The sequence below is a fragment of the Phaenicophaeus curvirostris genome, chromosome Z, assembly GCF_032191515.1.
Source record: "Phaenicophaeus curvirostris isolate KB17595 chromosome Z, BPBGC_Pcur_1.0, whole genome shotgun sequence".
Lineage (NCBI taxonomy): Eukaryota > Metazoa > Chordata > Aves > Cuculiformes > Cuculidae > Phaenicophaeus > Phaenicophaeus curvirostris.
In genome coordinates, this window is record NC_091431.1 from 25,986,722 (window position 1) to 26,043,825 (window position 57,104).

The 57,104-nt window shown below is 40.8% G+C and overlaps 2 protein-coding genes across 2 annotated transcripts; both read right to left on the reverse strand.

Annotated features, from left to right (window-relative positions):
- Positions 1–389: 389 nt before the first annotated feature.
- On the reverse strand, positions 390–20,758 carry LOC138733413 (fructose-1,6-bisphosphatase isozyme 2). Its single transcript, XM_069880581.1, has 7 exons — positions 20,326–20,758; positions 17,792–17,954; positions 16,781–16,873; positions 11,933–12,073; positions 10,826–10,963; positions 4,458–4,577; positions 390–1,250 (listed from the first exon to the last, which is right to left on the reverse strand). The coding sequence occupies exons 1-7, from the start codon at positions 20,496–20,498 to the stop codon at positions 1,056–1,058; spliced, it is 1,023 nt and encodes a 340-aa protein (XP_069736682.1). The 5' UTR covers positions 20,499–20,758; the 3' UTR covers positions 390–1,055.
- A 4,393-nt stretch (positions 20,759–25,151) lies between these two features.
- On the reverse strand, positions 25,152–36,581 carry LOC138733303 (fructose-1,6-bisphosphatase 1). Its single transcript, XM_069880381.1, has 7 exons — positions 36,380–36,581; positions 33,381–33,543; positions 32,158–32,250; positions 29,726–29,869; positions 28,348–28,485; positions 27,007–27,126; positions 25,152–26,008 (listed from the first exon to the last, which is right to left on the reverse strand). Exons 1-7 carry the CDS (start codon positions 36,547–36,549, stop codon positions 25,817–25,819), a joined length of 1,020 nt encoding a protein of 339 aa, XP_069736482.1. The 5' UTR covers positions 36,550–36,581; the 3' UTR covers positions 25,152–25,816.
- Between the last annotated feature and the right edge of the window lie 20,523 nt (positions 36,582–57,104).

A 57,104-nucleotide genomic window follows, 5' to 3' on the forward strand; every position in this document is an offset into this window, starting at 1 on the left:
GCTGGGAGGGGGGAACAGGGGTGAAAATGAGGAGATGAGGCAGGAGAATGAAACAGGAGAATTAAAAAGGCATCAGGACCCTAGTTTTCACGTCCTTGCCACTTAACATAATCACACACTTCTTTTAATTAATTCTTTTGCTGTTATTGATCAATGAATACCTGCTAGTTTCAGAGCTAATTCCCAATATCCTTAGGTGATGCCAAGCCTGAGAGGTAGCACTAGGATGAATGTGCTGGAGGTGGCTAGGAACAGCAGGGTAGCATGTATGAAAAGGCAGGTTTCTATCTGAAATGAGAACCTTTCAAAGTAAAGGAAACTGGAGGTGTAACAGTGGCTTTGTGGCAATAGCTCATCTCCCATTGCAGAGGGCAATGAATAAACAAGGAATACATATGATTTGAGTGTCACATCCATAGTAATGATTTATTGTAATTTGTGCAGTTAAAGGTTACCTCTCTGTAAATAACACAAGGTCTTTTTCTGTTCTTATGGGAATTGAAATACCGCAGCAATGTTGCAGCCTTTCGTCTTTATTAATTACGCAAGACGCATGTAATTTGGAGCTTAAAAGCACTGTTTCAGACAGCACCAGAATTTTGGTCTTCTCAGGAATGACAAGATAAAAAGCACCTGCAACAAAACCTCTGGCAGAAAACCTAGATAATGGCATTGTGAACATTGATGAGAAAATCCTGTCTGAAACAATGCTAACCACATCATGTCAGATGTAAAGCTTCAGATAAATGGGAGTACTGACACAATCCACTTCTTTTTGTTAATATTATATAATTTAAATCCCTTTTGTTTAATAATCAGGCCTCTGTCTCTACATTAGCATTGCATAAATCAGAGTTGAAGGATTTTACATTTGTGTGCATGGAGAAATGAAATTTTTGGTCTTCTGATCAGCCATTCTTAGTATTTTTCTTGTTCTCAGAAAGTGGGATTTTCACTGAAAAATGGGTGATAATTGGTAGAACCCACCATCTTGAAAGACATGGCTTTTCCTGTAGATTGAAGATGGATGAGCAGGGTCTGATGAGGAAAAGCCCTTAGCTGCTCTTTTGGTGTTTCTGTACACAGGCAAGATATTCCTGAACGTCATCTGGAGAACCGAGGATAAGAGGGACTCTTTGGTGAATATTTTCAGGTTTCACATCCAACACTGCTTCAGTCCCTGTAGTTGCCATCCCACCTGCCTGCTCAATGATGAAAGCAATAGGGTTGCACTCATAGAGAAGTCGGAGCTAGAAAGAAAGAGGAAACCTGTGATTGCCTTTGGGGGAAAACACACAAAAGATCTTATAAGAACCTCACCTTCCTTTTGTGATTTTGGAAAACTTTGCACCAAACATCAATTAACCTAAATAGTAATGTCCATCAGGCCCTCCTTCTCCCTTCTCTCCCCTCACACCTTCTCCAAGTGTCACCAAGCTGTACTTTGTAAAAAATGTCAGAAATAGCTGCCAAGTTCACAGACATCAACAAAACAGTTAAGCCAGCTAAGTTTACACTACCAGGAAAGAAAAGTCAAAATCTCTTCTCATGTAAAAGCTTCATGTTTTACCTCAAAGCTTGGGGTAATTGCATTGTGTTTCGTCAGGATATTTTGAAGTTTGAAACTTGATGCTCCCAGTTTCAAATTTCAGGATTTGACTGCAGCCTTCAAACATGTGAATACTGGCCTTAACTCATCCAGATAGTGACTCTTGGTTTTGGAAGTAACTGCAGTAATTATTAAAAGCAAATTCTCTCTTTTGGCATGGAGGTACTTTTGGTTTGAACTCCGGTATCTGTTCATATCTTTAAAAATGTTATCTCTGGGATGCTTGTCTTCCAGTAGAATGCAAATTTATTTGGGACGTACACTAAAAGTTTCTGTGTTTAAAAAGACAGAGGCGATAGCCGGGATTTTCTTAACAGACTTTCTTTCAGCTAGTTTAGTTGACTCTTCAGTGGTCTGTGAAGTGCTCATGTATGATAGTGTTAGTATAAGTTACATTTAAAGGACTTTTCATAAGTGGAAAAGAGGCTATGTTTTCTGGAGAAGAGAAAGCATGACAGAATGCAACCATATGGAGAGAAGAAGAAATAGGTTGGACACAGGACTTTACTACCCATCATTGCTTTAGCACACTTTACAATAAAACCATGGTATATCACAAATTTGAATAGAACATGTTATTCTCATTATAATCTTTAAAGCCCATTAAAGTTCTACTTCTAGTACAAAGACTCCATCTAACAGACAACAGAGGCCTTTATTGTTCTCCTTAGTGCATGGCCAGCTTTTTCAGGGTCATGAGCCAGAAAACAGCAGTGGTACCCCTGTGGAACCACATGTTGAGCTTCTTGTTGCTTAACTGTGATTACGTGGAGTAAGGAAAGCAGTTTTCTTTCAGATAGTAGTTGAATTGCACTTTAGGGTTTTCAGATGGGCTCTGCCTTCAGATATTTTTAACATTTTTCACCTAGTAGAGAACTTAAATACATAAAAATATTATTTAGCATACCTGGTCTGAAAAGAGGATCTATTTGCTGTCTGGTTCCATACTGCTTATTGAGCATTTTATTCTTTTTTTTTTCTTTAACTTAAAGAAGGAGCTCTGCGTGCTAGGGCTTAATGCACATCATTTATGTTTACTCTAAAGCCTTTGGATCAATTCTAGCAATGTTCTCTTCCACTCAGCTCTCTATCCAAGTTCATACATTGTCATTCAGGGGTCTGATGATAAGGGCACCTGACACAAAGGCATCTCTTCAACAAGAGGTTTATGTGAAAAGAACTGTATACATCTGCTCTCTTGAGAAGAGAAGAAAACTTTTGTTTGTAATGATAGTACAATTTTTCTTTTTTCATTACTCTCTCTGCTATAGCAGTGCAAGCCAGATCAATCCAATAGTCAACATAGGCTAACTCATGTAAAAATCTTGATTTCTGTAGATTTATTTAAGTACTTTGTACATTTGTTATTTTGTCCCATTTCTCATCTTTTGTCTTCAACAATGGGTTAACACAGATTTCAAAACAATGAGTTTGGTTTGAAGAGGTCAGCAAACCCACTTCTCCTACACACAGCAAATTCCTTTTTTGTTGTCTCTTGCTCTTGTACACAAATAGATCCACACTGTTTAATGGGTGGATTTCAGATTGGGGTTTTTTGTTTGCTTAGTTTTTTTTTTTGTTTTCTTTTGTTTTTCTTTCTGGGATGCTGCATCAAATATTTAAATCAGATTTGCCTGGACAAACATACAGATATTTTTTGTTGTGTGTTTTGAAGAGAAGAGATCTTTTCCTGTTCTCCTTGTTTCCCAGACTACTTGGACCTGCTGTTGTTACGATAAATACATACTGATGAGGATGGGATCAGTAGTCTTCCATCCCTAAAGAACTGTAGACACCAGAGTGTTCTGATACCAGCATGGGAGATAGGGCAAATAGTTTAGTGAAGGCAAATTCCTACATGTTCTAGCCAAGGTTAAAAATCTTTTTGAATAGAAGTATTTTGGTATAGTATGGACCAGGAAAAAAGAAGGTCTTGGAGTCAGAACAGCATGATCTATCTGTTATTCATTGAGCCAATCATTTTTTTAAGCATGACTGGGAGGTTACTTGTGGTCCACAGATTAGCTATGTAACTGTATCTCTTTTGAAACGTGTTCGCCTATAAGTTTGATAACAAGGGTATCTGATCATAGAATCATAGAATCATAGAATCATAGAATCATAGAATCATAGAATCACCAGGTTGGAAAAGACCCACCGGATAATCGAGTCCAACCATGATGATGCAGGAGAAAAGCTGGCTGTGGTATAGGCCCAGCAGATCCAGGTATTCACCGCATTGCATTGCGCTGCTTTAAGTCACAGAGTGTTTTGTATGGGTATCCAAGTGGAAAACCATCTTTTCCCAGAATACAAGCATGAAACTCTCCTCCCACTGACTGAGTCTTTTTAGATCAGTTAGTAGAAGCCTGTGTTTGCAGGGCTGGTGATAATAAGCTTAGTACCTTTTGGAAAGAGTAGGCAGGCAAACTTGGGTGTCTAACAGGCAAAACCCTGTCTGGAGTTCAGTGTACACAACTTGTACTCTTGTTGCCAGTATGAAGTGCAAAGGTCTTCCTAAGACCTGTGTTGTGTCTGTCCGCTGTGCATAGGTGCTTCAATGGTATTCTATGGTCCTGAAATGTTTCTCTTCAGAAAAATTAATAAAACCGTTGGCTGCAGTGAAAACCATTTTCCTAGTTTCTAATACAGAAGTGTATAGGGAGATTTCTGGCTTAAATTAGCAATTGCCTAAATTTGATTGCTGAGCATCATATCCATTAGTAATTTTCTCCAAAGATGGGCAATTATTATCTGGTTATATATTTAAACTATTCCTTTACATCTCCAGGAAAACAAGATATATTGTATTGACTAATTTCACCAGAAGCTAAGTAAAATGATTTACCTTCCCTTTAGGACTCTTCTGATTAGCAGGATACATGAAGATCCCACCATACATCAATGTACGGTGAACATCAGCTACCATGGAGCCCACATACCTGGCACCATATGGAGAACTACCATCCTGAAAAACAGAGAAAAACACTAAATCTACCAGGCTAGATGGCAAAATGGTAATTTTATTATAAAACAGGAATCAAAGCTGCTTAAATCAGTGGATGCTTATGGACACCGTAAATGTCCAAACTATTCTGAAGCTTAGCCTTTTGTAAGACATAGTAATCATCTATGGGGTTCTAAAATAAGCTTTGAAAAGCTGCATTCACAGTATGGAAACCAGGGGGCCTGTAATTTGAGTGCACAATTTGGTATTATCCTCAGCCTGTGAAAAAGTGAGGTCTGCAATCAGTGAATGAAAGCTTCTTCATGGTATCAGAACAAGGTATCCATTTGATGGCTGATCATTTATGGTTCCTAAGTCAGGGAATGAGGAGGAGTGTCGCATTTCACCATACATCTAGATGGTTCCCAGAGGACTCCAGCTTTTTCCTTCTATCTTGTTTGTCAGGTTGCAAAACTAGTCATAGCCTTTATTCTGCAGCTTAGTTTGGAGAACAGCAATTTATTCATGAATGTAGATTTTCTTGCTCTTAGCTTAGAAATTAATTTTGTTGAAGGAGAAGTTATTTTACCTAAAACAGTCATGGAATTATTCATATCAGTCTTGGATTTGTTTGTCATATAAGTGGTAAGTTACAAAATACTGAAGGCAAGCAAGGTGTCTTGCACAATTAGAAGTTATAAATGCCAAATAAACTGCATCTGAAAAAAGCAATGCATCACCTTACTTTCATGGAGGGGAGATACACGATACAAATGTAAACTGAAGGAAAGATTTTTAAAAGCTACTATACTATATAAGAAGTGTGTTGGTCTTTTGATAGCTCTCATTTTGTCTTCAATGGAGCAGAGGAGGAATTTTCTCCTCCCCAGAAAATTACTAGGGACTGGGACTTGTGCACATTTAATGCATAGATATATTTGTGTATTGCAGTGGTAGAAGTTTGAAAAGACCTCTGCATATTTTTTTTTTTCTGCCTGGATGAGTTGTCTAATAAAATATCTCAGTACTTTCTATGAAGCTTGCTGTGTGTTGATGCTAGATCCAGAGAAACATATAGTTAAATTGTTCTCTGTGGAGCAATGCCAGCTCCAAGACCCTTCAGCCATCACAAGTTAGTCACCCTTCCCAGCAAAATCATGAGGCTAGCCAGAAGAAAAAAAATCCACAAGTGGGAAGGAGAACCACAGGCAGAGAAAAACATCGTTCTATTTTGAAATAACTTTTTCAATCTGTTCTGTGCAACTGTGAAGTTTTGATATTTGCTGTCTTTTAGAATAGCAAGAGATTTTCAGGAAATTTCACAATATAAAGCAACACAGCTCTAGGAAGTTGAGTTCAGTAAAACGTACATGTTTGATACAATTGGTACAACAACACAAGAAGTTTTCCACCTGAGGTAATAACCCTTGTTCAACTGTACTTGTGCTGTTCTCCACAATTCTTTCCTCTTGTACACATTAGGGGAACTACTGAAAATTCAGAGGAAAACAATACAAAGTATGAAAGACATGATGGATAAGACAGAGCCTGGAGCTGTTATATTTAGTTTTGTTTGTAACAGGCACTGTCACTTCCAACTACAACTGAACAATGCTTTTAAGTATTTGATCCCCATTTTCTTGGCTTACCCTCAAATAACTACGTATTTAGGCTTAAAATGATAGCATCTCCACCTCAGAGATGTTTGCACTTGTGACTGTACAACTGTAAAAATTGAGGTCTGGAAAAAAGACCTTAAGAGGTGCTAAAGGGAGGCCAAAGGAAGTTTGTAGTCTAAGATAAGGCAATTTTCAGGGAAAGATGTGATTATAGTCTAAAATTACCTTCAAAAATGCAACCAAAGGAAGAACTCTCTTTCATGTTTTCAGAAGGTGATGAAGCAAGCCTTAAGAAAAGGTTTTAAACATTAAGAAAAGCCATAGTGTATTTGCCATAGGCAGGCCCTAAAAGACACTGCTCAGGACTGCTTCTATGATTATCAAATAAGGAATCTACAGTCTACATGTATAAAATTTACTGATCATGTGCTGCATAGCTGAGCCGCCTGTATTCAAATCATCAAATATGTTTGGGGTGTGCTTGATTTCCTATTCACATGCAGCTCATTTACACAATTTATGTATACCTGGACAGAGTTATATGGGGCTGATGAGGTGCCACTGACAATTTTAGTTGCTTCTTACTCTGATAGAAGTTATCCTGCTTGAAACGCAGTGCTGAGACTGTGCTGAGAAAAATACAGGAGATAAAATCCTCCATCCTGGTACAGTTAGCACTTGCACCAGAGAGCGAAATAAATTTTTCATTTCTCTTAGCACCCACCTACCCGAATGGGAGGAATAAATAATCCTTTTACTTACTAGAAATGCTCTTCTTGTTTCTCCAGTTTGCTTATTCATGCATTCTTCTTACAGATGGGAAAGTTTTTAGGTGTTGCATATTGGCATATTGCCAAGGCTTTCTTCTCAAACTAAATAACAGGGTATGAATGCTAGGGAGGTTAGTCCTGAGTTGTAAGTAATGTCAGGCTGTGTGTTTGCCCAGTGAGCTCTTCACACTAGTCCAGCTACTTCAAGAGTTGGAGAAGCTTGACATTCCTGAGGTCAGCTTCCATAGTGCTTGACTAAACTTTTGATTGGTCTTAGTTTCACCCTTTCCTCTGCTTTTCTTTGCTTAACCCAGAAGAAAAATAGCTCATAATGCATAGGTCCTTGATTTTTTTGGTTGTAATATGAAGGAAGCCACTATTTCACTTCTTTTTTACTAATGTCTGACGGTTAAATTCCTTCACAACAGAACAAGACCTTGTTTTTCTTGCATAACTATGATAACCAGGAGAGTAGGGGGGAAGTCTTTTCCACAGACTACAGCAGCAACACTCTGCATCCCTCAATCCACATACAGAACATTGTGACAAAAGCACGATGTCATTAGCTTCTTAATGTCACTCAAGCACAGCTGAGAGGGCTGGCAGAATACTTCGTGCTGAGATGTCCTGTTGATGACAAGTTTTTGATGGCTTTGCTATGGCAAATCCTTAACCAGGGCATCTATATTCCATGGCTCTTAATCAACAAGCTGTGATGAAACTCAACTTCTTTTGTGGCAGTAGGAAGAGAAGATAAAGATGGGTGGAACAGCAAAGTACAATGATCCCTACAGCATGAACCTGTGCTAGCTGGAGGCTAGGGCCCTGCAAGCATTACTGGAGAAAGAAAACACTTTGTGAAAGAGTTAGAGTGAAAAGTGTCTGCAGAAATGATTTCTGATCCAGCAGTGCCCGCTATACAATGCAGACTGCAGTAATGTTACATTACAGGCAGCCTTGCAAACAGCAGCTTGGCTCTTCAAGCTGGTTAAGCAGGAGGAGATATTGTGATGCTTTATACAAAAAATTACTTAACCCTGGATTCTCATGCCAGAGAAGGTGTGTCCAGACAAATATTTCCCACTAAGATTCACATGATTGGTAGCACATTAAACAGCTGGCCTGCAGAACAGTAGCACTTTTCCAGTACTTTAATTCAGAATTGATGCCTTAGATGATTGGTGATCCACAAGAAACTCTGAGGCTCAACATGGCTTTGTAGTCCAAACCGTTGTTAGACACTGTTGTTAGGCAGTAAGAGAAAATCTCTCCTCTCCAGGAGGAGATTATAAAGTTGATTCATAATGTTTGGTTGCCAATTACAAGGACATAGAACATAAGACACGTGGACAACCTCCTACTTTGTTTTCCTGTTTTATTTTTAACTTTTCAGTCTTCTGTGGCAATGTTAGAGAGTCATCTGAACAATATGTTGATCAAGAACCACAGGAAGGAGGAAGTAGAAGTAAGATCAAAGGAAAGAAAAGAGACAAGAAAGTGATAAGTAGCTAAAATTAATGCCTAGACTCTTGGCTTCTAGTACCCAGATAGCCATAGAGTAGGAGTGGTCCACCTGAGTAAGAAGAGGTCCCCTATGCCCCACACATCAGTTCCTTCTCAAGTTACAGGCAATATCCATCAGATATTCCGTACTGCCCTTCTGCATGCTGAAAAGAGGAAGCCAAGAGACCAAAGCTGTGCTGTGCACAACCTGAGCTCTGCAGAGAAGGTAGTAGTATCATCGGTGTAGTTGTAACTGGTAAGGCTTACAGATGGTGCCAGGAAGCAGGTTTCATGGTATAGAATGGTGGCAACATCTTCTCTCCCTTGTCCTCGCACAATGCAAATATAATGTTCTTCTGAAACCAAGGAATGGAGTAATGCTGTTTCCAAAAGTCAGGTTCATGGCAAGCTTTCAGATGGGCAGAGCACTGCCCTGTGCTTTGTGGCCATTAACATTGGTGACTTGGCCTTTCTTATGCAGACAACCCTGTGTCACAGAGCAGCAATGTGATATGCTTGCTCAGCACCCTTGAGGAGGCTTCCCCTGCCCCAAATAAACTGTGCTCTTTACTTTAAAGTAACAAAAATATTTTCTTCCAACTTGTGTTGCATTAATGCAACAACACTTTCAATAAGTTTTCCTGAAATGAAGCATAGATTTGAGATTAAAACATTTGTGCAAATGAGGTTTTTCCAGTATGTCCTAACCTAAGTTAATCACAGAATCATAGAATCATAAAATCATAGAATCATAGAATAACCAGGTTGGAAGAGACCCACCGGGTCATCGAGTCCAACCATTCCTATCAAACACTAAACCATGCCTCTCAGCACCTTGTCCACCCGTGCCTTAAACACCTTCAGGGAAGGTGAATCAACCACCTCCCTGGGCAGCCGGTTCCAGTGCCCAATGACCCTTTCTGTGAAAAATATTTTCCTAATGTCCAGCCTAAATCTCCCCTGGCGGAGCTCTATCACATGATAGAGCTGACCTCACTGAGCCTGTGGTGAAATATCTCTGGCTGGTCTTTCCACTGAGTTTGAAGTCTCTTCAGTCTTTTTATAGTTGCCTGGATAGATCATTTATTTAAGAGTTTTACTTTAAACAATACTTCAGCGGTCTGCAAAACCACAAATTAATAAACCCAGTGTTAGCGCATAATGCTGAATACATAGCTAAGCATAATGTCAGCAGAATGAGAAGCACAGATCTCTTTCCCAGCTGGATTATGTTTCAGGAAGTATGAGTTGCGTTGTGGGCTTCTACTTCTCTCACAGCTGGATTGAAAGCAGACTTTGAAGTTTCACAGTAACCTCAAATATTCAAAACTAATGTATTTAAAATACCATCATGTGACAGCCCTGTAGCTGTAATCTGGGTAGTATGGAAAAGAGGGGTTTTTTAAGGGGCCAGCATTGCAGCTATATCCAATATAGTGCATTCAGATTTTCAGCTCAGAAGAAGATTCACACAGGACTATGGTTTAAACTCTTACTCTTTACATTTCCCTTGTACAACACACTGAAGTTTTGTACTGTATGCTCAAAGGCCTTTTTTTTTTTTTTAACAAGTAAAGCATTAAAACCAGCTTCCCAGCTTCACTGAGTCCTGTGAGCTGTTCCATATCACCATATTTCATTTTGACATACCAGTCACACAGCCACACTTTCTAGAGAGTTTCCAGCTTTCCACATGGAGAGCTTGTGCTGTGTCTTCCTAGCATTGACTAGAGGCCATATAGAGCTGTATGTCCCTGTAAGACAGTTTGTCACATATGGGATGTTCTCAGTTTTATCTCTCTGAAGGATACACTATAATACCCTTAACAACGGAAAATACTGAAATTGTGCCTCATAATTTTTTTTCAACCTATTTGTTGGTTCATGCTATATATGATGCAAGTAGACAGTCAAGAGTGATACTGCATTTCTCAGGTGCAAACATGAAAAGGAAGGAGAGGGTGATGCCACTCAGATCCCTGCAAGCAGTACATGGAATCTAGCCCTAATGGCCAGCTGCACATGTGACTGAGCTGCTTATTTATGTAAGCTAATAAACAAGTGTACCTTCAAATTTTCTGACACAATTTCAGAGCTTTGTGGAAAACCTCCTTCTTCATGTGTAGCACATTTTCCTCCACACAGTGACAAAGAGGTTATGAATTTACTTACTGAGATTTAAATTATAAAAGATGTCAGAGTATACAAAAAAAACCCCACATCAGATAAATACCCAACATGGACCTGATGGCATGAAAAGATTACATGGATCTGAACACAGAGAGGCCTTTAAATCCTTTCCCATCAGGAAGGACTATGTGGAAAGCAGTGCTTGCCAGTGTACAGTGCATTGGGTACAGTGCCAGTATTTTCTTACCTCAGGGAATTTCTTCTTTTGTAAATATTCTGTCATTTCAGGATAAAAATACTTGGCATAACCTTCATTGAGACTGTATATCTTCCCTTTCTTCTTGATTTTAACATCTCTGTCCACCAAAATAAATTCACCAAGGGCCTGTAGAAGAACAGGATATACCAGCTGTTAGCAAGGAGTAGACTTTCTTTAATAGTTGTCATGCTAGATATTGCAGAAATGCTAGCATAGCATCATCTCTTTAGTTTGAGTGTACCTTCCACCCTCTCTTCATCTTAACTACAGCAGTTCAGCTCCCAGTTTTTCCCACTTAGAATGAACCTATTCATAAAGATTAAAAGGTGTCTTGATAATAATGCATCCTTTCATCAAAGAAACCCCTCCTACATTATTGCCCACTTTCTCAAATGAGCGATCTTCCTGATTTCCTCCTTTAACACTTGCTGGGCTCCTGGGTTAGGCACCAAGGGGTGGCACGCATCCAATTTTATGGATATGGCTGCACTTTTGCAAATTGTTGTGTATGCAGCTTAGAGGACTTAGCCATGAAACTAAATTGCACTCACTAAATCAGAGATCACTCTGCGTGTACTGTGTCAAAAAATTGCCCTCATCCCAGGTTAAACATGGAACACGCTGAGTTTCTTCTACAGACAGAAAAAGTAAAAACAAGAAAAAATGCAGGAGTCCTTTAAGTGGAGGCAAAGCCACTGTTTGAGTAAATGTGTTTGTGTACAAGTGCATAAGTGTCTGTGCAAACCAGCAGTCTGGTTTGAATGATGAGTTTCACATATTATTTGACTTAATCTCTCTTTCACTGACTAGGAAAAATAAGCAGAGGTACTGCAACAAATTAATACTATTAAATACTTGTAAGGTGGAGATGGGATGCTCCAGGATGTGGGTGGAAAAAATTAATCACATAGATTGCCTAGATTAACAAGACAAGGAGCCAAAACAAAATAAAAAAAAAAAACAAACCCAAAAAACCGCAAAAAACAAAGGCAAAAAACCCCCCAAAACCAAAAAACCCCCCAAACAAGAATAAATCTAAGCACAGAAAACTCTAGAAGGCAGTGGTAATGTGATTGATTAACGTCATGACTATACCGGATCGAGCATGAAGCAATCCACTCCTTGCCCTGTGGAGAGGGCGACAAGTGTAGCACTGCCATACAGGGCATAGCCTGCAGCAACAATATTGCGTCCAGGCTGCAAAGCATCTTTTTCAGAGGGCTCCTCATCTGTTTCCTGAGGAAAAATAACATTGAACCAAAGGTTAAATTCTTATAAGAAACAATAAAACCAGCACATCAATAATAACATGAGGCATTTTTCCTTTCTGTGTCTACACAGGCTTTGAAAACAACCAAAACAGAGATTGTTCCCTCTAGTTCAGGGGAAGTTTGGTACATTATGTGTGCATGCAGGGACAGGACATTAAAAGTTCACTATTTTATACATGTCATGCAATCAATTTGATACCTGCAACAAAACTGATACCTTAGCATTACAGCCCAGTCTATTAATTCAAGATCATCAGAAATCTGAGACAGAACACAGGTACTAATTTTCTGTAAACGTAAACATAAGCTATCATATTGACACCCCTCAGAAGAAATAACTATGAGGTGAACGCAGAAACTAACATTACAGACAAATTTCTTCTAGCAATGCAGAATAAATGGGTGCAATATGATGGAAACAAAATTGTGTGTTGGTCTCTGCAGCTGAAGAGATGAGTAACTGAAGTGATATAAATGTTTGTATTATATATAAAATAACAAATGCACTTGCATATATGATGTGTGTGTATGAAGATACGCATATATAATTCTACGTAACAGCAACAGTCCAAGCAGACGTGGTGCAAATATTTCCAGCTAGCTCTGAGATATGCCACATATATGTACTTGGCACTGGTGAAGCCACACTATGTATAATATGTTCAGTTTAGAGTCCTTCACTACAAGAAAGACTTTGAGCTGCTGGAGCATGTGCAGAGAAGGGCAACAAAGCGGGTGAAGGGTCTGAAGTGCAAGTCTTATGAGTAGCAGCTGAGAGAGCTGAGGTTATTTAGTCTGGGGAAGAGGAGGCTGAGGGGAAACCTTATCACTCTCTACAACTACCTGAAAGCAGTTTGTGGTAGGGCAGGTGCTCTTCTCCCAGGTACAAGTGATAGGATGAAAGGAAATGGCCTCAAGTTGTGCCAGGGGCAATTTAGACCGGATATTAGGAAATATTTCCTCATGCAAAGGGTTGTCAAGCATTGCAGCAAGCTGTGCAGGGAAGTGGTTGAGTCACCATCCCTGGAGGTATTTAAAGACATGTAGAAATGGTACATCAGGACATGGTTTCTTGATGGGTTTGGCAGTGTTAAGTTCATGGCTGGAGCTGATGATCTTAAAGGTCTTTTCCAACCTAAATGATTCCATGATTCTATGTTTTTACATGTTTATATAGCTAAGAAACCACATATTTATTGAGTACTCTGAAAAAACAGCAGAACTACTCCCTCAGGACATGTACAGAATTCACTTGTTTTTCCATCCTTATTCACAACTTCATTTCCAAGTGTCAGTTTCCAAAAGGAAGGAAAAAAGCTCAGGCTCAAACAAACATTTCATAAAGCTTGTCAGAATGTAAAAAAAAGCTGACAATCAGCTCATATTTCAATATTAGTACTGCAGGATCTTTTTTTCCTTAAATGTACCGTGAAACAAATCAGGGAATTAAGCTGGCTGATATATTCTGACAGCTGCTGAGTATTTTCACTTCTTTCTGATGCACAGATGGATTTCTTTTCTATTATATTTGTGCTATAAAATGGCAGTAGTGAAATCTCTTTAAGGATTTTTATGCAAAGCACTGAAATAGGAGTGGGACTGCATTGAAGTTCAGGAGTTGACACTTTGGCGCATTGTTGGTGTGAAGCAAGTGAAATAAAGTCCACAGAGTCTGGTTACAGGGGTACCCTCAAGTGATATCTGAGTTTGAAAATTTTTGCATATATGATTTGCCCACATCATGTGAGAGTTCTTATCAGCAGTGTTAGCAGCTCTGGAAGGACCTGGTTTCCAGGTCTCCATTTGCATCATGTGTTTCATGTTTGCCCTGAATTTTTACACCTTCTCTGTGAGGGGTCACATGGAGGGAAAGACTTTGTCCTCATGACCATGAAGGGATGGAATAAAATGCATCAGAGGCACTGGGGTAAAGTTATATATTAAAACTTGAATGACTAATAGCAGAGTTTCATAGGCTGTATATGCAGTATGAATTAGTAGTTGTAGGTTCAGCTCAGTGGCATGAATAATTGGGAAGAATCCAAGCAAAAAAATACTTATTTTGACCACATCCGGACAATTCAGCAACTGAGGGGCCCTCAGAAGCCCTGACTATCTAGGTCTTATCCCTTGCTCTGTCTTCTGCTGATTCAGCAAGGCTCCTCCTTCATCCCTACTTTTCTGACATTTCTGGTCTCTTGAACAACACCACTCATGCTTCATAAAGTGAAAGACAGGTGGAAAATTAAATAAAACTTAGATGGCATTTATTTCCTGGTGATTTTCTCTAAGAAAATGATGCAATGCTGTTTTGGCAGGAGTGAATGGTTCCTGCCACCGTAGCTGTTGCTCTGGGTTAGGAGCAGCCAGAGAACCATTTTCAGGTTTGAAATGTATTGGCCAAGCCTGGCCTTTGTAGAAAAATGCTGGATGTCTTTTTTTTTTTTCCTCTAAAATGAGATAAATAGTTCTGGAGGGTGTAGCTTTGGAAATGAAGTTAAGGTGTTGACTTGCAATCACCTGAGAACTGGAAGGTACCAAATATCAGACAGCTGCTAAAGGATCCTTTGGAATTCCAATTACTCTGGCTTTTCCAAAATTATATTGATGAACCTTAAATAGCTTGAAATTATTTTTTCTGTCTTATGTGATTATCATACACTGGAAGAAACATCTCACTTTTATTCCTTTCACACAATCCTATAATAACAATTAATAAAGCACTTGTTATTGTTTCATTATTTCAAGGGATTTTAAGTTAATAATGTTTGAAGCTAATAGTGCTTATATTTAATAGTGTTGCTATGAAATTGTCTTGTCTGAGAGGAAGACACATTAATTAACATGTACTTTGGAACTGAAATTTAAATGGAAATAATTATACAAGTGAAAGTCTGTAAAATCAACATTGTTTCTAACTTTCCAGTGAAAATCAGTAAGTTTTTCTTGTAATTGACAAACTGTTCTTCATTTTAGCAGTAGGGTTTCCATTTGGATATGAAGCATTTGTACAAAGCAGTGTGATTACTTTTTTATGAAGCACTTTAGGGTATCCTCCCACATGAAAGTATGTAACTTAGAAACAGTATTTACAATAAATATGTTAATATATATTAGAAGAACAACAGCTATAGAAGGATCAGAAAATTAATTGAAAACTTGAGCATTTGGGAACAACTTGAGTTCTTTGGAACTGTTTCTTTTCTGAAGCAGAGTCCTAGGAAAGACTGGGTAGCCTGTAATCTTTACACACATTACCAGATGAGTTAAAGATGGTAGAGAAACCTAATCTGTATTTCAACCTGCTAAGGCATATTAATCACATTGAGCACTTGCCTTTATAGTCACATGCGACTAAAGTTTAGAATCTGTAAAATTGTTGTTACCACCTTTAAGAACAGTGGACAAAACAGCTATTGTCCATAGTGAATATCGGGAGGTGCTGTAGCCTTTTAGCTCATTTTCAGAGAGATGTATGAAAAGAATGGGGGCCCTTTTGCTTACCATGAAGATGTGTGGCATAGGTTGAATCCATAGAGCTAAGATGTCCTCCCTACAGAAAGCAAAGTGGTGGATGGTACTGGAGGTAGTCCCTGGGCTGCTCTTTCCACAAGATATACCCAGGCTTCATCTCAGTGCTGTCTGGCCAGAGCTGCATTTGTGATGGGGGTTTGCACTATTAACAGCATGGACAGCCACATACTAGCACCTGGTATTTGCCATGACCCTGTTGAGATTGTGCCATAACTGTGTGGTTTACTAGTAAATGCATAATCTCAGCAGTGGTAATTAGTGTAGAAATGTAAAAAGCAAGGACTAGCCAGTTGAAAACTACCAGTTAAAAGATGAGAGTGGACTTCAAAAATGTATCTTCATATATTTGAAGAGTAGCATCTGAGTCTACAAAGATTTCTTTACAGTCGCAAATACTGTAAAAGTTAACTCACGCTAGTAATGGCTGAGGGTCTCCCATAGTCATATGACTGTGAGCTCAGTCTTTAGGAAAAACACCAGCTGCTGGGAGATTAGCAATCAAATCACAAGACTTCGCATGATTCTAGCTATTAACGCTTGTTAACTGGCTGCGCAGTTGCGCTTCTGTGCAGCCCCATGAAAGCAGACATGCTGGCAGGGCCCCTGTGGCTGTAGGTGACTGGTTCTTTCAGCCTCATGTGGCCTCTGTTGTTAGGATGCTTATAAACTCCCATCCATAAAAGGCTTAGCCACTCATACCGGGAGGCTGCCCCACAGCTAACCAGGATATGGTGCGGGCAGGGAAGGTCAGCCTTTCCTACCTGGAATCCAGGAAGAAAAATACTGTGTTTTGTACGCACCACGACACTCCTTAGCTCTCCCACAGCAAGTAAAACTTCACTGAAGGAGCTAACCAGCTACCTGACAATGAGAGGGTTTTATTTAAGTCCTTGTGTGTTTGGAGGAGGCAAGTGGTGCCAACTGACAATAAATTAAGGCTGACTGTCCCCTTCCTGTGAATTCAGGCAGCACTTTAGCACACATGAAACTCAAGTGTTACCTCTTCTACTCTTTCTAAGGCTCTGTCAATCTCTAAGAAACTTAAAGGACCTAAGAAAGAATCTAAGCAAGCTGAGGTACCCAAGGCATTTTGTTTTCACCAAGAATCATGCCATGTGTGTCTTGTTCATCCTCTTACCTTTTTGTAGATGGCAAATATTGTTCCTATAGGTGCCAAGCAGTCTATATTGGATGAGCCATCAAGTGGGTCAAAGCACACCACATATTTACCCTGAAACAGAAGTAGCAAGGGAAGCATTAAATGATATGTATTTTTGCATTATTATTTCCTTTTACTTGACAAATCCCATGTTTATATGACTGCATTTAGCCCTCCAGGAGCATCTGACACAGCTTGCCAGAGAAGCACTGTTGACCCATCTGACCCTGCAGCACAGCACCCACTGCCTGCAAGGCCTGCCAGAGGAAAAGGAGACAGCACATTTCTGCTCAGACAGCACAAAACTGGTGACAGCAAGGAGCAGTCCTCTGCTGCCAAGCAATGCAAGCAACCACTTGAAAGGAAAAAGGAATGACTCATTCTGGAAGCAAGCATCTTCCTCAAGCAAATATCTTTAGTTTAGTTAGGCTTTGTTCTGAACAAAAGGACTTGCCTTTGATGAGAGGTTTGAGGGTAAGAAGGCAGAAAGAAAATATTTTGGGGAAAGGGTAGATTACATCAGCATGAGCAGTATCTCGCTGCAATAGGATCCTCTCCTGGGGGAGGCCTGATGAAGCAGTGAGGTGTTTCCATGGGACAAGTAATGTAAAACTCCATTCTGCCAGCCTCTCATCTCATTTCATCTTGCCTAATGTATATATTAATGTAATCCAGACTGTTACACCAGCAGCTGAGGAATGTAATAGTACACTCACACCTGGGGTCTGGGGTGTATTAACAAGGTCCAAAATAATTATCCTCCCCGCTTCACAAAACTTAATAATTTTACCCTCCACAGCTCCTTTAGCTTTCAAAGCCACGCAATCCACCGCAGTTATTAATCAAAACAACACAGTAATGGCACAGATTTTCTGAATTCCCTAGGGGAGGGTTGGTTTTGGGGCCCGGACCAGATTTCATACATGAAACAAGAGTGCCATCTGCTGCTACTTGAGCTAAGAACCCCCTGAAGGCAGGAGCTGCACAGACCCTCTTGTCTTTCGGGGTGATGATGGCCTCCTTGTTCTCCTCTGTGACCAGGACGCAGGTGCTGTAGGAGGACTGGAGCATATTAATCACCAGGGAGTTGGATAACACGTCCAGCTTCTTCACTTCATCACCGGTCACGTTCACAGTGCCAGCTATGCCAAACCTACAGAAAAGTAAAAATATCAAGAAACCTTGATAATAAATATTGCAGGTTTTTTTTCGGGGGTTGGGTTTCGGCAGGCAAGGCCAGGGTGACTCCTTCTGTTCATCTTCCCATGTGTCTAACCTTTGGACTAAACTGCTAAGGTGAGTTAGGAGATGGTTGCTGCTGCTAGAAAATAAAGGTGCGCATGAGAAAGACAAAGAGGGATGGCATCATTTTACGGCTTTATCTGGATGTTCTTGGATGTTCTTCTCCTTCTTGGATGTTATCCAGATCGGGAGCAGAGCTTAGAGCTAGGCCAGCAAGTGCCAGACTTCCTAGCAGCCCCACAAAGTAGCTGGTGGCAGCTTTGAGGAAGGAGAAGGGGGACTTAGCAACTGCATTATTTTCTGTCTCTGGCTGCTTAGAGTTCTGCGATGGTCCTTTAATCCATGTCCACCAAGTCCCCAGCCACCCCAAAATCAGAAGCGTTAAAGACATCCCAAGATAATTCCCCATTCTGAACTGTATCTCAGTTTTAAGATCTGTTTTAGTTGATGGTTCACAGCTGAGTTAGGATGACACTGCCTTTCCCTATTTTGGTTTTAGCAACACATCGCATACTAAAGATGTAGTAGTACATAGTAGTATAAGTTTTTCTGAGATTTCCAGTTGCATAAGCACTTTTGGATGCAATATGCATGGTCTAGACATCTTAGAAGAATAAGGAATTCTACAGGGAATAGATGAAGCATTTTTATTCATTATGGAAAAAAAAGTAATAGGACAGGGCCAACTACTTAGCCCTAGGACGCTGGTCAGCAGCAGGCCTTATTTCGGGGCAGAGTAAGTCTTTTGTCTTACTCAAAGCTCAAAACTGCTTGAGCTGTTCAGAAGTATTGAGTATATTGGGCACTTCATTTTGGAGGGCCAAGTTTGAGACTGGAAAGGAACATGGAAGCAAGTCATCATGGTTGAATGTTCGCCATAGGAATTTCTGAAATCTCAAAGTTAGTTGCAGTAATTCAAATGATGCAAGTTACTAATTTATGTGTTTGTATTCTTTAGATATTTCTGGTTTATCACCTGAAACTTTTGTTTATAGAGACATTTGCTTCTTAATGAATGGAATTTTTTTTTCAGAAGGGAAGCTTCATCTAGCACAGTAGCTGTGTGTCCTGTAGACTAGGTGGCTATTCCACCTGTAGTCTATCAAATAGAGGTTCTCCACATTCATTAAATAAATACTTCACAGGCTGAATATTCAAAGCGAAAAATGAGAGAGTCTCTAAGTCAGGGAGACAAAACAGCTCCGCTTCACCTAGTAAGTACAAGGTAAGTTTAACCGTTAGGGCATAGAATCTTGAGGCTGCTGTTAACTTTGAGTATGTCCCATGTCCTCTCTACATATTATGGTCAGTGCCTATAAAATGAGGATGATAATACTGAGATATTTAATTAGTAATTTGCAAAGATCATTGAGGACTTTGATGAAATAGTCAACAGAAGCACAAAACCTCAACATCTTTGTCTTTCTTACACAAATGCATTCCCTGTCTTTTTTATGCATGTATGCATATGTTTCTACACAGGAATCTACAGAAACATGTATTTCAGTGTATAACAAAAACCTGTATAATCAAAGTGCATGATTTTATTTGGAGATTCATAGATAAAGCAGCTCTCTGAACTGTATCAGACAGATCATCATTAAAAGAATGACACTGATATCTATTTCACCTGGCTGCACGAGAAGGAGGTCAGTAGTTGATTCCAGGCTTTGCTAAGGGAAGAATTCTTCATTCCATTTGCTAAACCACTAGATATCAAAGACTGCACACCTATAACCCTGATACTACTTGAGGAAGGAAGGGAAAAAGCAGTCTTGCATGGCAGCACATGGTGTTTTCTTGCAGGATTATTGCTTTAGACCATTAACTATATTGCAGTTAGGCAGAACCTCAGCTTCCTAAGATAAGCCATGTCCTGATAGGCACAGCTTAGCACCAGACTTGAGTGTTAGCAGAAAACATCACAGTCTGACATTCTGCAAATTCACAGTAGATTTAAAAATAAATCAATATCAACAGTTGCAAGGGCTAACAAGATGAACAGTACATTGAAGATCTGGCTTACATTTTTAGAGTAAAATACTACAAAACAGCAGTTAGTCTAAATGTCTCTCTTGTGCCCAATGTTAAAATGCTCCAGAAAGAGATATCTCTCACTTCCCACTCTTGACAATCCAGGCTCTGACCTCATGCCTACAGTCATTTGGCTTTAAAAGACATTTCCAATGTATTAATGAGTCCCTGCCCACTCCCCAGCCTTGCTGTGCAGGCGGTTGTCTCTCTACATCCTCTTCCTCCCCATATCACGAAGCAGCACTCACATGTGGGCTAGACCTGCCTTTCTTACTGCGGAGGAAATGGCCTTTATGGCAGTCAGCATGGAGTTGAGCAGCTGTGTCAGCTCCCCTGTAGCTCCTTTAACACGCCGTCCCTTCTCCATAACGAACCGCGTGAGCGTCAGCATGTCCGTTTCAAAGGGGGTTTTGTCTGACATTTTTGCTGGGCAATAAAAGTTCCTATCTTCTCAGCTGGATGAGGTGCTTTCTTGCAGTGTTGAGGTCCTGAGTAGCTGTTTTATTTCGAGGTGAAGCTGCTGGCTGCGTTGCTGGTCAGAGTTTATTAAGATGTTTCTGAGATCATGTGATTGAGTGCTTAGAATAACTGCAACCCAGGCTGGCTTCGTGGGACGGAGGAAAGGAGCCGAGACAGGACTACAGCTAAACAGCCACTGCTCGGCAGCCCTCCCCACGCACCGAAATTAGTGATGTGCAGATCTAGTAACATATTCTAATGGTAAGCTAGACTGCTTAAAATGCAAAACTCTTGCCAGCTGCTTAGCTGCTTTCCTGTAGCTGCCACCAAGCTCAGCAGCAAGCTCCGCACAGCCAAGGCAAAGCGCATGATTTGCAAGGCACTAGAAATGAAGCCATAGGGCATCAGTAACCACATGTGCCCAGCTGCAGAACACCCACTGTACTGTGACTTCAGATGGTGAAGTTCCCTTCTCATGTCACCTTAATCCATGCTTTCTCACTCCCTTCGGCCTCCTCTCTAGAAGAGGGTTTGAAAGCTGTACAGCACATCCTAGGGGAATTAACAGGAGGTGCAGGGTGCACCTGCACATGCATTTATTAAAGATGTTTAAGGTTGCTACTGCTGCATACCTATTTTAGTGACTTAATCTCTAGTATGGGCTGCTTGTAATATTATAGGACTTGCACGAATTAGAAGTACTGGTGAGTTGTGACTTGTTTGGTTACAAGGTAATTATGTCTGCTTAATTTACAAGTGAAGCTCATCTGATTTAAGCATGTCTGTGTCATAACTTACAAAATGAAATTGTATATAGGTTTTGTTATTATAATGCACTGTTTCAACATAAGCTATGTCCAAGTTTGTGATTATACTGCCAGTAATTCCTTACAAGCAACATACTTGAAGTCCATGGTGCTAATATGAAGGTAGGCAGAAGTGTCAGTGAACTATCTGGAACATTGCAATTACTGACTTTAATTACAGCACAATCTTCCCATTCAGATAGATAAGGCGGTAAGAACACTTATACATTGCAGCCTTAATTTTACTTATTATCAGCACTTTTGCATTTTTAAGCAAATGATCTGGAAAGCCCCAAAACAAATTAAGGAAATCTGGAGTTAAAGAATGAGTTTCCATTGAGTTTCATTGTTACCACGCATTTAACATGAATTACTGCACTAAAATCAAGCCAGGAAGACCGAAACAAAATGCAGTAACAAAACATACCTAGCTTTGTTTTTGTTAACAGGAGCTGCAGCTGTAGGAAAAGGGTTTTTCATTTTCTTTTGAATTCCCTTTTCAACCTCTAGCATTACTTTGGTTTTTCCTAAAACTATGTATTTGCCTATGAACAACACTTGGAGAGTTGTAAAGAGATTTGAATGCAGCATGTAGAAAGACACCGTTCAGTTCTGCCTGTATGCTGTGTGCTTAGCTTTGGGGATGTTTTCCAAATCTCATGCTAAGTAAAAGGAGGGACTGGCAAGCAGGGCTCCTCAGGTGGAGCAACACGCAGACTTTGGACACATCTAAGACTACAGTGCAAGAAGAAAATAACTGTGATCTGCTACAATTACAAACTAGTTAGAGGTATACAATACCACTCACATCACAGGATAAATATTCCAGACCACTTTTTGCCAAGCTGGGAGACTTTCTTTCTTCAAACAGACTTTGTACAAAACCAAAATAGAACATATTTATGGAGCTCTGGTATGTGGTGCTATTAATAAAAGAAGGGAACAGGTTTCACATTATACACACAAACGGATCTTCTGACTTAAAGTCCAGACATTACATTCTCTACATAATTTCATCATCATAGCAGTGGTCAGCCTGACCCATACTAAAATGCTTTTAGTGCAAAATATCTCTGCTGTGTGGCTAGAATAACATCAAGTAACATTGGGCACCCAATCAATTTAGCAAATAAGAAATGGGGTGGGGGTTGGCCTATGGCGTCTAATGTTTGTCAAAATATCACATGCAGATCTTCTTTACTGTTGATTCCAGGTGACACTTTACACTGGTCAAAAAGGCAAAGTTCAGATCATCTTCTAACAGAGAGTTTGTTTTGGAGTTAGTGGTGCAAAGGGTGTCCTCAGAGCTAGTAAGTCCATTATTTCCCTCTTTCTTTCCTTTTTTTATTTTTCTTACCTGAAAAACCTGTAAATGCTTTTTACAGCTACTGGATACTTTTTATGTATGCATAAAGAGCAATTCTTCGAGCTGCTGCTCAAATAACACTCCTTCAGTAAGACCCTAACTTACACTAATACGTAAGAACACAGGCTGTACACCCAATTTTTTTAGAAATATTGCAGACAACAGTGGGTAACAAAAAGAAATAACAGAATAAAACTTGGATAAAGGCACAAGACTGGGTTGCATGAAAACTTTACCCTGCTTTGATAAATACTGTGATCCCACTGAATTATAAAAACCTGAATGATTAAACTGAATAATTAAGCTACATAAATAATTACTAGTTTGTGTGTATGTATGTGTATAAAATTGTTTCCAGAATGTGTGATGATTCCTTATAAGCCTTAGAACCACTTAGTAAGAATGGGTTGGAACAGCATAGAAAGGTTAAAAAAATGAACACCTGAATTTGACAGATACGTGGGATATTTGCCCTCTAATATAAAGATTACACAGGAGCTCCCAGGGATGATTCACACTTCCACTGGCATATAGGCTATTCTTGCGCCATAAAGGTGACACTTCTTCTAACTTAGTTGAAACATTAGTTACTTGGATGGCTTTGGCTGTAATTGGAGCCAGCGACCTTTCACCAAATGTCACAGTTCAGCCTCTGAGCGGGGCAGTGGGTAGTACTGCAACAGGGGCTGAAGGTGGACATTGTGACAAACTGACCCTCCTGCCATGCACCAACGCACAGGGAGAGTTTGGGAAAGGGGAGGCAGAAAGAGATTACTGAATAGTTCTCCCCGTTGGTGGCTACATGGGGATACCATTCAAATGTGGGCTTATATACTACAGATAGAAAGAGAAACCCATATCACAATGTGAAAAACACTGACTACCAAATATCTATCTACAGGCAAACCCAAAACTCTGGAAACTGACCTAGCAAACACCTGCAGTATTGCCTTCCTTCTATAACCTTTCTGTCCTGCCAGTAAGGCATCTTAAAAATAAATATATGCAGCCCAGGGATCTGTGAAGAGGCTGAGGGTAGAACACAGGCCAAGAATTACTATGAATAGATAAAAAAGGATGCTGTGGATGCTGTCTGCCAAGTTTCGTAAATAGACTAGTGAGGCACCATAGTCCAAAATGATATATAAAAAGCCAGGAAAAAAGTAGCAAGGGCTTTCAACTGCCCTCTGCTTAGTTTATTAAATAAAAAAATATATCAAGCTACAGCAAGTACTGTCTGGTTGCACACAGTCCTCTCCCATGTTATGGTACAGTGCTCATAGGTTGGGGTAGTAAAACCCCTCCTTCCAGGCAAGAAAGGCATCCCATTGGGAGATGTAGGCTTGAGTCTGCTCCCAGAGGGGAATTAACCAGAAATTAGACAGCATATTGCACTGCCGCCATTTGTGGGGTGCCTGAATTTCCAGGTGCCTATCAGAGAAAGTACCTAAGCCATGGTCTTCTCATTTTCCAGACCAGAGCCAGATCCTGTGCAACAGATCTAGATCCTGTGCAGGGCCAGACTTAGGCCCCTAGAGCATCAAAATCAAGCACACAAGCAGAATGAGAGCTCAGTGGAGATTGTCAGGACTGTCCCAATACTTTAAGGGCTCAGGTCCCTGTCTTCACTAACGAAGACTTAAAAGAAACAGCATTTCCAGCAGAAACTAGGTCATTCAGTCTCTGCCAGAAATTCCTCATCCCCTCTCGCTTTGGAGAATAGATGCAAATATACACCCATCTAAGGTCTGACATTGTGCCTCCAAATACCCCAAATGCAACTTGTGTCAGAATAAGGTCCCCCAGGTTTTTGTGTGTGAGCCTTCACAGAGTATGCCTCCGCACCATGGCCTCTAGATTCCCCCACACTCGTTTCTTCTTGTTGTTCAAGGATAACCAGGCTTAGATAGGCTATCTGCACTGATACACACAAAACAGCTAGTCAGGTTTATAGCTCACCACACTGATAGAAAGCAGCTCCCAGACCATGGCTTGGTGAATGCTCAGCGGCAGCTTAATCAACAGTGACATCCATGCATCCCTTTGTTTGAGCCTGGCAAGGGTAAGTGGGCAGCAAGAAATGTCACAGACTAGCAGATTTGGACTGATTTAAAAAGCTTGTGAGCCACGGCTGTAAACAGTACCCAGACAGGTGGACAACCCATGTAGCTCCCAAGCACTAATGTCATATTCCCAGCAGCATGCTCTGAATCAGCATATTAAATGTCAGTGTGCATCGGGGGGGATCTTTGCAACTTATTTCTGCTTGTGCAGCAGAATCCTTTTACATGGCAATGCATACTCTGAAAATAACACAAAGAGCACCTGGGGGGGGGTGCTAGTAACACACAGGTTCATTACTTTCATCAAGCAAGCAGCTCATCACAGCAGAGCAGTAACAAGTTGCCTACACATGCTCCTTATCTAATTCAAAATCCACCTCCAAAGTGTCATTTTCCATTCTTGTGTAACTGGATCTGATACAGTGTCAAGTGTGAATATTAACAGTATATGTCAGAATTAACACACACTAACATATATGTTTCACAGGTATTAATTCACAGTCAGAATAAAACCAGACTGAAGTACAGTGAGTAACTTCTGCAGCCTAGAAACTAGATGTGAAGGTGTCTACATTAGCATTCATATTTATTGTCTAAGAACTAGGGAATGGTCTAGGATAGGTCACTCACTGTAGGAGGCTGCCGAGTCTTCCTCCAAGATTTTTAGAAGAGGACAGTCAGATATTTTAGTGATTGACTGCAGCTTGGCTAATAAAGTTGAGTCTTCCCCTAGTTATTGAATGTAACACAGTATCTCCTTGAAGCACAGCAACTATTTTGTAATCACAAATGAAAAATAAAAAAGCAAACATATTTTTCTCATGCTTCTACTTTTAATGTTTCCTTTAATGCAATCTTTAATGCCTTTCATTGTACAGTGCAATTGCACAAAATTTTACTTTAAAAAAATCTTATGAAAATATGGTTCATTTGCTTTCTTGCTACAGAGGTCAGATAGTTCAGTCTTGCAGTACTGCAGTGAGTTCTTTAGTTCAGATGTTAAAGCATTTCTTCCCACCTGCACACTGACTGCAGCAAGCTTTCTTTACTTAGCTGCATGCTTCTTGACTGTCTCAAGGTACTCCTTCACATCGTCAGGAGATCCCAAGACAATAGGCACTCTTTGATGGATATCCTCAGGCACTATATCTAGTACTGCTTGATGCCCAGTCGTTGCTATGCCCCCAGCCTTCTCAATAACAAAAGCCATAGGATTACATTCATAGAGAAGTCTCAGCTAAAAGATAAAAATCAAAATTATAATTGTCAGTCCAGGCAATGCTGAAAATCATGAAATGTAAATATACTTGTCCTCTGATTTAAAACGAGTCAGCATTCCAAGTACCCATAATTCATATAAACTTTTGACTCAAGAATGAAATCGTGTCGATTTTCCTTTTAAACAAAACACAGTGAACACTAGATTTGCCCAGTTTGAGTGCTTTCTCCATAGTTCATGTTTGCATTGTGTTCTTTACACAGAGATAAAGCTCATATGTAAGACACAGCCTTCAACAAGGCAGCTGACCACACAGGTCTGTGTGAAAAGAAAGAAAAACACTGGCCCTGAGTGTACCATTAAGTTTCTCTAATGAATAACTGCATCTTATCTGCAACCTGAAGCAATAATTTACGGACAATTACAAAACAGATCAAAGGTCTTTGCTGAATAAACAGTCCCACTGTCAGCCTGTAAGTGTGTGATCTTCCCTGACTGACTGTAGTCCTGGCAGAGGTGGACAGGCATAGTTCTTCCAGATGAGGCAGTGTTACCAAGTATTATATAAGATGCAAATGATTTTCTCTTTGGCAGAGCTTCTCATAAGGTGTGCACTACACTTATGCTCCTTACATACTAGCTGGTAATAGGAATCTCAGGGTAATGTGGGTTGTTTGTTTTGTAATGTTTTGCTTGGTTGGGGCCAGCATAGTTTGGGCTGAGGAAGTGCAGAGGAGACTATTTGAATAGCACATTCCCTGGTAATTTCCATAATCTGAATACGTTTGGGGATAAAGAAACATCAATACAGTTGAAACAGGTTAGCAGCAGCCCTAAAACAGGTGTCTGACAGCAGGTTGCTGTCACTTGTGACAGTATGCAAGGGATGCCCATACCCACACATCAGAGATGCAAGCTACCAAGTTATAGAAAACATATTTTGCAATCAAACTACTGATCTGTGACAGTGAAATATCTAGACAACATTTTCTACAGTTGGGCTTATTCACGTTTACCTTTCCTTTAGGACTTTTGGAGTTAGCAGGATACAGAAAGATTCCTCCATACACCAGTGTGCGATGCACATCAGCCACCATAGATCCTATGTACCTCCCGCCATACGGTGAACTGCCATCCTGCAGAAAGATATTTATATAAATTTAACTTTTGAGTATCTCACAATGAACTCTGCATTCCCTACCTCCCTCTTAGTGGTCCTAACATCTAACTCCTCCATATTGTGATTTATTGATAATATTCAAAGTGTTTTGGAGAAAATATAAGCTTTGCCCTCATCTTCTAATTGGGAAAGCCCAAGGAAGAAGATGGATCAAAGATTTCAGGATAGACAAGTGATAGTGCCAACAATAGAAAATGCATACCAGCTCTCCAACGGTGCTCTAGTACTGGGAAATCACTAACTCCCATAGCAAAAAGATTCAGTGCTAGGAACTGACATTGGGTATTTTTCTTTTGTAGCAGAAAAAAGTAGTGAGGAGCAAAAGAAGTGATCTTTCCTACTTCTGCCTAGTTTTGCCAGCTTATGCAACTGTTCTGGTATGAAATAGTTAACAGTTGACTGCTGATACTATTTCCTGATTATAGCCAGACAGTTCATTTTAATATCTAATTAAACAACACCTTAAGCCTGGCAAGATGTCAGATGAAAACAATCTTCGCTCAACGCAAAATCAGGAAGTCAGGAAGGGACACTAACACTTAACAATAGTAAATGTTTACATTTAATTGTGGACATAACCACTCCAGTGACAACAGGCATAAGGCACAAGAACAGACAGCTTCAAGCCTCCTGACATCAGGAGATGGCACAACCACTAACTGGATCCTGAAACCACACTAACTATTCAACTGAGAGGCCCCCCAGGACTAGCTTGCATAGCCACTGAGCAAAGACCCACCCTGCCATCCCCACTTGGCTCTCTGCCTACTCAGACACTGCAGTGAGGAAGCAGCAAACTAATGCACACTTTATCAAATTTCTTTATCACCAGATGAGACTTGTTCTCTATCTAACTACAAAACGCCCAGTTTTGCCTCCAGCACCATTATTCAGGTCCCCAGCCAGGAAGGAGGATTAAAAAAAAAAAAAAAAGAAAAGAAAAAAAGAAAAAAGGCAAAAAAGTATGAAAGAGGTGCAGCACAGTACTGAAGGACGGTGAGAGATCTGGCCACACCAGCTGCTGCTTTAATTATCAGTCCTACCTGAAGATACATTTTAAATACACAAGAAAGGAAAACAAGCTCTGAACAGTGAGTGAGACAGTGATTGATGATAAAGCTGGAAATCGTAAGTGTTGCTTATCATCAGAAAGTTTCTCTGATGCTGGATCTTTCACCTCAGGGTATTTCTTCTTTTTCAGATACTCTGTAACTGCAGGATCGAAGTATTTAGCATAGCCTTCATTGAGACTGTAGATATTCCCCTTCTTTTTGATTTTCACATCCCTGTCCACCAAAATGAATTCTCCAATTGCCTAACAATATGAAAGAAAATGAATTGATTAAAGTGAATTGCTCATTTATTTACAAACTGAGGTGAAAAACAAACATGCACATAATCTGGGAAAAAATTACTACATCTGCCAGTTTCTTTAATAATTCAGTAGCTACAAAAAAGTAGTATTTGCAGTCTAGATGTGAAGTGTTTTGCTTTTCCATAAAACACAGTCAGATCATGAATCCTGGGATCGTGTATGCTTCTTCATACCACCATTCCCAGCTTTCTATTACTTTACTACACCAAAAAATGCTGTTGCCTGTAAATCTATTTAGTCTCCACTCTTTTACTAGAATTACAGTAGAAGTTTAGCTCTGAGGAGTTTAGAAACTGACAGTGGTGGTTGAAGCAATAAACATCTTCAAATAGCTGTAGATATTAATAAATTCCAGTTCATCTTAGCTTGGTCTAACTGTAAGCCAGGAGTCAAGACAGCTAATCTCTGTAACTAAGGTACAGTCTGTTTAGTTTATCACTAAAGTAAATTTCCAAGTTAGTGCTAAAAATAAACAAAATAACATGCATGCATACTCAAAATTAAACGTGTTATCTATATACAGACAAAAATACCTTCAGCTGCTTAAGCTGTTAGTTAACAGGGAACAGCAAGTTATACTTCCCAGTGCTTGACCACTGCAGGCTCTAACAATTTAATACTGGCAGGTGGCACAGCCTGACTAACAGAAAATGAAAGAAACAGGTCACTAAAGCAAACTACTTTCTGCTATGATCAATATGATTTTTAGGGTATAACTCATACATCAATGCATGCTAGAACGTCAAATGCAACCACAAATGTCACTTACTCATTTCTACATCAAAGTGGGATCTGAAAACACAGACAGTGGTTAAATATTTCTATTTTTCTGGTTTACTAATGTCCTAGCATTAAGAAAAAGACAAATAAGTCTTAAGGGACATTCTGCATTGCACAAAACAGCTCATTTCAAATATCACATTTCAAATTCAGCACATGCTGTGTATGTGCCTTGCTGCCTCGGCTGTCTTCCCATTGTTGAATCACACAGCATCACTGACACGGGGACACAGAATGTAGAAATCTCTTTACATTCTTGCTGACAGGCTATTGAGTGAACTTCATTTCTACACATTAGCATGAAAACTGCTTCTTTGGGTTTTTCTCAGGACAAATGGTTCTTACATATAGTGCTTTGTTATCCCTAATAAAGAAACAAAGAAACAGAAGATAGTCTCACTGGATCCAGCATGAAGCAGTTGACACCTCCAGCAGAAGTGGCCAGTACCAGCATTGTGGCACTTCCATAGAGTGCATAACCAGCTGCCACAAGGTTACGCCCAGGTTGTAAAGCATCTTTCCCAGAAGGTTCATCAGGGGACACCTAGAATAAAAGGAGCATAGTCAACTTCACTTCATTTCTGTAATTGGTACATAACTGGATTCTTTGGGATGAGGACAGTTTTCTATTCCATGTTCATGCATGAGGTGGCACAAATGGCTTCCATGATGCACAACTGAGATTCCTACTGGATGCACAAATAGAAATTATATGGAGGAGACAAACACATTGATCTAGAAATGCTTTTGTATAAGCCTAGCTGGAATGCAGGAAGCAGGAAAGGATTAATGAGATAATATAGAGCTGTGTACCTCCTTGCAGGTGACGATGAACACAGCTTGGAGGAAAACTCCAAGGCACAGTTGAAAAGCAAACAATGAGACATGACTCAGACTTCACAGCTGTCAAAGTACTCATCATTTTTTTTGTTTCCTTTTGCTTCCCACAAAAATGAAGTTCAAAATAGCTGCTTCGGGATGTATGATGACATACAAAAGATAATGTAGGGGGAGTTGATTAGTGGCAGCCAGGATGGCTTGACCAAAGACAACTTCTGTCTGATCAACCTAGTGGCTTTCTATGATGGGGTAACAACATCAGTGCATACAGGAAAAACAGTGGATGTGATCTATCTGGACTTCTGTAAAGCTTTTGACATACTCCCCCACAACATCCTTATCTCTAAATTGGAGAGAGATCGATTTGTTATGTGGACTGTTCGGTGGATAAGAAATTGTTTGGATGGCTGCATTCAGAGAGTAGTGGTCAATGGATCATAGTCCAGATGGAGATCTGTGACAACTGGTGTCCCTCACGGGTCCTTACTGGAACCAGTGCTGCTTGATATCTTCATAAATGATACAGACAGTGAGATCGAGTGAACCCTCAGCAAGTTTGCAGATGACACCAAGCTGAGTGGTGCAGTTGCCACACCAAAAGAACAGGATGTCATCCAGAGGGACCTGGAAAGGCTGGAGAAGGGGGTCTGTGTGAACCTCACGAGGTTAAACAAGGCCAAGTGCAAAGTCCTACACCTGGATCAGGGCAACCCATGGTTTCAATACAGGATGGGGGATGATGTTATTGAGAACAGGCCTGCAGAGAAGACTTGGGGGTGCTGAGTGATGAGAAGCTAGACGTGAGCTGGCAATGTGTGCTCACAGACTTAAAGGCCAACCATGTCCTGGGCTGCATCAAAAGTACAGTGGCCAGCAGGTTGAGGGAGGTAATTCTGCCCCTCTACTCTGCTCTTGTGAGACCTCATCTGGAGTACTGTGTCCAGCTCTGGAATCGTTGGGGCACTTGCAGAGGATGGCTACAAAGATGATCAGAGGGCTGGAGCACCTCCCATATGAGGACAGGCTGAGAGAGTTGGGTTTTTTCAGCCTGGAGAAGAGAAGGCTCTGAGAAGACTTTATAGTGACCTTGCAGTACCTTAAGGTGGCCTACAAGAGACCTGGGGAGCAACTGTTTACAAAGGCTTGCAGTCCTATCAGATTAGAGGAAATGGCTATAAATTGGAGAGGGGAAGACTTAGACTAGACATTAGGAGGAAGTTCTTCACCATGAGAGTTGTGAGGCACTGGCACAGGTTGCCCAGGGAAGCTGAGGCTGCCCCATCCCTGGGGGTGTTCAAGGCCAGGTTGGATGGGGCCTTGGGCAGCCTGATTGAGTGGGAGGTGCCCCTGCCCATGGCAAGGGCATTGGGACTGGATGATCTTTAAGGTCCCTTCCAACTCAAATCATTCTATGATCCTAATGAAAATGACAGTTGGGTGTGTTTTATCTGACTTAGTTTTTCTAAGCCTTGTGACATGTAAGTCTGGTATTTCAAGCTCCTTCACACAAGGTTTCTGTCTCTCAAAGTGAATTACACACTTCAAATGCACATGCCATATTCCAGCTCTGGTTTGTGTTTGAAGCCTGTCCTCAGGCTAAGAGGACTATTAGTACAACAAACAAGAAAACCTGAAAGCACATTCCTCAAGTAGATGACAGCCACATGGTATTTTGTCTCAACACAAATATTCATGAAACCTAAGACCTCATTTGATTGTAAGCGGTAATTCCTTCAGCTGGCTAATTAAATATCAGCCAGGCTTCCATGTACACATGGGTGCTTCATCTTCTAAGAAACTATTGCAAATCCCTCACAAATGTTTTATACGAGTATCCATGAAATAGCAGATTTAGCTTAAAGCTCGTAATGAAAGTCTCTTTCATGAACATGTTTAGCTAGATTTGATTAAGTCTTCACATGCAATTATATTATTTATTATATTTAGGTGCAATATATTATTTTTTTGCTGTCTTAGAGGGAAGAGTTTTACCTTTCTATAGATGGCAAAGATAGTCCCAATGGAAACAAGACAGTCAATGTTCGATGAGCCGTCTAGAGGATCTATGCAGACTATGTATTTACCCTAGAAAATATAGAAAGAACTAGATTAGTGCAATGATTTACACACTTCCCCACAAAGAAATATTTCAGTAGGTAAATTTTCTCAGAGATATTTTCTCAGAGATATTCAATGCAATATAAACTCAAAGGTTTTTAGAGATTATAAGGGAACTGTACTTAAATGTAAGAAAAACTTTGGCCCAGATTTAATTCTTGATTACAATTATGCTTATTGTGCCAGAACAGAAGCTGGGACACTTTACAGTAAGTAATAGATGATAACAGAGGAAAGACCTTTTTTTTCTATACAATTCTTAATATTAAAAATAACCCCAAACTTTAATATTTAGTTTAGCTTTGTCTATTTAATTAATGACGAATCATTTTGATAGATTTCTTGTAATATCGGAGAGATAGCCAGGAATTACCTTAGCCAGTTTGTGGCCTTATCCTGGTTTGTTTTGTTTCATTTTCCCCTTGAAAAAAGAATGCTCATAGAATCATAGAATAGTTTGGGTTGGAAGGGACCTTAAAGATCATCCAGTTCCAACACCCCTGCCATGGGCAGGGACACCTCCTACTAGATTAGGCTGCCCGAGGCGCCATCCAACCCGGCCTCAAACATCTTCAGGGATGGGGCAGCCTCAGCTTCCCTGGGCAACCTGTGCCAGTGCCTCACCACCCTCATCATGAAGAATTTCTTCCTAATGTCTAGTCCAAATCTGTCCATCTCCAAATTTATAGCCATTCCCCCTCGTCCTATCACTACAAGCCTTGGTGAACAATCCCTCCCTAGCTTTATTGTACATCTTCAGGTACTGGAAGGTCACTATAAGATCTCCCTGGACCCTTCTCTTCTCCAGGCTGAACAACCCCAGCTCTCTCAGCCTGTCCTCATATGGGAGGTGCTCCAACCCTCTGATCATCTTTGTAGCCCTCCTCTGGACCTGTTCCAACAGCACCAGGTCCTAGAACAGGTCCAGGTTTCTAGAACTGCACACAATACTCCAGATGAGGTCCCACAAGAGCAGAGCAGAGGAGCAGAATCACCTCACTTGACCTGCTGGCTCAGTTTCAGTTTCTCCAATCTGAAGCAATGCACCTGTAAAGGCTAATTTGAAATCAAGCAGGGAAAACTTTAAAGCTACTAACCCTTTTTTCAGTTTCCACTATCACAGCATCTTTGTTTTCTTCTGACACAATAACACAGGTACTGAAGGATGACTTGAGCATGTTAATCACCAGGTCATTGGAAAGGATGTCCAACTTCTTTACTTGATCTCCTGTCACATTGGTAGACCCAGCAATTCCATAGCTAGAGCAATGGCAAGAGAGAGTATTTCATAAGAACAGGTCACCATGTCTTCCAAAGCGCCCTGTTTCTGGCAATCTTATATTTGTAAAACATCTTGTAAAACAAACAGCACTTTGGATGACATCTCTGTCCTCTAAGCATGTGTTTTATTTACTCTCCAGTGGATTCTTGCTTAAATATGCTAACATTAGCTGTGGTGGCAAATCTAGAAGACACTGAACATGAAGAACACAAAACAAGGAATCACTTTTCATTAGTCCCTACACTATAGATAAACATAACCAGAACAGGCTTCAAAAGCTGAATTAAAATAATTGAGTCGTTTAATGAGCTCTGTACTTGAAGACCTAAATACTGACCCTGAATCCTAGGCTCCAACATTGTAACTGCATACCTTAAAATCTAAGACTTCATTAGGAAACTTAAACTTTAAAAGTAACGAGTCTGACAACACTAGATATGCTATAACTTCCTATGTAATTTGCACCTGGTTAGCAGCAGTATATAAAAAATTGCAGTAGAAACACTTTGCTCACAACATGTTTATTTTTAAGTCATAAACATTTCCTTGAGAATAAAGCTCAGAAGTACAAACTTGAAAAACAAATAAAACCCTGCCAGCTAATCAGAATCAAGCCACCTGGCATCAGGAAGTAGTAGGAGACCTTGTGACAGGTTATTTCGAAAGCACGCAGAACAAAGAGGAAGTTTAGCTCTTCTAAGAGAAAAACAACAGCCAGCTCTGCACACATTCAGAAACTCTTATGTACATCTGCTACAATTCATTGATTAGGCTAAACAGTGGTATTCAAGGTTTTCATAATAACACTGAACACACTACTTTGAATGTACTAGGTTTCTTCAGTTTAATGCACAAGACAAAGACTGCCATAATTCTCTGTCCTTCCCTCTCTGCTACAGTGGCTTGAATATTTTTCTGACAGTGTGACAGTGCTCTTAGAAAACGATGTACTTTGAATACCACACTTCTGAGTGGAGGCACAAGTCCTCATCTTCAGAGTGGAAACTCTGTTCAGCTAGCAGCTACAGCTCTCACACCTTGTCTGTTGGGGAGTCCTGGGAGATGACAGCAGGGTGAGCCTTGCGCTGAGCCTGCAGCTGTAAAAGGACTGTGGTTTCCACAGCTGCTCTGCACCTCTGCTGCTGGACAGCATTGAACAAATCACCAAGTTGGGGGATGATCGAAAGAAACTGGCTCTGGTGATACCTACTTATTGGCATTACCTGAAAGCCTAGCAAAATCCCACCACCAGTTCTGAAATGCAGACCCACAGTAGGAGCTGTACTGTTCAAGGAAGGTCATAAATCTGAAGCTGGCTACCCCAGCAATGGTGGAAAAATCTGCTGTAAGATCATAAAGCAAGGCTATCAGTGCAGGTATTGAACCTGTGGGTAGCTGTCAACAGATACACGTGTAGGACACAAGGAATGGCACCTTAGACTGTTAGAAATTAGGTCACAGACAGGAAATCCTGGTCATTGCTGATAAGACAGAGCAGGCACACTAAAGGGCTAGCACATAGTGATTATATAACTATGATGATAGTTTTTAAAAGTTTGAAGTCAACACAGAGAAAAATAATTCAAATATACATAAAGAGGAGGATTTTTATTCTCTCTTGCAGTTGCTTTTATTTTAACTTCAGTCACCAAATTCTTCAGCTCTTTGATACATCTTGTAGCTAACCTTACTCTGTATTGCCAGACACCTTTTGCTTATATTTTCCACTAAATGGTTTGTAATGGCAAATTCATCTTCTCTTTACTATATTCTCCATTAAGTAATTAAGCAGCCCATATCTAAAGCTCTGATTGGCATATGGTGTGTCTTATCAACAATATGTAGAATACTTAGGGGGATTAGTTACCTACCAGTATCAGTTATTTAAACCAGTTTCAGTTATTTAATATTTCATGAGTACCAACTTCCTTCTGATGCATCCCCAGAGCAACTCCCTTCTGGCTGGCTCACTACAGACACTACCGCTCCTAATCCACACTCTTTCTAAAAGCCTTCAACATCCAAAGCTTTGTCTTTTAGTCTGTTTGGTCTTCCAATTCAAAGCACCCAAACCTGCTGAGGGTTTGCATGAAGGTCCATCAGCAGCAGACATCTGTCAAAAGACTGCACGGTTTATATTATTAAAAAGTCAAAGGATTCATTTTACTTGTGAAAAATCAAGAGTTCAAGACGCAAAAGGAATTGCACGCAGCTCTGGGCAAGGAGGTGGGTGGGTGCAACACCACTCACACGCCTTTCAGGTGGCATCTCCATCCCAGCATCCCGGAGGGGACAGGAGCCCCGGGAGGTGCAAGGTGCTACTGTCATCTTCATCCCAGCCTCCTGGAGGGGACAGGAGCCCCGGGACATGGCAGCAGGTGCGAGGTGCTGCCAGTACCTGCATTCCAGCATCCCGAAGGGCCAGAAGCCCCGGGACGTGTGAGGTGCTACCCGCATCCCTCCACCTCCAGCATCCTGAAGGGGACAGGAGCCCCGGACCATGCGGGGAGGTGCAAGGTGCTACTGTCACCCCCATTCCAGCATCCCGGAGGGGACAGGAGCCCCAGGACATGCCGGCAGGTGCAAGGTGCTGCCGGTACCCCCATCCCAGCATCCCGGAGAGGCAGGAGTCCTGGAACAGGTGGGGAGGTGCGAGGTTCTACCCGCATCCGACCACCTCCAGCATCCCGAAGGGGACAAGAGCCCCGGGACATGCCGGCAGGCGCGTGGTGCTACTGTCCCCCCCATCCCAGCATCCCGAAGGGCCAGGAGCCCCGGTCCAGACGGGGAGGAGCAAGGCGCTGCCGGACTCACAGGTTGGCGATGCCCGCCTTGCGGACGGCGGTGGAGATGGCTTTGATGGCCGTGCAGAGCGAGTTGAGCAGCTGTGTGAACTCCCCGGTGCCTTTCGCCCGCCTGCCTTCCTCCATCACGAAGCGGGTCATGGTGATGACATTGGTGTCGAAGGCGGAGCGGTCCGTCATGGTGGCGGCCACCGGCGACTGCAAGACCCGCCGCGGAGCCGCCGCCACGAGCCCCGAGGGGGAGGGACCGGGGCGGGGAGAGACCCGCGGGGCCGCCCGACGGACCGCCCCTCACCGCCCGGCACCCGGGCTGCCCGCAGTCCGGCCCGCCCTGTCCCATCCCATCTCGTCCCATCCCATCCCATCCCATCCCATCCCATCCCGTCCCGTCCCGTCCCGTCCCATCCCGTCCCGTCCCGTCCCATCCCATCCCATCCCATCCCATCCCATCCCATCCCATCTCCACCGCCATTCCACCCCGTCCCATCCCATCCCGTCCCCTCCCCATTCCATCCCATCCCCACCCTCATCCTCATCCCCATCCCCATCCCCATCCTCATCCTCATCCCTATCCCATCCCATCCCATCCCATCCCACCCCATCCCATCCCCATCCCATTCTCATTTCCATTTCCATCCGAATCCCATCCCATGTCATCCCACGCCATGCCATGCCATGCCATGCCATCCCATCCCATCTCATCCCATCCTGTCTCCTCCCCATTCCACCCCATCCCCATCCTCATCTCCATCCCATCGTCATTTCCATCCCCATTCTCATCCCCATCCCCATCCTCATCCCCATCCCATCCCATTCCGTCCCATCCCATCCCATTCTCATTTCCATTTCCATCTGCATCCACATCTGCATCTGCATCCCATCCCATCCCAACCCATCCCATCTCCACCGCCATCCCATCTCCACCGCCATCCCATCCCATCCCATTCCATCCCATCCCCATCACCACCCGCATCCCATCACCATCCCTATCTTAATCTCCATAAACAACCCCACCAACACCCCCATCACCCTCACCACCACCCACATCCCCATAATCCTCACCACCACCCACATCCCCATTACCCTCATCATCCCCACCATCTCCATCACCCTCACCATCTCCACCATCCCATCACCCTCACCACCTCTAATATCCCCATCACACTCACCACCTCCACCATCCCACCACCCTCATCACCCCCTGCATCTGTCCACACTGGAAGAAGGCAACGATGAGGGTGAAGATGAGGAGAGGTCCCTCATCCCATGCACCCCTTAAAATTACCACAGGGAAGAAACTTCACAAGCAACCACTTATTTTTACCAAAGCGTGTCTCGTTCCCGTGCACTGAGGGGGAACAGATGTTCAAACCATCTGGTATGCGAGTGGCACAGAAAAGTGAATTGTAACATGGGTAGCAGTAGCACTTAGTGTTTGCAGTGCTCGCACTTCAGGGCTCATGCTCCTGAAAGCATGCCCAAAAAATCAGAAGCCTGCTTCATTTCATCACTTGATTGCAAAACCACACATTTAGTAACTAATTCCATCAAGTATTAACTTCATTTGTTTGAAGAGATCATGCTGACCCCGTGTGCAGCACTGCAACCAGTACAATGGCACAAAGGCTGCAGGGAAACTGCCACTAGCAACTGGACCCAATGAGATTTTTTAACAAAGTCTCCAAACCTGTTCAATACAAAGATGTAGCTCAATCACCACTCCAAAATTTAGGAGTCAATGCACCTCATACAAATACTGCTGCAAAACACACTAGGAATGTAGACTGTCCTGAATCTCGCTGCTTTTGACCCCACTACACCTGACTGTACAGCAAAATCAAGCAGTATGTTTTGCTGTTAATGTGTGATCAGAAAAATCCAGGCACAAATAAGCAAAATCAAGTTCACCCAGCACCTGACCCTAACCACATCATTTCGCATGATAATTTGTCAAATACAAATATGGATATGTATGATCTACCCCATACAAAGTAGGTTTGTTGTATTACCCGTCATTTTATGTTCGCATTATCTAAGGAGATAACTCTAAGACATTTTTGTTACTTTTCAGTAGCATGTATCCATGAGTTGGATAAGCATAGTCTCAAATACTAAAACTGAAATTGCAGACTGAAATCTGTCCAGGTGGTGCCAAATGCAGGGAAAAAATACCTTAAAATGTGTCCTTCTTTGCACGTGTACGTTCTTTCTTCATGCAAAGCACATTGCTTATCTATACATTACATACTGCAAAAGTAAGCATAGATGTCTTCTGCAAGATGCCTTAGAAGGATCTGGAGCTGTTGGAATAGGTCCAGAGGAGGGCTACGAATATGATCAGAGGGCTGGACCCCCTTCCTTATGAGGACAGGCTGAGAAAGTTGGGGTTGTTCAGCCCGGAGAAGAGAAGGCTCTGAAGAGATCTTATAGCAACCTTCCAGTACCTGAAAGAAGCCTACAAGAAAGCTGGAAAGGGACCATTCATAGAAGCTTGTGGTGACAGGACAAGGGGGAACAGGCATAAACTGGAGAGGGGCAGATTTGGGCTAGACATCAAGAAGAATTTCTTCACCATGAGAGTGGTGAGATACTTGAACAGGTTGCCCGGGGAAGCTGTGGCTGCCCCATCCCTGGAGGTGTTCAAGGCCAGGTTGGAGGGGACCTTGGGTAACCTGATCTAGTGGGACGTCCCTGCCCATGGCAGGGGGGTTGGAACTAGATGATCTTCAAGGTCTCTTCTAACCCTAACTATTATATGATTCTGTGATTCTAAGTTTGGCCTAATTTAGCCCTACCCAGACTAATTCTAGACAGTTCTGAAGATATTCAGTATAAGTAGCTGTATTGCTCTTCTAAATGGGATATTTCAGTCTTCGGCAAGTAGTTACCAGCCCAGCATCATAAAAATGTTCTTGGACCAGCAGGTGGATTTTACAATGCTTTACAACCACCTCTAGCAATTACTTCAGTGTGAATAGTTAAGAAAAATGAATAGCAAAGATCCTGTAAAATTTTGGATGAGTGCATTTAGGCTGGGTAGAAGCATGCAGGCTAGAACAGCCAGGGAATATACGAGTTATGGTAACAAATCCCAGCATTGATTATTTGGGACAACTTATCTTAATTGTGAAGACTGTAACAAATACATTAGTAACCCTCAGGAAGAGCTGTACTTCAGTATAAAATAGCCAAGATCAGTTATAAATGGTCACAACCTAAGGTTTTGCTATGCATGTCTGAGAATTAGCATCTTTCACCTTATTCGCAAGGTTGTGCATACTCCTCTAGTCCTAAGCTGAAACCCGTGACCTTTTGGAGTTAATGAGGTGAATGGGACAAGAGTTTTACATCTCCATTCCTACTGTGGAAACAAGGTAGAAATAAGCAAGTTGTGAACGATAGCAATCATTTGAAAGGAAACCAATTTCACACTGGTCCATGCAGATCTGCATTTTCCACTGTGGGGAAGTTGCAGGTATAGCATGATCATAACCTTCTGCAGTGAAGGTCATTACTATATATTCACCCATTTCCACATGCCTTACCTTAGAACATGTGCATAAATTGGCAATACTGGGGATTCCACTATAGTGTAGAAAATTGACTTGACATTATCATGGAATCATGGAATCATTAAGGTTGGAAAAGACCTCTAAGATTGTTCAGTCCAACCATTAGCCCAACACGACCATGCCTGCTAATCTATGTCCTGAAGTGCCATGTCTACACACTTCTTGAACACTTCCAGCAACTTCCCTGGACAGCCTGTTTAAACGCTTCACCACTTTTTCAGTAAAGAAATATTTCCCAATATCCAATCTAAACCTACCCTGGTACAACTTGAGACCTTTTCCTCTCACCCTATCTCTAGTCCCTTGGGAGAAGAGACAAAAACCCACCTTGCTTCAACATCCTTTCAGGTAGTTGTAGACAGCAATAATGTTTCCCCTCAACCTCATTTTCTCCAGGGTAAACAAGACCAGTTCTCTCAGCAATTCCTTGTAAACTTGTGATCCAGACACTTCGCCAGCTTCATTGCCCTTCTCAGGACATGCTCCAGCACATCCTTCTTGTAGTGAGGGGCCCAAAACTAAACACAGTATTCAAGGTGCAGCTTCACTAGTGCCAAGTACAAGTGGATGATCACTTCTCTGGTCCTACTGGCCACACCATCTCTGATACAAACCAGGATGCTGTTGGCCTTCTTGGCCATCCACCTGGACACACTGTTGGGTCATGTTAAGCCATCTGTCAACCAGCACCTCTAAGATCTTTTCTACCAGGCAGCTTTCCATCCACTCTCCCCCAAGGCTGTAGCGTTGCATGGGGTCATTGTGACTGAAATGCAGGACCTGGCACTTGGTCTTAATTAAATAATTAAGATCTATTAGTCCGAGGTAGACAAGGTGTGAGAATGTAATGCTTAGTGCCATAAATTGCCTGATACCCACCTTCTGGGGCAGAATCTGCAGCCTGTAGTGACTTCCCTGCTTTTTAGCCAAGCTATCTAGCTAAGTTTGTTCATGCTAGCCAGAGATTATTCTGACCAGTTCTCAAACACACATCTGTTATGAAAAGGTGAGTGAGTGTTGTACTTCGGGCTTGATTTTTTTCTCTTTTTCAGTGTTTTCACATATAAGGACAATACAGGAAGATGTAAGAAGCAAAATTAAAAAGGAGATAACTGAATTGTCAAATGACAATCGGGATAAAAATGAAAAAATTTAGCCCCCTAAAACATACATGCAGCCCTACAGCAACCATGCTGTGTGGTAACTGTAAAGTCAGTGTAAGATTAAAAGTAGGTTCTACATGTTGTGAACCTTTCCCTTTAGAAATCAGTAGTTAAACATTTCTTGAAAATGAATTTGTGGCATTTGAGATGAAAGGTCAGTGCTGGTTGGTTAAATATTGCTGAAACAGCTGGCCTCTATATAGAAGAAAACAGTCTTGTTTGTGAACAGATTACATTCAACTCAACATGGTTCACTGTTTCAAGAACCATAAGCATCGTAAATGGTATAAATTCTTTGAAACAAACCTTTTTCCCAGGACATAAAATCTCAGATGTTTAATTATTTTGAAAATAAAACAAACACTGATGTGAAATCCCCAGGTGTTTTATTATGAAAGTTGCCTCTCGTAGAGTCAAATGACAGCCAAATGACAACAGGAATGAAAACCCTTCACAAAGGCCTTTTCTTTTCTGGACTAAGAGTGTCCACGCAGGAAAGGCAACTTCAGATCCCATTTTTACTGAGAAAAAGAGTTTTCTTTGTGCTGGCTGGGTGGGACAGGGCCAGTAAGTCACACTGAGATTTTACTCCACCAGCATAAAAGCTCTCTACTTCACTGTGCCATGATGCTCAGGGCTGAAGCAGCGTGAAGGGATGACTGAGGCTGGTCCTGGTTGCTGCAGGTGATGGCTCAGGAGGAGCTGCAGAAGCATGTACAGAGCTTCAGGCGGGGAGGACTACCATGTGGGAAATTACTAGGCTAATTTCTAGCTAGCTGATCAATCAAGCGCCAGGTCCTACACTTGGGGCACAACAACCCTGTGCAGAGCTACAGACTAGGAGAAGTCTGTCTAGAAAGCTGCCTGGAGGAGAGGGACCTGGGGGTGTTGGTTGACAGTGACTGAACATGAGCCAGCAGTGTGCCCAGGTGGCCAAGAAGGCCAATGGCATCTTGGCTTGTACCAGAAACGGTGTGACCAGCAGGTCCAGGGAGGTTATTCTCCCTCTGTACTCGACACTGGTGAGACCACTCCTCGAATCCTGTGTTCAGTTCTGGGCCCCTCACCACAAGAAGGATGTTGAGGCTCTGGAGCGAGTCCAGAGAAGAGCAACAAAGCTGGTGAAGGGGCTGGAGAACAAGTCTTACAAGAAGCAGCTGAGAGAGCTGGGGTTGTTTAGCCTGGAGAAGAGGAGGCTGAGGGGAGACCTCATTGCTCTCTGTAACTACCTGAAAGGAGGTTGTAGAGAGGAGGGTGCTGGCCTCTTCTCCCAAGTGGCAGGGGACAGGACAAGAGGGAATGGCCTCAAGCTCCGCCAGCGGAGGTTTAGGCTGGACATTAGGAAAAAATTCTTCACAGAAAGGGTCACTGGGCACTGGAACAGGCTGCCCAGGGAGGTGGTTGATTCACCTTCCCTGGAGGTGTTTAAGGCACGGGTGGACGAGGTGCTGAGGGGCATGGTTTAGTGTTTGATAGGAATGGTTGGACCTGATGATCCGGTGGGTCTCTTCCAACCTGGTTATTCTATGATTCTATGATTCTATAATCTTTTGTGTCCCTTGCTTCAGAAAGTGTTCCATTTCATGCATTCATTTAAACTCATACATGAATTTCCTATGCTGGGACAGCATCCCAGCATATTTATTTATGACTGTGATAGAAAAGTATTTCATATCTCATGGCACAAATTAAATATAAGGCATAACCTATGTTTAAACAGAAAGCAAAGATGTTTAAACTTCAGTAATTATGAGTACAAACTTGCTAAAAATAACTTTTTTCTATAGTAACAGTAAAATGGGATCAATTTCATACTATGCATGAAATTATTCTGACAGTTTTTATGGATTTCCCTATGATTAATAAGCATAATTGAACTATAGGGTTGATATTAATTAAAATCTAGTGAGAAGGCATTTTCCTGTACCGTGCTTGCCTACTGCCCTCTTGTGGGATTATAAACATTGTCAGTACTTTAGGGTGAAACTGGTTCTGGTGAGAGTAGCTTTACAGTTTACTGTAGAATGGCAAAGCACTAAAGGTGTAGACACTAGATCCTGGAAAGGAAGCCTACATACCACTGGAATGCAAATATTGGACCATAATTTTAAAATCTCTGTATTTGTTACTTATCCACAAGATTCTACCATGCAGGTAGAATGCTACCTGACTTCTATATTTGCTATTACTTCCCATCTTGTAGAATGTATGAACTAGAAGTGTTTTAAATAATTATTACAAGTGTATGTCAACAAAATAATACTTGAAAAAAACTCCTAAAAATATGAAGATATTTCAGCACATTCAATAGTAAACTAAGGTGGTAATCAAAGCATAAATATGATTTCTAAGAGTTCACTTTTGGAAATAATTTTTGATGTAATATCATGATTACGTGACACAATTTGTCAATGTAGCAACCAAAGGAGAAAAAAAAAAAAAAGAAAAAAAAAAGATTGCTTTTCTAGATTTAAACTGGGAGCCTGCAAAACTCAAGACTGCCAGAGGAAGAACACTTGGTATAAAAGGTCAAAACTCTATTCTCAGCCCCTAATCCTAGGTTAGGTAGCTTGGACAGATCTCCCATTAACATCCTTGCAGATTTAGTTGCTGGCAGAAATACTTAGTTATATTGCTGTATTTCAAAGTATCTTCAGTTTTTTCAGATCCTGTTGTTTGGAATTAGTTACATGGACAGTGTCACAGAGGCTCAGCTGCGAAGTTCCAATTTAGGCTTCTTTTTTTCAGCTCTGGTAATTTAACTTTATGTTATTCAATTCAGATTTTCTAGATAATCTCAAATGTTTATTGGCACAATTAAAAGCATTGTCTTCCATAAAGTTACGGAAGAAAGAAGGGTTGCCTCCCTAGGGCTCAGTGCTGGGTCCAGCCCTGTTCAATGTCTTTATCAAAGACCTGGATGAAGACATTGAGTGTGCCCTTAGCAAGTTTGCTGATGACACTAAGCTGGGTGGAAGTGTCGATCTGCTGGAAGGTAGGGAGGCTCTGCAAAGGGATCTGAACAGGCTGGACCGCTGGGCTGAGACCAATGGCATGAGGTTTAACAAGTCATAGTGCTGGCTCCCGCACTTGGGGCACCACAACCCTGTGCAGTGCTACAGACTAGGAGAAGTCTGGCTAGAAAGCTGCCTGGAGGAGAGGGACCTGGGGGTGTTGGTTGACAGCGACTGAATATGAGCCAGCAGTGTGCCCAGGTGGCCAAGAAGGCCAATGGCATCTTGGCTTGGATCAGAAACGGCGTGACCAGCAGGTCCAGGGAGGTTATTCTCCCTCTGTACTCAGCACTGGTGAGACCACTCCTTGAATCCCGTGTTCAGTTCTGGGCCCCTCACCACAAGAAGGATGTTGAGGCTCTGGAGCGAGTCCAGAAAAGAGCAACAAAGCTGATGAAGAGACTGGAGAACAGGCCTTATGAGGAATGGCTGAGAGAGCTGGGGGTGTTCAGCCTGGAGAAGAGGAGGCTGAGGGGAGACCTCATTGCTCTCTGTAACTACCTGAAAGAAGGTTGTAGAGAGGAGGGTGCTGACCTCTTCTCCCAAGTGGCAGGGGACAGGACAAGAGGGAATGGCCTCAAGCTCCGCCAGGGGAGGTTTAGGCCGGACGTTAGGAAAAAAATCTTTACAGAAAGGGTCACTGGGCACTGGAACAGGCTGCCCAGGGAGGTGGTTGATTCACCTTCCCTGGAGGTGTTTAAGGCACGGGTGGACGAGGTGCTGAGGGGCATGGTTTAGTGTTTGATAGGAATGGTTGGACCTGATGATCCGGTGGGTCTCTTCCAACCTGGTGATTCTATGATTCTGTGAAAAGGGTTTTTAACATTGCAAATATTAAGGCTCTCTATTTCCTGCTGCTTAAACCCTACTTAGTTCAGGAAAACAGGATTTTCATAATGAGAAAATCATCAATGGTGTGAGAAAAAAGGAAATCTAGTGTTTAGTCATAGACGGTTCCTCTGAGAAAATTTACTTGCTTTAATGTCAACTTTCCACTGGCAGGGCGCTGCTGTGCAGTACCAAGGATTTGCCATAAGATGGCAATGCTTATTCGTGACAAACTACTGCCAAACCAGAGACTGGCACCTCTCTGAAGAGGCAGAGGACAGTCTGGGCATCCTCACCTGTCTCTTCAAAAGAGATTGTGAAGCTCTTTTCACTGGCAGTGACTAAGTAAAACGGAGAGAGACAGAAGGAGGGGGGTCTTTTCTATACCTGTTGAGAAGAGATTGGCACTGTCTTCTGAACCTGCTGCTAATACCAAATTATAATTTAAATCCTACCAGAAATGGTATATTCGCTACTCTGAAGTCTCTGCTCCCACTTTCCAAATAATTCTTGCACTACAACAGCTGTCAGTCCTCCCAGTCTGGTTCCTTCCAGGCAGTTTCCAGTCATGAGTGAAGCTAATTTAGCAGTGCAGGACTGGATCTTCTGCATTTAACATTCCGAAGTCCTGCTGTTGTAATGGCTGCAATTATTTTTAGTACAGTTGTTTTTTATTATGGAAGGCATAATTTTGTAGTAATAGAATTATTGGCACCTTACAGACAGAGAAAAAAAACCCCACAGTTCTTATCCTACACAGTCTATAGTTCCACAGTCTAAGAATAAGAGAAAATAGACAAAACCAGGTATAGAAGTATGTGTTCAGTTTTACAGTTGTGCTGCTGCAATGCTTGTATGGACAAAACCTCCACTGTCGTTCAGAATACCACTGTCAGTTATTCACCTTTTCCCCTTTGCATTCTGCAGTCTACATGTCTCTGAATGGCATTTTGCTAGTTTGTGTTGAATATATCACCTTCAGAAGGAAAAAAAGAGGTAAAAAAACCAATGAGAATGTAAAAAAAAATAATTCAAACAAACAACAACAAAGCAACCTGTAAGAATAACATGGGTTGAGTTGGAAAACATAATTTGCAGTGCTCAAATTGGGTGCGGTTGTCAAGTAACACATACCTAACTCTTCTAGCTTACATAAAGAAAAGACAGCAAACTATCCTTGCACATTCAGTACCTCCTTACGTTTGTAAGCACAGATCACAGGTTTGGTCATTTACAGGCTGAATACCAAAAACAATTAAATAGGCCCCATGTGTATTTTGTGACATTAAATCCTTATTAGACAGCAGGAGTCAAAGCATCCTGCTCTCAGCTTCCACCATGCCTTAATTGCAAAGAATGAGCCAGCACTGCACGACCAGACACAGCTGGAAGTTGATTTAGCCTAATTTTACAGGAGAAAGGAGATACTTGTTTGTATACAGCTGACAGGATTTCTCTTTCCTGCCACAAATACAGGCCTAAGTAGACGATTATTCATTTATTTTATTCATTACACACGTAATAGCTGCATAGTGCTCAAGGTAAACTAGATGCTCTAGAGAAACAGTTTCCAAATATTTTTCATTGCAGACCCCAACGTGTAAAAAATTTTTGAATATGCATTCAAATATATGTATTTTTTCTAAATTATATACATGTACTACTGTAGTAATGTTATGTATATAATAAAATATACAGGAATGTTGTTGTTTGAGCTAAACAAGAATCAGTTTTCTGACTTCCTGACTTCAGTTAAGTCTCGTCTAAGTAATTTCATTTTCTATAAGGTAACTACTAGATTTCAGTCAGTGATCCTCTCTACAAATGATAACACAGGACATTAGCATGCAGCTAATGCCTACATTTATTCCTACAGTAACCAAGGGCATCCTTGAGCTGGCATAAAAAGGCCACAGCTCCAGGGAGGGATGGACAGGACAGATGACCCCAAATTGACCAACAGGGTACTCCATCCCATATACATCATACTCCATATAAAACTGAGAAAAATAAAAAATGTAGAGTGCATGACTGCTGGTTTGAGTTATTTATACATTACAATGATTTCATGCAAATGTTTTTTGGTGGTAATTTGGGGAATGCTTCAAATTAAAATTTAATGGGGACATTCTTTTAGAAACAAAAGAACACAAATACATGAATTAAAAGTAGATCCTGAGAAGGCAAAAAGATAAAGGGAGAGGATGAGGACAGGCAAACAGGAGAGTAAGAAAGGGAGAAAAATGTTATGCTAGCTCTTCAGAACAGGAAACAGTGCTGCTTTACGAAAGCAAATGTTCACAGTAACTAGGAAAATCTCATATATAGAGAGTTTTTCCAATGCTAATGTTATCCTATAAACTATTTATTATAACCCTGCATGAGAACTGTGCTTTACCTGATTTTTAAATAGCGTTTTTAAATAACACATTCTTCAGTTTCTAAGCTTGAAAATGTTAATATTTAACCATAATTTATCTAATTGTACTGTATTACTACATTGCTTATACCAGGGTAATATTGAGGTGTTGCCAAGGTAATAGTATATTAAAATCAGACTTAAAAAAATACGCTTCTGATAAACTGCTGAGACAGTCTTACTGTTTGACTTCCTGAAAATCAGAGATTATTAAGTTCATTTAAGAAGTCCCTACCACTCCTATTTTTCTGTCATGCAGAAAGAACTTCCCACAGAAAATATCTCCCTGGGGTCAAATTCCAACTGACCCACAAAAATCACAGGTGGAATTTTTAGGCAGGCATTTGAGCACTCAAGGTGGAAAGCTGTGAGTTCCCAGCTCTAGTTCATCTAGCCTAATTTTCAGATTAATGTTTATGCACAGAATTCTGCAAGCCCCATATCCAAAACAAGCTGTGAGACGTGCTATCATCTGCCACAGCATCACACGGGAACCAGCTTGGTCCAGACAGATAAGCCTAGCTAAACAGAACTGGTATGAGGCATAATGCCACTCTCATTTCAGGTTTTAGCAGCCTTAAGGCTTTTCAACTACAAACCTAAGGCCTTTCACTTTCTAGGAATAATTCCAGTTTATCAGCTTTCTCTGAAGCTTTTTGGATCCAAGTTCTGAAGGAAGCTTGTAGGCTGCAGTGAGCACCGAATCTTAACCCAGCTGTTAGTCCAGCCACCAGCCTCTGCACTGCCTAGATCATATCATGGTTGTTTGGCTCGTAACTCAAATTTGACATTTATTCAGTGTTCGGTGTTCCCTTTATGCAGAAGCATAAAGGATTGCCATCTGGGCCCTATAATCACCAGTCTTATATTAGCCTTTGGACCCTCTTCCAGACCCAGCACTCTTCATAGTTAGTCATTCCCCTTAGGGCCCAAATTTAGATTAAAAGTTAGATTTAGCCAGCTCCTTATTTACCCCAGCAGTAACTTCTGTCTGTAACTAGTTTGTCATCCTTCTTCATGGCAAATCTTAATCTCAAACCTAATATCAGCTTCAGTCATAACCCAGTAATGACTTGAAGATCTAGACCCGTTAACCATATGTAAGGTCTTATCACAGAATAATGTCCCCATCTGCACTCAGCCTTAAACCCAGCTTTTCACAAGGCCAAATGCTAAACCAATTATCAATCATAGTCTCAGGCATCCAGTGGCTGCCACGAGGTGAATCCAAGTGTAGCTAACCCTAAACCAGGACCAAGTAGTCTTCAGCTCTAACTGATGTTTATGGGTAACCTACTAGTACTATTCCAAATCCCGGACTTTGCCTAGTGATTCCTGCTGTCCACTGAACTATTCTAAGCACTGCATCCCCCACAAAGCTCAAAGCTTATTTTAGCTAACTCAATAATTCCTGTCCAATCTTAAATATAATCTGCTTTCTAGCATACTCCTGAAATTTGGACTAGAGCTTCCTCCATGCCAGACTGCAATCTAATCCAGCAGATGACTTCTCAGAAGTAATTACAACCCTTTGGCCAACAATAGTCCATGTATACCCTAACTCTAAATGCAGTTCTAATTTTAGAGGTTCTAACTTTCCTTCACAGAGGAAGGCAGCTTCAACATTCATTGAGGCTGTTGTTACACCATTTGTGGCACAAGCACTTAGGTCTGTTGACCTAACACGATGCTCCTCCTGCGCACTACGCGCACACTGTGAGGTCATGCAGTACACTCTCAGCAACTTGTCTTACTCCTTGAGTGAAAAGAGAAGAGCTCTTACTCATGTGCACGGACTTTATATAGTTTTAAAACATGTGGCCATCTTATTCCAAATACTTTCTGAATCTGCAGAAGTTGTGCATTGTGGCAGAAATTCAGACTTTCAAACAAATGAAAAAATCAGGTTATAGGAGTTGCAAAAAAAGTTTGAAAACATGGTCTGAACATAAGGAGTCACTTCCTTGAAGTCTGCACAAAGCTTAAAACAGTGGTAGTTTGAGGCTTGGAACAGGCTTCAGATGTAGTCTAAATTTTGCACTAATCAACATATGTTAGCTGAAGGAATGTAAACATCATTAGGGGATGTGATAGACATACTACAAGAAATCTTGCTGGGGCAGTTTAGAGGGTCACTGGCCCTAGCTTTTCCCCTTTGCCTTCTGCCCAGGGTAACAGTCTACCAAGCAGCCTCTGTAGAAGTTGTCACGTGGCTAGTTGTCATGTGGCTGCACATCTATGTTGCTCCAGCTCACTCTGTCATCTTTCAAAGGCCTGACTTCAACTCCTTTAGATGTCAGCAGACCACATGAAACCCAGGTTTCATGGAGGAAAGCTAGGCATAAACCTGAACAAAGAACTGTCTGCCACAGAAACTACATAGGGAAGTTTGACATGCACTTATATAGCAGGTTAGTAGTTTAGCCAAATTATTTAAGATCATATGGACTATCCCAGAGTAATTCTTTTGATATAAGTTTTGGAGAATCATACTTGAATCATCATTGGACGCAACAATCCTGGAGGTCTTTTCCAACCTAGTGATTCTGTGATTCTGTGAAGCTAAAAAGGAAAACAGTGTTAAGTGATAGATAAATTTGACATCCTGCATTCTTCTTAAAGGCAAAAGGTGCAACTGAACTATAGACAGCATTGGCAATGGAAAACTCCACTGAATGGTTTTTAGCAACTTCCCATTTTATGGATGCTTAATATTTAAAGTAAAACAAAATCAAACCTCCTTTTCTCACATTTAGCCCAGTTTCCCTTTTCTTGTAAACAATCCAAAGCAAGTAGTTTTGGAACTGGAAAAGTCCTGTGCTGTTCCACTTTGTTTTTCATCAATAATCTCTTCATTTTCAACTCAAAACATGTATTTTATCCACTTTCAAATATTAACTTTAGTGCCAGAGAATACTAGCTCAGTACACAAAAGCCTGTCTGAATAAGTACAAAATTTCAGAGTGAGTATGAGTTATGGTTAATTTGCTTTATATGAATGAATTTTGCTGCAGGTATAACCTGTTAGTAGCGATTATATCCTCTACTGGAAGTTAAATCAGCTTGTCAGCAAATCTGGGTGTCTTGATTTTAAATTAATTGCACAAATATTTAGCAAGTATATTCTTGTTCCCCACCAAACTCCTTTTGTTTGAATGCCTTTTATGAAAGATTTGCTATCTAAAATAGCTTGGAGAATGTATGGCATTACAAAATTCTTTTTCATGAAAAGATTCAATGGGAGATCTAAAGAGAGTATTGAAACTACGGTGTTTCAAATTGTAATGACACTTTTCACACTGGACTGATGGAAACAAAACAAAAACAGTCTTACAGAGTTGACTGGTGCTCAATGGACAACACTGTGGCAGGAGAATGCAGGGTTTCTGCATAACACCACGTACGCCTTTTTAGCTCTTGTTCCCTGAGCTACTGATCCTCAATGCCCAGTCACAACTGCCCTTTCCTTCTTAAAACTGTGCCCAGAATGGTTCATAGAGGCAGACAGAATTTGAGTAACGAAGTACTCAGATGCTGCCACAGCACCACAACAGGGAAAAAGCGAAGGGTTTAGTTGTCTGATGATCTGAAGGAAAAGAGCTCTGAAGACATGTAAAGCATATGATCCATGAATAGAAGAAAAATAACATGTTTCTCTAAAATAAGGACAATGTTTGAATCCACAGCTTAATTCGGTGGAATGTCCAGAATCTTGATCTCACTGAATGTCAGGCCATCTGTGTACTAAAATGAATTTAAAAATCTGGGTTTGGATACTTATTTTGAAAATATAGCTCTGCTTTCTAGATCTAAGTTTTGACAGGAAAATACACTCTGCAACCATTGGAGTGATTCTTACTAATTTTTTGAATGAACTACAGCATGTTGCCAGCAGAATAGCACTTGTGTGATATATGCTCTCTCCTCCTTCTTTGCCAAAACATTCCGATAGGCTACTGTCTTTGCCTTTGACACACTGTAATTTTGTATGGCCAATGAACAGCTTGCTGTTAAATTTGCCTCAGATGACACTGTCAAACTTTCCCTGCTGTTCGGCTTTTGCTTTGCTTTGCTTTCTGTTTCAGATGATTTTGGGGTTATTTTTGCTTACATTGCCATCTCTGTAAGCTCAGTCTGCTGCCTAAGACAGGTTCTTATTGGGTTTGCATCACTACTAACAAGGAAGATTCCATAGTTCAGACTTTGTTAACACCCATGTAACCTGGGGAAACTAGATAGGATGCCTCGTCTTCCCCTTATGCCTCAACGTGCTCCGTAGGGCTAACAGTAAGAAGCTGGGAAAGATAATTTTACCTACAAAAGTAAGGAAGTGGTCTCTTATTTAAAAAAAAAAAAAAAAATTAAAGCTTTGGAAAAATGATTAGGTACTGCTTTCACATTTTCCTTTTTCGGAACTTGTAACTCTGTTTTCAGTCTGCCAAAAAAATCAAAGCAGAAGACTGCTGAAAACACTGAGTGCTTCAAAGAAAAAGAGTAGCATTACAACCAAGATAAATGTGCTGTCCTGAACAAGCAGAGTAAGGGCTATCTGATGACTACAATCAACACATGAACTTAGGTAAATAGTGGCACATTTAAATTCTACCACCCTATAGGAATTTCAGGATTTTTTATGTATGAATATGAAGCAAAAAATAATAGGGTTTTATGTAAAGCCACAGGCTTTGAAATGAGGTATTATGTTGCTTCAATAATCAGGGTGTCATTGTTACCATGAATAGAAGTGGTGTAAGAATCAGGTTATTGGAATGAATTAGTGATAAGGTATCCACAGATGTTATGGTATTTCTCTGTACTCAGTGAAAGTCAAAAGAGTAAATTATCAGCAGAAAGCTCCACACTAAAGTAACTGCAAAGCCAAAGGCCACTGCCTGATTGACTGCTAGGAATATTCCCTGAGCAGTCAGTTTCACATTTAATCTTTCAGTGGAATTAAAAATTAAGAATAATGGAAGTAACACTTAAGCAAAAGATGCCAATCTGCTATGTTATAACATTTTTTCCTTTACTCTTACAGAATTGTAACAGTCAAAAGGTCAGGCTACAAAATGCCAACAACATCGCCATAGCTGATCCATTAATCCTGGGAATGCATAACAAGGACTGCATGGGCAGTCATAAAATTTTAAAGAGCTGCAGTAAATCTGTCTGCAAATACCGCCTTCATTTTTACAGTAAAGCAGTAAAGTGAAATAGAAACAGGTCACTGATCTTCAGAGAGGAACTCATTTAGGGCATAATAGGACACCTCATTTTAATCCCTCCCTTCCATTGCCTTTTGCCTTCCCAGTGGTATTTCTGAAACAAAAAAAAAAAGAGAAAAGAGGGTTCAGAATTGATATTGTCAACCATTAACTAAGTTCTGTTCGCATCAGCTTTGTCCATTGCAGGAGTAATTTAATTGTTTTCTTGTGGAAATGCTTATCTGTGTTTTTTTGGCACAGCTTCTTCACATGCCAGCTTGACATTGTTCAGAAGCCTCTTGCTAAAACTCAGCTCAGTCTCTTTTGCAGCTGAATAAAACAAATACTTCCGTGCTAAGCAAGAAGGGTAGTTCCTCTATGACATGAAACATACAAATGAAAACTAAGTGAAACAATTCAACTATTTTCTCCCTGAACTATCACCAACACAGATCTCACACCCAAACTGACAATTAAATTTACAAGAAAAGGCAAAGGATTGAGTGACGTTTGTCCACTGAAAAAGTGCTTTTAAACTCTACTCTTTTTTTCATTAAACTTTCAAGAGTATATCTTTATGAACGAAATTCCAAAAAATTGTTGTCCGCTTTTGCTTTTTCTTTTGTATCAGAAAAATAAAAATGCATTACATGAAGATTTATTCCTGGCTTTTCATTGACTTCTCAAGTTATTTGGGAGTCCCAGCACCCTCCATAGTATTAGTTATATTTATTTATATATGTACAAGACAGGACTGAAAAAGGATGACTCCTTTTCCTTAGTGTTTACAGTCAGTGCCATTTGTCTGCAGTCATATCCACAGGAGCAGAATTTTATTGAAAATTGTAATCCAAATTCTGTCAGCATGTCTGTGCACTTATCGGAAAAAACCAAATATTTTTGTATAAGTTATGGGCCCTAAGTGTAAATGGGATGGGAACTTGAAGAAAGGTAAATAATGAAGCTGACACTTTCCAGGCAGCACAGGAACAGAGTAGATGACAGGAGTTGTTGTTTGGGAACATACATTGAACAATGGAAGAAGATACTAGCAAGGTTAGCCTAATTTTCTACTTTAATTAGACAAAAGAACAGGTAGATATTGTGGATTTTAGACTTGGACTGAGAAGAAGGATACTCTGTATTCTTTGTCTCCTGAGGACATTAAAACCGAAAGAAGGCTATGAGAGGAAACACATCAGGATAGCTCTTTATACCTTTTCCAGTAACTTTTACTTCTTTCCATAAGGCAGAAAAGACCAGGCCTCCAAAAGCCTGCTTTCGAATTCAAAGTGTTGCCCAGTTCTAGAGGAGACAGATCATTTTTGTGCTAGAGAAAAATTAGGGTGTTCAACAAAGAGATGTGAACTTTAACATGGAAAGAAATCCATGAAATGTTATGGAGAATATTGTTAAAACTCATCTTTGAGTTTTGCTGCAGGCAGCAAGTTTTGAAATATTTTTTTGTAAAGTCTTCTATTCTATTTGCATCTATTAATGAAAGAATTGTCTCACACGCACCTGTGGTGCTTATTTTATAAAAAAATCCAACTTAAAGAAAAGATAAAGGGAAGGAGGAGATGAAGAGATTATCAAAGTGTCATTATTTATAGAAAGAGAACAGATGAAAAGTGAATATATATTATGGCAATAAAGCTCCAGCTAACACTCAGTTTTGACTTATTATGACAAGAATTTATTTTGTGGCTATTTCTCTGTCATGGCAGATGTGGGTGATCCCATGCTGAACTTATGGCACAGTAAGTTCTCAAGATGTCACAGTTATTATTTGCTAAGATAACATGAGAGCAACAGAACAAATTCACCACAGATGTAAGCAGACATTTAGAGCTGTAAATTTCAGTTTTCCAGAGTTGTGCCTTACTATATCAGGACTTAATTTTGACACAGTCAAGTGATTTTAACTCTTGCTGGCATAAATATGTAGAAACTTCGCATAAGATAAGCCTGACTGCGAAGAAGCTATTATTAATGTGTACCCTGGACATTGTACTGCAAGTAACTTTGTGCAGACTGTTATTGAAGGTAGCACTAAACTAAAGTATTGCAGATTAATATAAATTGCTCTCTCAATGGCAGTCTTTTAGAGTACCTTAGTTAGCTCATTATTAATTAGCATGGTCTTATTAGCATGGTTCTAATAGTTTAAAGCAATGTTGTAAACCAGTTTGAGTTATTTCAGGATTTGTAAGTCTTAAGTTTTACTTGATTATATATACTGTAAATATGTATGTTATATATTTAGAAGAACTATGAAGTTTTTATGGATGTGTAATATAAACATGGTTTCTATAGAGAGTGGATTAATTTTAAAACAGGGAAAGATGGAAAATTAATTTAGCAAATATTATGATATAATATTGAGAAACACAGAGGCAATGACAATGAATTTATGATTAGTAACTGAAAATTAAACCATGAGTGACATACACAGTGGTCTTCAGTAAATTAAATTACCAGCATTGCTTTGCTTCATTGTGTATGATACTTGTATTAAATAAAATCTTACCTTCTATATCTTTTGCCTTTTTATTAGATTTTTTTCCTAGATAAAACTTAGTTGATTTCTTTGCCAGCTTCAAGTCAAACTATTTGTCCTTATTTATGTATTAGGGGAGATTTGCATCATGTTAACATTTGTTATGGTTAACTACAGAAGGAAAAGGTGCTATAAATTTTGAGGTCATGCAGCTGCACTGACCATTACACCAGTGTAAGGTTTTACACTGAAGGCTGCGCACTTTTGTCTTAAGTCCTGCATTTTATTCAGTGACTGTTCAACGTAAAACACAGAAACAGCCTTGAATGGAAGAGGAGAGGGAATCAACAACTTTATCTTACAAAGCAAATATCCTGTGTGTAAGCAGAACACAGCTTGGGAGCTTTCAAGTAAGACTGCAAGGGGCCTTTGGGATTTAAGCAGCACCTTAGAGAGTCTTCAGGTTCATTGTTTTCAATTTGCATACTTGAACTCTGTCTGACTTCCCATTCAGTATATTAGCTGTGCAAAGATCATTAAACTAGTGACACATAACCAAATGTCTCTATCTTTTTACACAATCTCAAGTGTATTGCTTGCTTAGCATCTCTAAACCTGTGCAGCGTATTGTGCTGTAACCGCATAGCCTAAAATCTTTGTTGAATTTTGTTGCATTTCCTGAAAAGCAAAAACTCAGGGACTTTTCAAGATTTTCACAAAGATGTAACATCCCCACAGATAAGACATATGCAAAAAATAGTCTCCTTCTTTCCCACTGAAGGTTTTTCTCAAGTTGCATTAAGCATGGCTGTAAACCTTAACATATTCAACTGCGTATTTTTCTATGTCTAGAAATATTTTCTGTGATGTCATTTCCTAGTGTCAAATTTTAACATCAACCCATCATTGCCACATAGTGAAATAAGTCACCTCTTCCTTCACAAATCCTGATTCCAGTAGGATCCAATGGCACAAATTGACAGCAACAACACACAACTCGGAGAAGATGAGTTTGTGTTCCCAACATCTCTTCACTTACATCATACTTACAAGCAGCAAGTTCTCTTATGAGTTCTGACAAGTGAAACATGTCTGTTAACTAAAGGGCCTCTGAAAAATACAAAATTATCCAGTATAATTTTCACATGTATTCAGATCAGCAAAAAGCTTAAAAAAGTTTCTTACACACAGCTACATCTACTGCATTTCATTCAAATATGACTGCATTAATTTGCTTAATGCAAGCAGAGGTATTCCAGAGATTTCTTAAAGCATCCTACATTCCCTACAAAATATTCACAAATAGACTACTTCATTGACTGAATCCTTAAAATGCAGCTTGTGAGTCCCAGCAACGACATCCTCCAAGCTAAAATTGTATCACTGAGAGTGCTCGCCTATTCAAAAAGCTGGGGGCACTGGCTCTTATCTACAATCTATAAAGTTTGTCCCCATCTGACATGAGCAGTGAATTCCAACTGGAAATACTGGTCACCCTTGAGAAGTGAGTTAACTAGGTTGTGTATCAAAAAGGCAAATTGTCAAATATTGTTGAAAAAATATCACCAACTACAAAAGGCCTGTGCATCAAGCTGACTTACCAAATGAAATCTACTGTCCAGTTTTCTTCTTCTTGGTAAGACTGCTGAATGCTCACATTCTTGTAATATCACCATAATCATACATATTCCTCAGTCATGCCTTCTACCCAGGCCTACATCAAAACAGCCTCAGGAATGCTACCAGGAGACCCAGGACTAAAGACCTTTTTTCTGCTGATCCTCAGAAATAAACAGGCTTCTTCAGTGACACTAGTTATATTTGTAGCCATTATTGTATGTTATTGGTGGCAAACATATATTTCACTTACAGATTACACAACAGAGAGGTTGTGAATTGTGAATTGGTTGGGGGACACAGATCCAGGTCTTTTGTCTGTCTTTTCAAACATAGGCACAGAAACTTAGTATCAAAGAAGCATAATGCTTACAAGCTAAGAAAAACATAAGCCAGGCAGTGATACTCCAATTACATG

Excerpts from the sequence above, each read along its gene's own strand:
- LOC138733303 (XM_069880381.1), bottom strand. The coding sequence starts at position 36,549 with ATGACGGACCGCTCCGCCTTCGACACCAATGTCATCACCATGACCCGC. Across the intron at positions 29,870-32,157 it reads TCTTTGCCATCTATAGAAAG|GTGTCCCCTGATGAACCTTC; the intron begins GTAAAACTCTTC and ends CTTTTATTCTAG. Across the intron at positions 26,009-27,006 it reads CCAAAAGTCCTAAAGGAAAG|CTGAGACTTCTCTATGAATG; the intron begins GTAAACGTGAAT and ends TTTATCTTTTAG.
- LOC138733413 (XM_069880581.1), bottom strand. The coding sequence starts at position 20,498 with ATGTCAGACAAAACCCCCTTTGAAACGGACATGCTGACGCTCACGCGG. Across the intron at positions 10,964-11,932 it reads ATTGCTTCATGCTCGATCCG|GCCCTTGGTGAATTTATTTT; the intron begins GTATAGTCATGA and ends GTTCTTCTACAG. Across the intron at positions 4,578-10,825 it reads AAAAGAAGAAATTCCCTGAG|GATGGTAGTTCTCCATATGG; the intron begins GTAAGAAAATAC and ends TCTGTTTTTCAG.